The sequence below is a fragment of the Phocoena sinus genome, chromosome 20, assembly GCF_008692025.1.
Source record: "Phocoena sinus isolate mPhoSin1 chromosome 20, mPhoSin1.pri, whole genome shotgun sequence".
Taxonomy (NCBI): domain Eukaryota; kingdom Metazoa; phylum Chordata; class Mammalia; order Artiodactyla; family Phocoenidae; genus Phocoena; species Phocoena sinus.
In genome coordinates, this window is record NC_045782.1 from 38563446 (window position 1) to 38635534 (window position 72089).

At 39.7% G+C, this 72089-nt stretch overlaps 3 protein-coding genes across 4 annotated transcripts in view; all 3 read right to left on the reverse strand.

Moving 5' to 3' along the window:
• SMARCE1 (SWI/SNF related, matrix associated, actin dependent regulator of chromatin, subfamily e, member 1) overlaps positions 1-8308 on the reverse strand; it is a 21552-nt gene extending 13244 nt beyond the window's left edge. Inside the window, exons 1-4 of one of the 2 annotated variants that reach the window (XM_032617064.1) lie at positions 7782-8279; positions 5730-5781; positions 5510-5553; positions 2472-2576 (exon numbers count right to left, since the gene is read on the reverse strand). In XM_032617064.1, the coding sequence (XP_032472955.1) occupies positions 2472-2576; positions 5510-5553; positions 5730-5736 (156 nt within the window). In that variant the 5' untranslated portion in view covers positions 5737-5781; positions 7782-8279. Of the gene's footprint in view, positions 1-2471; positions 2577-5509; positions 5554-5729; positions 5782-7781 lie in introns of both variants that reach the window. The other variant, XM_032617063.1, reaches the window with a different exon arrangement.
• A 6401-nt stretch (positions 8309-14709) lies between these two features.
• Positions 14710-22335, reverse strand: KRT222 (keratin 222). The gene is made up of 6 exons (XM_032616543.1): positions 22240-22335; positions 18462-18590; positions 17293-17513; positions 15655-15731; positions 15340-15475; positions 14710-14938 (listed from the first exon to the last, which is right to left on the reverse strand). The coding sequence occupies exons 1-6, from the start codon at positions 22333-22335 to the stop codon at positions 14710-14712; spliced, it is 888 nt and encodes a 295-aa protein (XP_032472434.1).
• Positions 22336-36605: 14270 nt separating this feature from the next.
• On the reverse strand, positions 36606-40649 carry KRT24 (keratin 24). Its single transcript, XM_032616542.1, is given in 14 exon segments — positions 36606-36645; positions 36647-36681; positions 36683-36705; positions 36904-36982; positions 36985-37033; positions 37240-37333; positions 37336-37456; positions 38001-38132; positions 38298-38453; positions 38717-38873; positions 39249-39331; positions 40127-40257; positions 40260-40397; positions 40400-40649. Coding segments are annotated over 14 exon segments (1488 nt in total).
• Positions 40650-72089: the final 31440 nt, after the last annotated feature.

Sequence of the window (72089 nt, forward strand, 5' to 3'; positions counted from 1 at the left end):
GTCTTGATCTGTCTTCACACCTGTACTTGAGAATGTTAACCATCATCTGATGAAGAACTGACCAGAAGTGAATTCCATCTCATAGCTACCATATGTTGAAACCAAAAGGTCTCAACATGCTATATATAAAATGCTTATTGTCTGAAAACCATTCGAGTGTACTGGAGTCATTGGGAAAACACGATGTTCTGTGGACGCTACAAGAAGCTATTCACAGGGTGTCACCGAATCATTCCTTCAAATCGATGACTTAAGGCTACAAGAAGCTATTCACAGGGTGTCACCGAATCATTCCTTCAAATCGATGACTTAAGGCGATTTGCAGGCAGTAATACCAAAGAGGAGCCCCCCACCCCCCAAAAAAACACATAGGTGAGGTCATCTTAAAGTAACACTTTTATAAAGGTTAAAATCAGATCTACTGAGTCCTAACAGAGCTTAAATTATACATATATAGTAGTATAAAACTTTAGGCATAACTAATTTTCATAGAGAATGATTCAATGACCTGAGAGGTCACTAGAAGTTGAAGGGGCTAGGATCAGCACAGGCTAAAAGCCTCCACATTTTCTAGGCTCTTCAAGTTAAGTCTACAGAGCACTTTGATTACACTTCATTCTGGTGTCGAGAGAACAAATAATACAAAGAAAACAACCATAAAGAACCAGAAGATCAATGTTTCCATGCTCAACAGCCCTCCTATACTAATCTACCCTGAAGCTAGTGCCTACCCCCAAATACTGGGTTCTAACACCTGAAAGAAAGAATGGGGAGAAACAGATAACTTGCTGAGGCCCTGAGACAGCAGCTGCACTTTCCTATTCCTAGTAAGTCTCCACTGAATGATCTCACTTTGTTAACAAAGAATCCCGCAGATACATCCAAGTTAAGAACAAAATGCTTACAGAAACTGAAATACAAATGATTCTAATATTACAGTTACCACCATTTCTTTTCCATTAACATAGATAATCAAGAGCTGACTGTATAGAGCTATTAAAATGTAATCATTCTTTTGTTTACTGCCCATGAATAATTTTCTGTATTAACATGAATGGTCCAAAATCGATTCTACTCCTCATTTAAATTAAAATATTCTTTACCATTTGATAACTTTGTGACCCGTTACACTTGTGAAACACATTCAGGCCAGGGAAAAACAAGTACCGATGCACATAGAAACTGTATGCATTGTGAAATGCATACATACACACACTTTGTCAGAATTCTTTTCAGATACCATGAAATATGCATGGCACATAAAACTTGATATGCTTATGAGGTACAAATTATGCAGAAACAATGAAAAATTTCGACAAACGAAACCTATCAAGCTAAGCAATATGCTTACCAAGATAGACAAACAGTTTGATAGGTACAAGCTTTCTGCTCTAGCCTGACTACAGGGTGAGAGGGCTTTTTTGAAGTCACAATAATCGAATTACTTATGAATACAGCAAACAAAAACCAGGTATTAAAAAGTTTACAGCCATTCTGGGTTGTATAAATTCTCACCAATACCACATTCCAATGTATGTAGGTATTTGGCTTTTGGATTTATTATTTATTTTTGGTAAAACATTTTTACAGTTGTTTCTTTGGTACCTAAACTTCCTTAAATGGACTTTAAGATGACTGTAAAATAAAAAGTCTTCCAACGGGAGGAACAATTCTCAGAGCTTTCTGACATGTTCTTCCCAGGTTATAATCCTCAAATTTGGCTTGAATAGAATTCTCCAATTCTTTCTTTAAAAAAATAAATAAATACAAATAAATAAATAAAATAAAATAGAAAGCCTGAATTACATCATCCAATTTTGGTATCTTAGGCTGATCATTTAAGTGAAACATCCTAAGTTTCAGAAATTATATCCTTTATCCTATGGATTATAAACACACTTCTAGCTGTAGATATCTACAGTCTGATAATTCAAATTAATTTCATTCAACTTTTGTTCTGCAATTCGTTGAAGTGACATTAAAATCTTTTTAGAGAGAAATGAATCTCAGTTAGGTCAACTGTTAAATCCAAAAGACAAATAATTACGTGCAGCAGTTCAAACTGGTAGGGCAGCTAGGCCTGTAAGCCCAGCCTTTATTAAGAAACTAAGGTCTTGAGCCTAATGCCAATTACCTTAAATGAAAGATACTCTTCGTCTCAAAAAGGGCATCTTAACCATAGGAAATTCTAGGTTTGTATACATATGGTATTAGCATTAAGTGCCCAAGGCTTTATCTCTACCAACCACCAAACAGAATAAATTCTTTTCTTCTATATACATATCCAGATCTCACTATTTTTTCATTTTTCAGTGTAAGATTGTACAATGAATATTTTAAATAGTCTAAAAGCCAGGTTAAATTTTTTTTTTTTTAAATGGCTGTGCTGATGATTCAAAGGACCTAACTCTGAAGGCATTTCTGGTCAATTCCAGTTGTTTGCTGGATGCTGTAATAGTTGATTCTCCTACCGTGACCCGGCTGTTGGTGCCCGGGTTCCCTCCCAGCCTGTAGTTGTTGTAGGCGAGATGACTGTATGGATTGTATCCCACAAACCCTGGTGTGCTGGGCATTTGCTGATGGAAACAAATGAGACAAAAACACGAATGAGAAATGAGCTCAAACGAGGAAAACACAGAAATGAAAAATGATCTGCATATGGCATGCAAAAGCAACCTGATTTTAAACAAGCAATGATGTGTTGTAACTGTTCTTTTTCTTTCAGTGAAAACCAGTGTTTTGTTTTGCTTTTTTCCCTCTCTTTCTGTCTCTTTGCAGGGGCCAGTGGTGTTCGTGTTCGTGTGAATATGTGTGCTTGTTTTTCGGGATAAGCAATGCACTGAAGTGTCTCAAACATTCAGGGTTACTTTATGGTCAATAGTATGAAATAACAACTTAGCGATATATGTCCGAGATAGGAAAGCTTGAAATGTGATAAGCTAGGAGTCTGAGAACACTTTACATGCAAAACAAAACATGATTTATTTGACAGTTATGTGAATGCCGCCAATGTATTATCTACCAAAAAAAAAAAAAAACAAGAAATGAATCACTTTCAAAGACAACTTTAAATCATTTTATATAGTGTGAGAAATGAGAAGAGATTCAAATCAGGAAGTCAGAAGTTGTCAATAGAAAAGAACATATGTGGGATTCAATGGATGCCACATACATGATTTCAAAACAAAGACTTGTAAGAAATGCATGGATTTCTGGGGGTACTGTCTGATCTTTTTAACCCATTCTTTTATAGGCTTTCTCTTCCATCTCTTCTTTGATCCATCTTCCACAGGTCAATCATCAACAATTTCTGCATTTAGTTTTAATGTGAACTACTTTTCTAGTAGACGGACTTGAACTTTCTTTTCTCATCTAGTTTCCTGACAGCCCTAGCTCTTTCAAACCACAACTGCTCGTTGGAGCAACAGAATTCTTGGCTTTTGTAAATTATGTGTTGATGTGATCACAAATGGGCTCTTATATAGCAGTGCCCTTCGTGATTAATAAAATGACATCCAATGTTCATGAGAATCAAGGTATGATGCATAAAAAGGATGTAGCAAAGAGAGACCAAAAGTAAGGTATTTTACCTAATGAACCTCAATCAAAACAAGTGACAGTAATTTCATTTTAACATGCAATTGACAATACCAATGCTGAATTGTATAAGCTTAACACATCCCAACTAAACTGTAGCGATTATAAACACAATTTTCTAAAACATGCCACTGCACATATCCTTAGTGTCCAAAAGAAAGACAGTCAAGCAGATAATACATTTGATATTCTTTAGAAGAAAACTACTGATCAATTTCTAGTCTATGTAGTTATAGAAGACGCAGATCAAGCATACATAAGTAGGCAAAACACAGATGAAGTATCAAAGGCACAAAAGAAGTTTATATTACTTGGAGCGGTACATTTGGGTGGTAGTGGTGGGTGGAGCTGGTGATGGTGGTGGCAGAAGAAATGGAAAAAAAAGAAAGGAGGATAACTCATTTAATATCCATTCTGTTGCATGTCCTAACCCCTAGTCTTCTGTAGTTTATGTGTAAATGTGAAATTATAATGGTACAGAAGTATGACTAAAGAAAGGTAAAAATATCCCTTTCTACATTTAAGAAGTCATAGGGTTAGTTTCTGAGCTATTTTTATTATCTCAAAAAATCAAGTCTGTTTTCAAGATATTATATGCTGTCAGAGGCAGTATTTGCGTCAAAATGACACCTTCAAAGTTGCATAAGCAATGATAATCACTATTCAACATTATGAGGCAGTAATGTAAGAAAATAAGGGAACTAAAAAAAAAATCGAAACTGAAATATTACAATTATACCGTTTCCAAAAATGAAGTACATGGTTAGCTCTTTGAGGTCAGGAATCTCAATTGTTCAACTCCACCTGTATAGCCATTAGCAGAGTGCCAAGGAGATGGTCACAAGAAATGTTCTTTGATTTAAGAAAAGAAACAAACCAAACACAGGACTTTAAGATCGACCAGAAGTAACTTTAGAAACTGTATGTTATATAAATTGAGCTGAGAAGATGTGATACAGTATCTCTTTTTTAAAAGCATCTTACTATGGAAAAATAAATTGTTGATAAACATAACTAAAACATACATCTGAGAGTTAGTAAATAAAACTAGTTTATCTAGTGGAGAAAACAAAATTACACAAGGACCTAATTAGTAAACTAGCCAGAAATTTAGGGGTAGGGAGTATGGAAGGAGGGCTAACAGCTTTAAAGAACTTCTTTTGTAGGATATGGTCAATGGTAAGTGTTTTGTTTTTGTTTTTAAATAAGAAAACAACAAGAAATCCATTTCAGCAAGGCCTGAACGGTTACTGTTAAAACTGTTTTGTGGACTGGACAATTATTTTACATGCTGACCAAGCTGGGCCAGAGCTTGCTGGGTGAAAAAAATTAGTCCACGACTATCATTTAGGCACTTTGAAACATATCAATTCTCAGTCCAATAAAATATTACTTATGGAGTAAAGTGAAATGGCAGGATCTGACCCATAGATAATGAAATCCTTACTTGAACAGCTTGAAAATAAAGATTTACAATAAGCTATTATAGAACTGGAAGCTTTATTGTTTGATTTAACATGAAAATTATATACAGACAAGGACAGAAAAATGTAACCAGCTGAAGGTCAGACTTAAAAATAATAAATGCCAGAACGAGCATTCATTTCATATTAACTTTCAAGAGTCTTAATAGAGATTAACAAGAAAGAAATGTTAAACTTGTCACTTATTCCCAATTAAAAAAAGAACTGAGCATAGGAGGTTGGCATTTCAGTAGTATGTTTCTTTAAATGTTGGGGGTGGTTCAAGGTAAGATGCAGAGTTATTTTATTTAGTAGGAAGTGCTGTTTTTTTTTAGCTGAATTTTTCATCCTGTTGCTGTGATGACTGAGTGACTGTCACTGGAAGACATCTGGGTTTTTGTATCAAGGCCAGACTTGGCTATTACATTAACAAGAAAATTAAAACTTACTGTTGCAGGAGCTGGGGTGGGAGGTGGGGCATAAGATGGTCTTTCTGTTTGAAAGAAAATAAATAACTTCTTGTAAACAACTGAGATATAATACTATGCAACAAAACTACCAATGGTCCTGTTTTGAAGAAAAAAAAATGAGAGTATTTTGGAATTCCCATTTGCTAGGGCATTAGTCTCTTATTAATATAGATTGATAAATATAAAAAATGAAACTTACTTGACATTTTGGAAGATTAAGTTCTCAGTTCCTTAAGAATGAATCTGAGACACTAAAATAAAAAAAAGAAAAATAAAGAAAAATAATCAAAACTCAGCAAGCATAAGAGAATGTTTTCCTAAAGGATAGGGTAATTTAATTGGTATTTCTTAGTAAAATTACATTGTCTTCTAGTAATCCAGCCTTTTTAATATTTTACTAGTTCTTTAGGTCATTTGGTTGATCAGAATTAAATGACTAAAACAAATTACTGGGGATATTAAAAAGTAAAATTAGTCATGTACTTGCAAGTTTTTTTGTTTTTGATACTGAGCCACCTCTTGTATGGAAAACGTTTTGCTGATGCCATGTAAACATTTAATCAGACTGATAAAAATACAGTGACAATAGAATGTGATGTATTGTCAGGGCCTACCTCAACAAGGCCTACCAGATACTGACAGCTCCCTGATCAGCCGCAGCTCTGCCTTCCTTTTAGGATAACAACTTCTACTAAAATGGAGCACCATTTTATTCCTGGAGGCAGTGCAAAAGGTAACTGGTGTGACAATGAACTTTACATTCTCTTATAGTGGTAAACAGCTTTATAACTGCTGGGAATAAATTTTGAGAGTCTACCTGAAAAACTCTTATTACCCTTCTCAGCCCATTTCAAAATATATCTCCTCAATGGAGCTTTCTTGACAAATTACCTGTGCGGAATTAATTCCTTCCTCATTTGTACTCCTATCCAATTTACACAGATCTATGCTATCGTATTATACCTGTTAATGTGGGTATATTATGTGCTGCTTAGAAACAGGGACCATTTAATTTATTATTGTAGTCCCTGGACCTAGCTCTTCTTTTTTTCTAGCTCAATTCTTACTAACTTTTGTCCTAGTATTACTAGCTCACCACATGACCATACACAGGTGAGCTTGTTCCTTACCTCAATATACATCACACATTGTGTGTACAAAGAGACAGACATTCATTTTTAGAAATAAGGCAAATAACTTTTATGACTACTGGAGTACTTTCATCCAACATTATGCGAAACAAACATGATGTTTTTTGCTTCTGTTTTGCATTTTAAGGGAATTCCTGGAGCATTATGAATAAGAAGCCTGGTGCAGAACGAAATCATTTATTTTCTCAATGGCCCAACCTGGGTCTCTCTCTCTCTCCTTAAGGAACAGGCAAGAAACCAGAGTCTGGTGCAGATTTCCTTCCTGCTCAAGTTCAGGTAGGCTGTCAACATCCACTAGGCCTTGCTGGGGGGAGCCCTGACAATTACTGCCACGAGCTCTCTGATACGTCACACTTTATTGCTAATACTTTAAAATTACTGATCTCCTCTGCTATACTATAAATTCCAAGAGTGACCTTGTGCATTTGTCCACCACCGGATGCATGCCCGGTGCCTGGCATAAAATCCTAAAGTATCTGTTGACTGCCTTATACGGGACAGGCTTACTACTTACACCATCTGGTTTAACAGTCACAACTACCAACGAGATGTGTACTGCTATTCCCATTCTACAGAGAAAAAAGGGAGTCTCGGCGAGTGTAAGTAACTTGTCTAAAGACACATAGCCAGGAAGTGCCAGAGTTGGGTTTCAAACCCAGGTCAAACTGTTTCCGAGCTTTCGCTCTTCACTCTAAGCCACACCACGAGTCCTCAGGTCGCTGCCTGAACCGAGGGGAAACCACCTTTCCGGGGGTGAGGACCACGGGCTTGGCTTGCCCCAAGGGCTTCCTCTGAGATCTTTTCCTTTAGGTTTGTGTGAAGGATGCACTTTCCCAGCGACTCTACTAAAGAGGAGTATGCAGAGGTGCTTTGACCAATTCCGCGGGGTTAGTGGAAGGGGCACATCTGGCCGCCCCGGAGGAGCCCCAGATGGCACCCTCGCTCCGCTAGGCCTCAGAGAGGCCGCAACTGGCCCCCGGCTCTGGCGCCGCGGCCAAGCCTGAACCCCAGCAACCCCCGGGGACTCGGGGTCGGGCAAAGCCGGGACCCCACGCCTCGCCACCCTCCCGACCCAGTCGAGCCCAGTCGGAAACACTCACCCGCGGGCAGAAAAAACGCCCGCAGCTCCGGCCTCGCTTCCCTTTGTCCCGCGCACGCCCCGCCCCTCGCGTCCGGAGCTTCCGCGCTCGCACTTTCAACAGTCTTCTTAATTCCTTTCAAGGCTCCAACCGACTATCTTAAGAAAAATAAGTCTTCTGGTGGGGACGCGGTGGTGCTTAGTACAATCAAGGATTTTTTCAGACCCCATACGTTTCTCAAAACTCCCCGAATTTGGGTAGTTTGCCAGGCGGGCGCCGATTCGTCACGGCGGAGAGGGCGGAGGTGGTCCGACCGCTGGGTAGGCCCAAACCCCGCAGCCGTTGAGGAGCGGGAGTAGCGACGGGTGACGCGGCGGGAGGTGCGAGGCTGCGCTTAGGGGAGGTGGGAGTGCGGCCTCAGCTTCCCCGCGCGGGGCCGGAAGGCAGCGGGAAGCGCGCCGGCAACTAGCCCCGGAACCACTGTGGCCGCGAGGCCCGCGCGTCACTCCGGCCGGACTCAGGCCGAGCACGTCCCCGCCTCCGAGGGTGTTTTTTTTCTTTCTTTCCTTCCGGTTTTTTTCTTTACTTTTTCCCAGGTATCTGGAGTGTGTACTTCAGTAAACCGAGGATGCAGGCGCGGAGCGCGCGGTTCGCAGTTTCTGCCCTCCCGCGCGCCTCCCAGGGCTTCCTGCCTTGGCGGCCGGGCAGGAGCCTTGGCGAAAGCAGCACGGACCTTTCCAGTTTTCCCAAGCGCGAGGCTAGGGTAACTGCCACAGGTTTCTGAGCCGAGGGCCGGAGATGTTAATCTCCTTGCCCCAGGTTGTGTGCTCTTGCAACGTCGGACAAGGGTCTCTGTCCCAGCGCGCCTTGGCTCACTCGGTTCTCTCCACCGGGAACGACTGTCCTTCATTTTTCAGCTTAAACTCATCTGTCCTTCCGGATCCAGCTCAAATTGTTTGTGATGCCCACCTGGAACTTTCCCCTCTCCCCCCTTAATCCTTCCTCTGAACTCCCAAGATTCTTTGATAACTTTATTATGGTCTTTACCTGATATCGGACTGTTTGTCAATTTCAATGCAATATGAGAGCCACGAAAGCAAAGGTTCAGTCATCTGCATTGGTCATCTTCGTATCGCCCGTGCCCAGTAAGGGCTTGACCCGTTGTTAGCTGCTCAATAAATGTGTATTGAGGCAGGTTCTGGTCTAGTCCAGGGCTCTTTCCACTGAATCAAGACTACGTTGGTTTACTAGATAGTAGCTTCTCCTTGGATATATAAACACCTGACCGATGTGGGACACTGGAGCGAGAAGGATCTGAAATTACTTGAAAACAGTGTTGACATTTAGGGTGACTGATTGAATTCTCCGGCTGCCATTAGCCATCATCCTGGGTGTGCCAGCAGGGGCTAGGGCATCTCCAGAAGTCAGCAAAGCTGTCCAGCTGAACCCACTGTCCGGTTCTTACACCTCCAATATTTTTATACTCATGATTAGAGATTAGTGAAGTTGAAGAGCATGTTAAAGGGAAAGACTAAAAAGGAGGTCATCAAAGGATAATGGGGGGCCTGAGTGGTGCTTGAGATAATGTATACGAAATTGCTTTTTAAAAATATATAAGCATCAGGGAATTCCCTGGCGGTCCAGTGATTAGGACTCCGTGCTTCCACTGCAGGGGGCCCGGGTTCATCCCTGGTCGGGGAACTAAGATCCTGCAAGCCACGTAGAGGAGCAAAAAAAAAAAAAAAAGGCATGTATATACATATATATATATATATATATATATATATATATATATATATATACACATGCATCAGAGATACAGATTAATGTAAGATACACAAATGCCTCAGCAGGGAAGCCCAGTACCTTCTTTCTCTGGCTTTCATGGTGGGGGTCTGGGCAAGTGCGGTGCCGGGGCAGGTGCTGGGTTGTGTCATCTCTAGGCAGTCTTCTGCAGAAAAGCTGCAGGTGCCGGGTGTTAGGAACAAAGCACACTGTAGTGTGAACAGAGTGGCACAAAAATGGTGGAAAAGGAAAGGAGGGGATCTCGGAGGAGTAGTGACATTGATACACTTTCTCACCTCCTGGTCTTTACTCAGATGTCGGCACCTTCTCAGTAGGTTTTTCCTGACCTATTTAAAACTGCATCTCATTCCCCAACCTCCATTCATGGTTTGTGCTTTGTTTTTTTCTACAGTATTTATCACCACCTAACATCCTCTATTTGTTATGTGCTTATATTGTTGTCTTTTTCTTCCCATCAGGATGAAAGCTCTTTGAGCCGGGGGGGGGGGGGGGGGGGGGGGGGGTGGGGGGGGGGGGGTGGGGGGGTGGGGGTGGGGGGGGTGGGGGCTTTTGACATCTGGAGCAGTGCCCATTCAGGTGCTCTTATTTGTGGAGTGAATAAATGAATGGCTATCTCATTTTCTTCCCTTTGGCTCCTTCTGTGCTTCAAAGATTTGCAGAATTAAGAAAGGAGGAATATAAAAGAGAGAAAGCCCTAGAGATTAAGACTGAAGAGTGGATTCAACTTACACTGAGTTGCTGTTGATTTTTCCCCAGGCAACCATCAGCACATATGATCTTGCATGGACAGGGATATTTATGGGAACTGCAGGTCAGACTTTTGGAATGGTGATTATTCCTGGAAAACGTGGTATGCATCATTAACATGACTGTTCAGCTACATGTAACTGTGAAGCCATTGGGAGCCCTTGCAGGCGCCTTATGGTAGACCACAGTGATAGTCTTAGGACCAAGTAGTTTAGTTTTCTTTCTGGCAGCAAGATTCAGGAACTTGGCCTGCTTTCCTCTCTGACACTGCTCATATTTCCTTGAGATACTTCTTCCCCCGCTCCAAGCAGGGAAGTCAAAACTAGTAAGTGATTAAGCTGGGAGTGAAGCCCAGGTCTCTTTGATTTCTTTCTACAGTAGTGTGGGAAGAAGCTGGGAGGGAGACAATTAGGGGTAGAATGAGAACCATGAGTGGGAAGGAAGAAAGAGGAGAAAATGGGAGAGAACAAGGAAAAACCCATAGTCCTTGGACACCTAGTAGTCTGTGCGAATTGCTTCTAGGAGGTTTATTCCTATATAACGCTTTAAAATTGTACACAATTTTTAGATGCTTTTTTTTTTTAACCCCCAGATAGAGGGTTTGGAGTTTAACAGATTTCCAAAGAGTTCTGTGACTCAAAAAAGATTTTGAACCAAACACTGAACCATGCAATTTGTCTGTAGTTTGTTCTGATGAAGCTTTTTTCAATGGATTTTTTCCCCCTTAAAATAGGGAAAGGGAGAACAGAACTCTGTCTGAGCCAAATAGCTTATAAAGTCTGGATATTAAAAAAAAATTCTGGCTCTAGGAAAAATGGTGAAATAAGCTAGTTTTCTCAGCTGTTTCTGTGAAGGCAGAAGTTATGGCTATTCAGTTGCTATCACTAGAAATTGTTGTGAAATATTGAAGCCCGGAAGATTTCCAGGTCTGAGTGATTCACGAGGTTTTGTAGACTTCGACAAAGTATGGTTTGTTTTTACAGCCTTCTGCATTACCTTCAAAATACCTGGGGATTTGGGACATGAACTTTGACACATGGTGTGGAAAAGGATGAAAGTGTTTGAAAACAGAATGGTCTTGGAGAACCTGGGGTATGGTCTGTCATCCACAGGTCTTATTTGAGGGTCCAGGGCAGGTGACAGCAAACTGCAGGTGCAGGCCAGGACTGGGCTGCCTTCTGTTTTTGTAGTTTTATTAGGACACAGCCATGCCCACTTATTTACATATTATTTATGTAGCAGCTGCTTTCAGCTATAAGGGCAGAGTTGTATAGTTGCTACAGGGATTGTATGGCGCGAAAAACCTAAAATAATTGCTATGTGGGCTTTTACAAAGTTTGCCAATCCTGGTCTAGGGTCTAAATGGGTGAGGGAAACTGGAAAAGGCTTGTACTGGTTTGCACATACACCTTATTTCAAAATGTTTCTTTGTAGTATGCCCATGAATGTTGGCAATCTATGTGTACATGATGGCCATAACTTATAAATGTAGCACTAAAGTCTACCCTGTGCACAGACTTTCCTCTCATTTCATGTGTTGCTAATTTGAGTAATGTGTGTATACATATTATTTAACTGAAGTTTATATTTTGGCCCATGTACCATAACATGATTCCATTGGAAACTTTCAAATTATTTTAAACTTTTTTTTTTTACTTTGGAGAACATTTTGTACTTTAAACTATCATGGTAGAACAGGTCAAATTGGATAACTCACTGGGAAAGAATAACTCTTCTGGCATTAATTGAAGAATTTAAAACATTCTCTTTACCTGTTGTGTTTGAACTATTACTTACTCATCGTCATCTACAATTGTCCTCACAAATTCTTCTCTCCCAGTGACCATTTTCATCCAAATAGTACTGTATATTTGAGTAGTGCTTTGCCAAATATTTTCACATGTATATTATTTCAAACATTTCTGTGAGGTAGGCAGCGTAGGAGTTCTGATCAACCACCATCTTTCTCTTAATTTTCAGGTGTGAAAATTGAGGCCTAGGGAATTTAAGTGATTCCTTCCCGGTTACGTGGGTCATTACTGACAGTCCCAGGGCTGATATCCTGCAATTGTTGGTAACTGGAATTATTATTTACTTTTGTATTTTGTTATGGAAGGGTGCATTTGAACCATTTCAGAGAGATTGAAGAATATTCATTTCTATTCATCCATCAAGTGAGGATAATATTCATCTGTGGGATTGTTGTAAGAATCAGAGATTGTGTACGAAGAGGCTGAGTACAGGGCCAGGAGTAGAGTGAGCACTCTGCAAATGGTGGCTCCTGTTATTATACTTTTCCCAGGATCATGGGATTATTTTTATTTTTAATTAGAATATACCATTTATTAGATTATACTCTTCTTAATTTTTCTGTTGTTAAAACAAGTATAAAAATTGTGCTTTTGTGCACCTTGGTTACAGTTTTCTTCATCCCCCAACTGAGCTAACAATATTGGAACAATTAAAACAATGTATCAAACTCAGAAACAATGCAGGTTTGTAGTTCATGTTTCAACTTTTTTTTTTTATTGTAGTGGTATCATTTACTTTGGTAAATTCATATCCCAATTTAAAATGCCCCAAAGCAAATAAAACTCTGTTATAAATTCAAGTCCTGTATTTTAAAATGTACACGTAATACACACAATAGCTGCGTAGTGGAATTACTATAACAAGCAGTTACATTCATGATGCCCAGTACTAAGTTTTCTGACACTGCATATAGATTACACTAGATGTATTTCTTTATTTATGATACTGTTACTTAGTACAGTAACTTTAGTACAATAGCTTATACGATTGCATTTCCAAAGCTTTAATAAAGTTAGTAGCATTTAACTAACATTGAATGAAAACATTTTTATGTGTAGGATGTATTTTAGGTCAGATGCTTAGGCAAGAATAAGCACTTAACATGGTGTTGTATCCTTGACAAAACAAAATCATCCCTTTTACTAAACAGAATAAGCCAGGCTAAAAGAAATATGATGTAATCAAAAGAAAATCTAAATGCGATTCCCTGTATTATGTTAAAGATTATTTAACATAATTTTCTTCTGGTTAAAATATACTTTTTTTTTTTTTTTGGTTGAAAGAAAGAAGAGAGAAAGAGAGAGGGAGAGTTGTAAAGGCTGTATTAATATGCTAACAGCTGTAGCCCTTAGATGATACTTTAGCTGGGAAAAAAGTATGGTGAGTTGTACTCAATGTTTTTTTCTGCTTAGAAAAAAATTGATAGCCTATAAATTTCTAATGTTTTAAAACAGGTATTTATTATTTAAGGTCTTTAAATATACCTGTATTAAACAAATTAGGTTGTTTAAAAAACTTTGCAACAATACTTGACTTATTCACAAATATATTTTCTAGCCATATTTATTAGAGTTTGAACAATTTAAAAACATAAATCCTGTAAATACTCTTAGCTTAGATAACAATACTGTTATCTTAATTCACATAAATGTTTAAACAACACTGTTATCTTAATTCACATAAATGTTCGCAAGAAATATTTATAATACTTTATAGAGTATCTTTAATGCTTGCATCAGAGACTCAAATTAATCACATTTAACTTTACAGATGGAAAAGTTGGGATGGTGAGAGGTTGAATTAACTGTTCTAGTAATTGGAGTAACTAGCTTTCATGTTCTTTTTGTGCAGCTGGACTTCTGATTTTTTTGTGGGGGAGGATGCAAACTTTAAAGTTCTTAGAATAAAGTTAACTCTCTGGAAATCAGATAATGATTACAAAAAACTTTCAGATGAAGATTAATTTAATCATCAAATTAGCCCTGGGGTGTGTTCTATAGTTTGCTCAAAACATCTTACAGAAAATAACTTTTATTTTTCTACCTGTGCAAATTATTATCTCAAAAGGGAAACATTTGGTTAAGTGAATAGTCCTCTTTAAAGGTTCATTTATAATTGCTTTCTTTTTTTAAGTAGAAAAATCTTTTTAGATATAACCAGTCATGGAATAATGATGAATAACTCAGTGTGGTTCTTAATATAATACAGTCATATTTAAACAGACTATTCCATTTTCCTTAGAATGTTCAGACACTGAGTGAAATTTCAAAGGCTTAACTAAACCATCTTAATGCTTACAGTCTCTGATAAAAATTTCAAGGGAAAAAGAAGACTATTTGGAGAATAAATAAAATAGAAACTGTACTAAATTTCTGAGTTTACGCTCCCTCTGTCCAAAAAATACAGCTATAATTAGATTCAGAGACATTTTGTCCCCCCCCCCCCCTTTTTTTTTCTGAAGAGTCATACATTGGTCATAACATACACACTTAGTAACTTACATTTTGGGACAGAAGGTGGTCAGCAGGCCTACCTTGGTCCAATCTAATGTCATTTTCACATCAAGTCAAATACTGTCTTTGGATTAATTAGCTGCTGATGGAGGTTTGATAGAGGGGATACTGCATGATCTTCTCATGATAAGCCTGACTTCTATATCTGGTAGATTATCCTGCTTAGTCTGTAAACACCCTTCATCAGTGGCTGCTAAATGAAGATCAAATCGAAGAGAAACAGATTTTTTCCTTAATCGAGGGTTATCTTTAAAGAAGGAACCTTCCCATTCTTTAATAACTTCATCCACTTTCTCTGTCCTGAAATGATAAAATAAATCTTTCTATATGAAGAAGTATGGCTATAGTAAAAAACGTGTATTGTATATGAAAAATAAATCAAGAAATGTAATTTATATTTACATTTTAAATTTTTATAATTTACATTGTGGCATTTATTATTTATATTCTTTAAAAATCATATGAATAAAATGTCTAACTGATTCTATGGAATTCTCATGCTTTGGTTATATTTTTGGAAAAATGGTCAATTGAGAATATAGTACTTCATCTGAGTTTTTGTTTACATATATTTATCATGTCAGGTTAAAAATCACAATATATAAAATTATGTTTGGAAACGTTCAAAGATTGCTGAGATTACTCAATTGAAGTTAATTTTTTTGGCATATGTTCACTGTTGGTCAAAATTTTTTACTTACTGAATAGTGCCATGAGCTTCAGTGCTTTCTTTCACGACATTTCCATTTAATATTGCTTGTTTGGTCACTGTTTCCACTTTTTCGTTCTCATACTTCTGTGGGACTTTTGTTGAAAAAGATATTTCATTTATAATGGCTGTGAAAATATTATTTATGAAATATTAAATTACAATGTTGAAGTACTATTCACAGTCAATTTGTATGTCAAACTTTATTCAAATATTGCTTGTTTTTGCTACTTTAGAGTATTTATTTATAATCCCTATAAACAGGCATTTCACTTTTTAAGTTAGTTAACTTATATCAGAAACTCACCTGAAGGTAAAACAAAACCAACTCTACTTGTGGTAGGTTTTTGTTCTTTTTTCCCACCTTGGATGCAACCATAATATCTGAAATTGGAAAGAATTATAGGAGCAACATTGTATTAGCATGTAATTGAAACAAATGCTCACAAATAAGAGAATGGATAAATTGTAGTATAGTCATACAAAGGAAATACTACTTAGCAGTGAAAATTAGTGAACTAAGGGTATACTCTATCTGTAGGGAACAATCTCCCAAGTATAACATTGAGTGGGGAAAGAAAGATACATTGTAGCTAATTTTATCAAGGTTAAAAAACATGCAAAACAATTTCACATTTTGCTTAGGGATATATAATGAGACTAATGAGACATAAGCATCAGCTCCAGGAGCCAGGTTAGACTGAGGGAAGAGAATGAGATTGGTGGGGGTGTGGTTTAGGTGCTGTGGGTGGGGATTGGGGGGGACTTCAATAACATTGTAAATGTTTCACTTCTTAAACATGGGAGTTCATTATATTTTTCTTGATACTTCGTATATTTATCTTAAATAAATTTAAGATACCTGTGTATCTTAAATATAGCATGATACAATTTAAAAAATTGTATTAAAGGAATGTTAAAGACCACTTTATCAAGATCTTGAATGATTAGGCATTAAATAAAATTTACAACCATTTTATTTCATAATGCATAAATTATATGTATATAGCTATATATATATTTACATAGCACTGTTTTAAGCACTTTACAAACAATTCATTTAATCCTCAGCAATTTTGAGGTAGGCAATATTATTCCCATTTTATAGATGAGAAAACTGAGGAACAGAAAGATTCAGTAACTTTCCCAGCATCACTTAGCTAGTAAGTGGAATATTTTTAATTCAATTTATGTTTTTCAAAGATTTAGTAAATGTCGAGATTTATTATAGGTGAAAGTAGTTTCATCCAGTTTTATAGAGGACTCAGAATTCTGAAGTAAGCAGGAATAAAGGTTTTCTTTTTACGGGAACACGGAAAATTGTACATTGTGCTGTGCTCAAAGCCATATGACCTTATAAGTGATTGCAGATTATGAAATTATGTGAATTAATAAGAATTCCTCTTTTGATACCTTTTGTTACCAGGATATCTGGAAATCTTTCAAATCATGTACTCAGAACAACATTGCTTTCCGTGGTTGTTTATTATGGTTATAATAATGGTTATTATTATTTTGGTGTTTGATGTGTGTTGGGAGCGGGCCCTTGTGGGAGGGGGAATGTGGTAATGTGTGAATTTTTCAAACTTTCTTTGTGGGTGGTCCATAGAAGGCACTGACTAATTCTAAAAGGGGTGAATGGCAAGGAAAGTGAGAAAGTTAAGGAAGGTCATTTTTGTAGCGATAGAGAATTGTTTACATTTTGTTCTAGGCTTGCTGTGCTCTTTGTTGTAGCTAATGTCCCTGACTTTGGCTAGTCTGTTCATAATTTTGGGAGGCTGGAAATAGTTCTCCCACATATTTTTTGCAGTGACTACTAATCCTGTTTTGTGGTAGGAACTCCGTGAGCATGCCTTGGTGATGATGGGTTTTAGATTTAATTTCTCTATCTCAGTGGCATAAGTGGCTCTGTATTTCTGCTCACTCACTGTATGGAATTAGGTACCTGATTTCTTCCTTTTCCAGGAGGCGGCGATAAGTTGCGATTTCTTGTTCTAGCCTCATCTTCGTGTTGAGGAGCATCTCATGCTCTTGAAGCTGCTTTTCGATGCCACGCCTTACTTCCTGTAGCTCTTTTTCTAGTCCTTCAATCACTGCCTCTAGGTCTTGCAGCTGCATCTGGTAATGTTGTTCACTGGCGTGTAGGGAGTTTTCAAGGCCCCTTTCCTGTTTTGTACAGATCTTCATCAGTGAATCAGGGAAGCTAACTGTGTTTCTGAAATCTGATTTGCAATGTCTTTGTTCTATTGAGTTCTCTTCTTTCTTAAAAAGGTTGCAATAATTGTACAGCCCTTATGCAAGAGGTGTTTCCTTACAGCTTTAGGTATGACCCAAATTTTAAAAAGTTGTATTTTCTATTTACAGCTAGAGAGCTTACTATTTCAAAGGAATCCTGTGATAATTCTTATGGCCAAAAAAAAATCTGCAGTGTGATTAGTTTATTATCACCCTAATTTATTTGATTTCTTAAATATTGAAAAATATAGAATATTAAATATCAAAGCCAGAGCAGACGGCTTATAAAAGGCATTTTCAGAAAGTGTTTAAATATTTTTCTATTAGAATTCTCAGTGGTATGGATAAGACTCCCCACTGTTATGACTTTGGATAATGACAAAGGCTCTATTCCCCCACTCTAACAATTAGAGAAGCCCAGGATGATAAGCGAGGGTTATTTCATTTTTAAAGGTGTGAATAAACCTTGAGTGAGTTGATAATAGTTATTGCCATGATGGAGGCAGGGCGGTAGTTGAACCAGGTCCATGGATGGAATTCAGTGATCTGATTTTCAGTTTCTCACTGGCCAGTAATGGACATTATTCCTTTCCCTCTCTTTTTTTTTTTTTTTTTTTGCGGTACACAGGCCTCTCACCGCTGTGGCTTCGCCCGTTGCGGAGCACAGGCTCCGGACGCGCAGGCTCAGCGGCCATGGCCCACGGGCCCAGCCACTCCGCGGCATGTGGGATCTTCCCGTACCGGGGCACGAACCCGTGTCCCCTGCATCGGCAGGCGGACTCTCAACCACTGCGCCACCAGGGAAGCCCTCCTTTCCCTCTCTTAATCAGATAACATCTGGGGATTCAATGGGCCAGTTGCTTTTGAGATGATTCTCACCACGGCATGGAGAGATTCAATTTCCACTTGCAGGTGATGCCACTGGCGTCGGGCTTCCTTGAGTTCTGCTTGAGCCGCCTTTAAAGCCTCTTCATCTTTGTCCATTTTTTTGCTTAGATCTTCCTCTAACTAGAAGAAATCCAACAACAACAATAACAAAAGCACTCTTGAAAGTGAGACATTTAAAAGCAGTTGTAGAAAAATAGTACAGGAATCAAATAGTTTTTTTCTTTAAATTTTTAAATGACCAATGCGTGTTCTGCTTGGTGCTCAGTTACTAATTAATTAAATTCATGAGCGAGTCAATTGCAGTCTCAGCCTCAGTTCTCTAGGATGTAAAATAAATCTCAAAATTCTTTTCCTACCATGACAGTTTATGAAACGTAGAAAAATACATTTTTTTTTTTTTTTTTTTTTTTTTTTTTTTTTTTTTTTTTTTTTATGCGTTACGCGGGCCTCTCACTGCTGTGGCCCCTCCCGTTGCGGAGGACAGGCTCCGGACGCGCAGGCCCAGCGGCCATGGCTCACGGTCCCAGCCGCTCCGCGGCATGTGGGATCCTCCCAGACCGGGGCACGAACCCGTGTCCCCCGCATCGGCAGGCAGACTCTCAACCACTGCGCCACCAGGGAAGCCCAGAAAAATACATTTAATGAGAAGTAAGGTTGCAGGACCTAAGTTTGAGACCTCTGATTCTTTTTTATTTTATTTAATTTTTTGATGTGGACCATTTTTTTAAAGTCTTTATTGAATTTGTTAATATTGCTTCTGTTTTATGTTTTGGTTTTTTGGCCGCGAGGCATGTGAGATCTTAGCTCCCCAACCAGGGATTGAACCCGCACCCCGTGAACTGGAAGGTGAAGTCTTTACCACTGGACTGCCAGGGAAGTCCTGAGACCTCTGATTCTTAACTTTCTATTGTTTATGGTATCATTAAGGAAGAAAGATAGAAAATTAGCTACTGCCCACCCCCACCCCCCATATTTTCTTGTAGGCTGCTTCATAAAAGCAGATAAACAGCTATATATCCTAAACTGATCATTTCTAGGACTGGGTATATGGACAGGATACTTTACAATAATTTACAGGGTAATTTACAATACTGCTAGAAAGTGTATTATGAAACATTTAAAGAGTTAAGTTATCATAGGCATTAGAGATTCTATAATAGACTTCTGTATTACGAGAACCCATTGTTGATTTACCTTTTTTAGAAGGCACGTTAGGGTGCGCAGTGGTTGAGAGTCCGCCTGCCGATGCAGGGGACTCGGGTTCCTGCCCCGGTCTGGGAAGATCCCACATGCCGCAAAGCGGCTGGGCCCATGAGCCATGGCCGCTGAGCCTGCTTGTCTGGAGCCTGTGCTCCGCAACGGGAGAGGCCACAACAGTGAGAGGCCCGCGTACAGAAAATAAATAAAAATCTATTGTACCACCAAATTAAATTTTTTACATTTTAAAATGCATTTTTATAAATACATTAAGAAGTTCTAATTTTTGCTTCAAAATACTGCAATCAATTCCATACATTGCTCCTACTGCACTTCCTGGACCGGGGCACGAACCCGCGTCCCCTGCATCGGCAGGTGGACTCTCGACCACTGCGCCACCAGGGAAGCCCAATAGATGCTTTTTAAAAGGAAATATTGGATTAAATGAAAGTCAATAAAGTTTAGCATGAGGTATTAGACAACAAAATTCATTCATTTCTTTTGGTTTGTTGTATCACTTATTCTTAGTGTTAAGTTGGCAAAGCCAAGCAGCAACACATATCAGAGCAACTACAAAAGAGGATGACAAGAATTTTGGAAATAGAAGAGCATAAAAATGCTGGTCTCTTGGATGTTGAGTGAGGAGCTGGCAGCTAGGCTTGTGTGGTAGCTAGATTCCGAAGATGGCTCCCAATGAATCACACCTCCCCAAATTCATGTCCTTGTTTGGTCCTCTTCCACACTGAATCTGGGATAACCTGTGTCTTGTTTTAGCCAGTAGAATATAGCTGAAGTGCCAGTTCTAGGCCTAAGCCTTAGGAAGCCCTGATGACTTCCACTCCTATGATTTTGGGAACTCTGGGCCAACATGTAAGAGATCTGGTTACCCTGTTGCAGAGGTCATGTGGAGAGGCCAGATGGAGAGAAACAGGCCCAGTTGTCTCAGCTGAGCCAGCCTTTCAGAAATGCCCTGCCAAGGTGCCAGACTCAGGAGTGAGCCACCCTGGATGTCCCAACCTAGTTTTGCCCCAAGATGACTGAAGTCCTAGCCAATGTCATGTGCAACAGAAGAATAACCCCCACTGAACCCAGTCAAGCCACAGCATCGTGAAAGACAATACAATTGTTTTAATCCGCCAAGTTCTGGAGTGGTTTGTTATACAGCAGTAAATAACTAAATTAGCTTATGTTTATTTTGTAATAAGTAAGTAATCAGGCTTCCTTGAATTTATTCCCGTTGATTTTCTAAATTCTTTGAAAAAAAATCCCCTAAAGTAGTTTTATGTTAAGAAGATGAAACAAAACTTACTGTAGTCTTGCTTTTTCACTTTATTCATTTCAGCATAATGACTTGTAAACTAAATAACTTGTATTTCTATTATTGCAAAATAAAATGTTTATTTGGCTTATAATTTTTAGAAATTGTCATCTGTTAATTGTTTTCTTCTCTTTGTAAAAGGTGAGTGAACTATTCCAACACTTAAATCAAATATCCCAGTGAATTTGCTTCATCTACGATGCTGATAATTCTTTATGAAGACTGAAAATGTTACCCAGAAGTTAAATGTATGTTGTTACTAAAAATGAATTGCATGCAGTAATGTCCTATGATTTCCCAGCAATATTTTTTCCCTTTTGGGTATGTTCTTAAGTAAACTCTTTGCTGTGTTTGGGTGCTTGGAATAGAACTTGTACTCAGATATGATAGGTAAACTGAAAAAAAAAAAATCCCTGAATTTCTGAATCTTTGTTTCTAAAAGAGTTGTTTATTCATTTGTTTAGAGATGAGAACTTAATTTATTACTAAAGGTGATTGTCACTTTAAAACAAAGTAAGTCTATGAAATTAGGATTTAGCTCTTATTTAACTTGACTCTCTTTTTAAAAAATACTTAAATATTGCATGCTTAGTATTAGAAATAAACATTTCTCATCTTTTAGTACAAAAGCAAAAACCTGTCGTTGAAGTAGAAAGTCATTTTCGATTTGGCAGTTTTGATTGTCCCAATTTATATCATTGTTTCTGAATGCCATGTTCACATACTCAGATGATTTCTATTTATAACAATCTGGTATAAAATTGAACTCATTAAAAAATGATAGAAACCTTTTAGAAATATTTTACTTAGTTTTATCTTGCAAAGTGTAGAAGCTAATAAATCTTACTATAAAGCTTGTCATTTTAAAGATGTTATTTATATTATCTCTATAAATAACTCCATAATAGCTTCGAAGGGTATCTGAAATGTTCCTTCCTGTAGGATGTCTAAAAGAGATTAGAGTTGCACCATTTTACTGTATGTTGATTCCATGTTTTGTTAATGATAGTAACCTCATGATTTATATAAAAATCAAATGTATCAATCAACATTCATTTAATGGTTATTTAACAGGAATAATCACAGCCTTTCCCCCTGTAGTCCCAGTCACTTTGCAGTAAAACCTAAATTCCTTCCCCAGTATATGCTGCATTGAAAAGGAAATACTGTACCTCAGAGAGGCCGAGACAGGAATTGGATAGACATGGATTGTCTCCTTATCCTGGAAGATGCCTGTCTGTATGAAATCATTACCTGGATCCTTGTTGAGAGCACGGTCTCTATCTGATTTCTGGTGAGGAGCTTTTCATAGTTTGCCCTGATCTCATTGAGTAGCTGGGACAGCTCCATTCTTTTCCCATCCTCCACCTTGGCTATCAGAACCTTATCGATAGGATGAGTCTCTGCCGCAGAACCTGCACCGTCTGCATCGCGCGCAGAGACAGCTCCATGGAGCCTTAAAGACACAGAGCTCCTTTTTTTCCCCGGAAGCCACGGATATCCCGGGTTTCTAATCAATTATGCAAATATTTGATAAACCCTTTTCTCCTATTGTTGTTGATCTAGCAGAAGTGTCAGGCTCTCTGTAAAGTAACAGAAAAATGAAAACGGTCTCAGTATTCTTGAATTGGTTCTCTAAAACTGAGCACATTTGGGGGGGGAAGTTAATTTAGCTTGTGGAAAGGAAATGGGGCATAACGTAAAGAAAATTGTATTTTGTTTTCCCAAGATATTGCGTGGAAATAAATCTGGGCTCAAAACATGGTAACTAAGCTTTCCTTTTATGGCTTTCCTCACCATTTGGATAATTTACACAGAAATGCTGTGGGAGGGCATTAGAATATGTTGTAAACCTTGAATATTCTGACAGTTATTGGAAAAAGCTACCATCAGATTCAGCTGACAGTTGTCATCCGCCGCAGGACTGACTGACAGTATTTCTCTTAAATACATGCTGCGTGGCTCATGGTGGGCTGCTGGTCTGACCGCAGGCTTTGATATATTGTGGTGAATTCCTGAAGGTACATTACAGATGAAGCTATGGCTGGAAGTAAGTGCTAAGAGAGTGTGAGAGCTGACAGTTAACATTTCCAACGTTTTAATAAGGTTGAAGAAATACGATCAGATGGTCCCTGAGCAGGATGTGTTCATTGAGGTAAGATGTATTGTGGGGTTACCCCTTCATGAGTAAACAGAGTTAATGATAGCTCCTACTTGTAAATATAACATTTGTGCCGCTCTTCTAACTTTAAAAAGCACCTTTACGACTGTCATTCCATTCAGTAGTCACAATCCCTGTCATTTTGTAACCTGTAAAGATGACAAGCCTGAGGCAGGAGGGGTTAGGGCATCTTTCCCAAGGACGTATGGTGATGTTATGGCATCCTTGGGACTGGAACTTTGACTCCTTGGCTGTATTCCAAATATTGTCCCATCTGCCCCTGCATTATGTCTCTCCCCACCTAAATTCCTTGTTTAGCCTGGCAAGCTGGTTGTTAGATATTTATATTGATGACATGATATATCTCAGATATATAAAATATAATATTAAAATTCATTTCACTTGTTTCTATCTTTTGATATGACAACTAGAAAGTTTATATATAAACTTTATATATATAAATATTAAAATATTTTTGAGATTAGATCTATCACTGTTGTTATTTGTAGAGTGGCTTGGCTGAAAGTGTATCTGGAGTGTAGTTCAGGAAGTAATCAATCTTTGGCTCTAGTGCTCACAGGGCCTTTGAATGTGCATCGTGCTCTTTTAATTTCTGAATTAACTCACTACTGGCCAGACCAATCCGTGCTGGGCATTCCCACAGTCGTCTCCAAAGAAAGCTGGCTGACCAGAGCCCCTGCTGAGAGGCGAGTTTCCAGGTCATTCTTGTACTCTGTTTCATTTGACCCAATGCCTCCTCCACCCTCCCCACTGGTCACAGTGGATTGGCCTGGGCTAGACACTTGACCTAAGGATAAACAATCTGTAGGTCAGAGACCTATGAGGTAGCCTGACCCAAAAGCTCTGACTGAAGAGCATCACTTATGATTATTTAGGACAAACTGATTCTCTTTTTTTGGTAATTGCAACTGAGAAATAGGAAGAGAATCAGGCATTGATAGTGGGAGGAGAATCAGGAAAGAATTAAACTCTTGTTGCTTTATGTAGCTCCTGATGTTCTCTGCCTAAAATACAGAGAGCTGAACTAGATTCCCCGGAGGGCAGGCCTGGCAATCTGCATCTGAAACGAGCCTCTCGGGTATTTCTACCCTATAGCAGTGCTTTCGATAGAAATGGAATGCAAGCCACAAATGCAAACCACATACGTAATTTAAACTTTCTAGTTGTCATATCAAAAGATAGAAACAAGTGAAATGAATTTTAATATTATATTTTATATATCTGAGATATATCATGTCATCAATATAAATTTGTTTTTTTTTTTGGCCACGCCGCACAGCTTGCAGGATCTTAGTTACCCCACCAGGGATTGAACCCGGGTCCCAACAGAGAAAGTGCTGAGTCCTAACCACTGGACTGCTAGGGAATTCCCTCAATATAAATTATTATTATTAATTAATTTATTTATTTTTGCGGTACGCGGGCCTCTCACTGTTGTGGCCTCTCCCGTTGCGGAGCACAGGCTCCGGACGCGCAGGCTCAGCGGACATGGCTCACGGGCCCAGCCGCTCCGCGGCATGTGGGACCTTCCCGGACCGGGGCACGAACCCGTGTCCCCTGCATCGGCAGGCGGACGCTCAACCACTGCGCCACCTGGTAAGCCCCAATATAAATTATTAATGAGATATTTTACATCCTTTATTTTTGATACTGTCTTTGAAATCCAGTGTGTATTTTTATGCCCATCTCAATTTGGATGAGCCATGTTTAAAGTGCTCAGTAACCATGGGGCTAGTGGGGGAAGTCCCTGTATATACTTGTAATGTAATGCACTTGGGCACCCATTCAAGTACCTAATTTTGTTGTATACGAGGGTCCCGAATCCTAATCCATTTAGTGTTTTGCCTGTCTTACACGTAAATGTTGTGATCAGGTTTTATTCTAAGAAGTGTACCAGAGGGACTTCTCTGGTGGCGCAGTGGTTAAGAATCCTCCTGCCAATGCAGGCGACACAGGTTAGAGCCCTGGTACGGAAAGATCCTACATGCAGCGGAGCAACCCACGAGACACAACTACTGAAGCCTGCGCGCCTAGAGCTTGTGCTCCGCGACAAGAGATGTCCCCACAGAGAAGCCAGGGCTCCTCAACGAAGAGTAGCCCCCGCTCGCCGCAACTAGAGAAAGCCCTCTCGCAGCAACGAGGATCCAACGCAGCCAAAAAAAAAAAGTGTACCAGATAGAACTGATGGTGACACAAGTTTCTATCACGTGGATTTCTCCTCCAGGCATTTGTAAATACAAATCTCTTTTCTTTAGACAGACATATCAGTCTAACCGATCTTTTAATTTAGGGGATAATCTCATAGAGCCCGGGTATTATTTTGCTTATTAAGTGTAATTTCTTTAGCAGCTTAAATATTGTGAATTTCTTTTTAAATCAGTCACGCCATTTAATAGGATTATAGATGCATAATTCATCAGCAAATAAAGATGTATTTTTTTGTACTTTAAAAAAAATTGTTGTAAGTGACAGGACTTGACTTTGCTAGTTTGTCCTCTTTTTGTTATATTGCTGATTTTTCTCACAGGAACATGCCTGCACACGATCTGGTTTAATCTTGTGTTTCATGTATCAATTAAGAATATAATTAGACAGATCTGTGTTGGAACGTGTTTGTCAGCATTTTCCAGCATGTTTCAAGGTGCGTGAGCGAAGCTGACACGCATTTCCATATGTCCTGCACATGCATTTCGTGTCGGGTGAATAATCAAGGCATGGTACACACACCAGTGCGTTCTTGGCAGATACTGAATTCATTCTTTGCTGTTGAAACTCAAGAGTAAAACCCAGGGCTACTTCTCTAACCAAAGATTTGGCTTTTGGGTCCTATTTTCTCTGGCATTTTCCACAGCACTCCCCTTCCTACCTTGTTCATTGCAGCCCAACACATGGATGTTTCATGCTCCAAAAATGACCATTACTAGAGAGTGAGGCCAGTTTAGGATACCAACTATAAACAGTTTCAGTGTTTTACAAATACAATGCATGTTATATTGTCATCACTGCAGACCATAAGCGCTAAACAAAACTATCCAGGAATAGTTCAATTTTCTTTTCTCTACCCCTTTTTCATCTGGAGGTCCCAACCTTTGAAGTTGTAGCTCTTAGGCTAAAACTGTGCGCCCATCCACTGGTCCCACTTGAGCCACAATATTGGCCTTTCTTTTCTGGTCCCTGAAAGAGAGATCTTTGTTGGGTCCCAAGTACATCTTCTTCACCAATTTGACAGGTGTTCCCTTAGCTTCCCTTCCTGCCATTGAAATACTGATTTTAACCCTAACCCTAACCCTAACCTGATGACATTGGCCCTGCTGTCTTCTGGTAAGTGTCCTGGAGAGTCTAGTCTTAGTTAATTTCCCCTTATCTTAGTTTATTCTAGACAATTTAATCCCTTTTACTTGCATTCATTCTTTCTTGGATTTTGTCTTTTTGTCTCTCTTTAAACATTTTTAAAAATTTATTTTATTGAAATATAGTTGATTTACAATGTTGTGTTAATTTCTGCTGTACAGCAAACTGATTCAGTTATACATATATATACATTCTTTTTCATATTCTTTTCCATTATGATTTATCACAGAATATTGAATAGAGTTCCCTGTGCTATACAGTAGGGCCTTGTTGTTTATCCATTCTGTATATAAGAGTTTGCCTCTGCTAATCCCAAACTTCCAATCCATCCCTCCCCCACCTCACCGCCTTGGCAACCACATGTCTGTTCTCTATGTCTGTGAGTCTGTTTCTGTTTTGTAGCTAGGTTCATTTATGTCATATTTTAGATTCCACATATAAGTGCTAGCATATGGTATTTGTCGTTTTCTCTCTGACTCGCTTCACTTAGTATGATAATCTCTAGGTCCACCCATGTTGCTAAACATTTTAATTTTGTTAATTTTTTTTTTTTTTTTTTTTACCTAGTCCATTCTCATAGCTTCCTGCCCTGCACAGCAGTTTTTAGCATCCTGGTTGATAGTCCCCATAGTTTCCTAAAGGCATCGCTTAATTCTGCTCAACTCTTACCCTGAATGCAGCTGTGAGTTTTCTTCTGTTCATCCTGGCCTGTATTTCTCTTGATAGTACTCTGTAACTATTACTTGACAGTTCATAATTCACATGTGTTCATTCATTCAAGGACATTTAAAATTTTAAATGAAACTTTTGAGGTAATTGTAGATTCAACTGTAAGGAAGAGGACAGAGAAATCCCACATGCCCTTTACTGAGCACCTTCAATAGTAACATCTTATGAACAAAGGGACAAAATGACAACCAGGATATCGACACTGATGCAGTCAAGATACAGGACATTTCCATCACCGCAAGGCTCTCTCCTGTCGTCCAGGGCCTTTTCTGAGTGTTAGCTCTGGGCAGTGTGCTGGGCACCAGGAGGGGTGCAGAAAGGAAACAGATACTGATCCTGTTGAAACTGCTTCAATTCAAGATAGAAAGTGGGAAGTGCCACAGAAAGGCACCTCTGAGGAGGGAGTAATTACTTTTTGCTGAGGAGATCAGAGAAGGCTTATAAGGGCAAATACAAATGAAAAATAAGAGGCTTAATTCTCTTTACCGAAAATAAGGGAAGAACCCCCCCCCCCCCCCCCCCCGCCACCTCTCTTTTCTTAGAGCAATTACTTTAGAAACCTTGTAAATTCTTTCTCTGTCTCTTTGAAATGTAAGTGAATCCTTTTCAAACCTAAACAAGCCTTTGGCCAGGTTTATGACCCAAGAATCTCTTTCTCAAGGACCTGGAACGTATTTTGGAATGTGAACATCCAAGGAATATAGCACCCCTGTCTCCCAGTTCTTGTGGGAAGGTAGGAGACTCTCTCCAGAACTACCTCCTGTTACAAGAAGTGTACTTTTCTTTTATATGAAGCCATTCGTGAACACAGATGGTAGCCCCAATCACCAGGTAAAGTTGCCCCAATTACCAGATGAACTATGTGACAAATGATGTCAAGCCGTCTTACTTGAGGACTGGTTATCATCTGTCTTGAGAACAGGGATGTAATGGGTTTTACCTGCTTGGCTATAAAAGGTTAAGATTTCCTTCTGTCTGTGGTCTCAGTGGATTGAATTTGATGTTCAACACATTCTGGTTTAATGCTTATTCAATAGCAAAATGTTTTCTTTCTCTAATACTTTCGTGGAGAGGTTTTCTGGATGAGAAGATTTTGTTTTTAATTATATTTCCCCAACAAGTTTAACGGAGTAAGCAGTCTCTGATCTTGGCTATGAAGGATAGCCTACATGTTATAGGCAATCTATTTTAAAATATCTAACATTTCCTATTTGTAGTTTAGCCCACACTTAGAACCCTATTTTAGGCAGGTGGCAATGGAGGCTTTGCCTTGCAATTAAAAAAAAATTAATTGAGGTGAAATTCACATAACATAAAATTAGTTCATTTAGTACATTCACAAGGTTAGGGAACCAACACATCTATCTAGTTCCAAACCATTTTCATCACCTCAAAAGAAACCCATATTCATTAAGCAGTCACTTGTCATTCGTCTGATCCCCCAGCCTATGTAACCATCAATTTGCTTTGTGTCTTTATGGGTAGCAGCACTAATTATAATACTCCAAACGTGGAAATAACACAAGTTTCCATCAACAGGTGAGTGAACAAACAAATTTTGGTATATCCATACACTGGAATATTATTCAGCCATAATAAGGGATGAAGTACTGATACATGCTACAACATGCATGAACCTGGAAAACATCACACCACGTGAAAGAAGCCAGACACAAAAGGACACATCTTGCATGCTTCTGTCTGTATGAAATATCCAGAATCAGTTAAAAAAAACATTTTTTTTTTTTGGAGGGAACATTCTAGCACATATGGGTAGACATTATATGCTAGACTTTGAACCCTTATCACAGATGGTGTGGTCTTCATGTAAAGTGTTTTCTGGTAAAGAGTAGCAGTAAAGAGGGATTGGTGGGAAGTAGAAAAATCAGAGGGTGGCTGATGGTGGGGAACACAAGAGTTTACAGAAATTCCCCTGCTTGGCTTTGAACATTCATCTTAGCTAAGCAAGCTGTGTCTCTGTGTGAAACTTCTCTGACGTTAGTGCTGGTTGCTTCCTAGGTCTGGATACATGCTGGATACACAACTGTTATAGTAGCGATTGTCTGGTCCTCAGAATTGAGCATGTATGTGTTTCAAATGCCTTGAATGCAGGACTCAGCTTTAGTTTTCCTCTTTTGTTTTCTCCAGTAGCTTCCCCAGGACAGATTGTGTGGGCACTGGGAAAAGAACAGTGTGGATCGCATTCAAATGTATGACATAGTACTTATTTGTAACCCAAGTTCATATATCTTTGGATATTATTTTTGCGTGTTGGTCTTCACATAATGGCTTGAATTACTGAGTTCTATTTTCAGGTTTAAAAGCTCTCCCACTGCACAAACTGGCTAGATGAACATGTCTATTCTAGAAGCAAACTCTCCACAACCTGTGTCTCCTTCTGCCTTCTTACTTCCCCATGGTGTTTATCACCTCCTTAGTTTTCTGCTGCCATTGCAGAGTCCTCTAACTTCTTCTGGGCTGGACTCTGCTCCCTGACAGCTGCTACCAGATGCATCTGTTTTTGTCTCCCCGTCCTTCTCTTCTTCCCTTGCTTTCAACTTTCCAGTCAGTCTCTGAGTATCCCAGCACCCTCAGCTGCTCAGCACTGTTATATAGCTTTGAAGGACGCAATGTGTATAGCTGGTAGTATGGCAGCTGGTATTTACACGTGGATCCGTTTCTTAGTAAGCTTTATATGTAAAAACAGGAATCTCAGAAGTGGTACATTTAGGCTCTTTATAAAAAGACATTTTACAAAAGAAATTTTAGCTGTACTGTTATTAAAAAAATGATATTTCCCCACAGGTTTGGAGGAGGTAGACTCTGACTTTGGCTATTAAATAAATGGCATTTAAAATATATAGAGATTAAAAAATTTTTATTTGTTCACAACCTTTAAGTGAGATTCAAAATGCTTGGTAATTGTTTTCTCCTTAACTAGATTGTGAACTTCTCAAGGGCAAAGAGCGCATGTCTTGTTTCTTTGGAAACTGCCCCAACTCCCACTAATTTAGTGGGGTTTCCTACTAACCCCTTAGACTTAACGCTTGCTTTTGAACAAACGAATGAATACCAGAGTAGATTATCTTTTATTGATGTTATATCTTGTCTTAAAAATGAGTGGCTATTGTCAAACTTCTCTTAAAAGTATGTTTTGAGTTCTGGAATGTTCATGGCAAAGCTCTGGTTTGTTTTGACTTTCTTATTGTATAACCATGAGAGGAGTTGCTCTCTTAGGGATTACTGTTGTATATTTAGGATTGAATGATAATCTTTTCCTCTTGCGCGTGGGGCTGTGTTCAGATTAAAGACACTAATACAGCATACTGGCAATTTTTGTGTAATGCAACTTAATTACACCTGTAGATCATATCATTTTACATGAATGCAAAACTTCTACCTTCGTGAACAACTTTGAGCATTTGGAGGAAATGCTGGAGTCTGTAGATTTTAACCTTGAAAAATCATTATCTTTGAAACCTCTCCAAGCAGCCACAAGACTAGCTACTCATGTCTTGAAAGAGCTGTTCATTGAAGTCAGCACTGTTTGAGAATTAGGAAAACATTTTCTATTCTCTTTGACAAATTCTCAATATTAATCTCAAAGATTGAGTAAAACAGAAATTTAGTCCAGCCTATATGAAAACAAAGCTGTCGGTAGGGCAAAAATAGTTGCCATTTAGTGATTCCATGTCCCGCTGCACCTTTTACAAATAATCTCCACACTGTTGCCTTCAGAAAAAAAATCATTATACTAATCCATTAAGCTTCAACTCCTTCATAATCACTTTTGTCAAATGGCTCATCTCCCCAGCGGCTCACACCATCTATGATTTCTGACTCCAGAAGTGAAATTGGGTGACATGTGGTACCACAGGTACCACAAGCTCAGTTACCCTCAAAAATCATTATCTTTGAAACTTCTCCAAGTGGTTAGAAAACCAGTGACTCTTACCTTGAAAGAGATTTTCACAGAAGTCAGCACCGATTGAGAGTTAGGGCAACATTTTCAGTTCTCTTTGAGAATCCTAAATGTTAACCTTTTAGGATTAACTTTGATCTTTTTTCAACTGTATGATGCTATAGGATACCTTTGATAGTTCAGCTATACTACCTTATTACTGTACTTGCCTATTCTAAACAATCAATAACTGTCTTTTGAGTTGAGTTGAGTACCTACAAGACAGACTCTGCGTGATTCCGTTCTGAATGTGTATTTTTGTGTGTGACTCACTTCTGGAAAGGACCTCTCTGTTGTGCTTCTTGAGATAATTCATACCTCAAAATATATTTAGTTCTGAATTTCTAGAGTTGTATTAGTTGTAAAGTCATTTTTAAAGTGTACTCTAAAAGTCTGACCGTTTACCAGTTGGTTAGGATTTTGGCTGTGTATAATAAATTTTACACACCAATTAAGACTACTGTGTTTTTCATGCTCTGCATACTTACCTTAGTGAAACTTGTAGGCAATCGTCCATTGTATCTCTGGTTGTCTATTGGATATTTCCAGTTGGGTATTCCATTGTTACATCAAACTCAATATACGTACAACTTGCTCTATTATCTTTTCTCCTAATTCTGCTTTCCCTCCCAACTTTCCAATTTTTATTCTGCTTTAAAATTGAAAAATTTTTGTTTACCCTGTCTTAGCTCTTTGAAGTCTAGTAATTGACCAAATCCTGTCTCCAGATTCTTTATTTCTCCCAGGATTATCTCAATCCAGAAAAATTTCAATTTATCCTTGAGTTGCTACAGTAAGCTACTCACTTTGTCTCTAGTCTCTATCCCCACCACTCCAATCCATCTTGTGTGCAGAGGTCGTGTTAATTTCCTTAATCAACCCTTGATAGGTTACTCCTAAGCCCAAGGCTTCCAAGAGTTCTCTGTGGAACTTAACGTTAGTTTCTACTCCTCAGAGAAGCTAAGACCCTCCATGGTTTGACCCTATTCCATGTATCTAATCTTATCCCTGTCATTCTCCAAAGGTGAATACTTTATTCTGCCAGGTTCAACATCATAGTTCCATGTAAATCATGGTCAGTCCTATCACTTTTCCTTCATTCATATTGGCTTCATGTCTGCCTATTCAAATCCTTCCTTCAAAATTCAAGCCTTTTTACTTTATTGAAACTAAAAGCATTATTGAATAGATGCATGGTAATAATTATAAACTGTGTACAATGTATTGAGAAAAACAATACAGCAAATACCCGTGAACCACACTCAGAACTGAAACGTTGTCATTACCAGTACAATTGAGTCACTTGTATGCCCTCTTCCTGCCCCTGAATTTTGTGTTTATATTTTATTTGCTGCTCTTTTTAGTTTAACCTTTTTTGTTTGCATTACTAAACCGTACATCGTTTCATAATGGTACAGTACATGTTTTTCAACTTTACATAAATGAAATAATTCTTAATTATGAAACATAAATTAGGTAGTGATTATTTGAACACAAAACATTCGTGTAAATAATGGCCTTCTACAGTGTATTCAGCTAAAATATTTTTTTCATTTTTAGGATTTCATTTATTTCTAAAAAGAAAGATACTCTTTTCATAACTTGTGACGCCAGTATACAAATAAGCATGACTTCATGTAGTGTTTCTCTCCTTGGCTTATGTCTTCCATTGTGCCATTGAAGGTAACCATGTCTTACTTTGTCTGAAGCTGTCGGCTACTAGTTTTATATTGTCAGTCTGCAGCGTGAAGCTGGTGTCGTTAATGGTTGCATCTGATATCTGGGAAAGCAGGACACAAAAATGTTGTGTTTGTTACATTCACATTTGTAACTTCTGTGCACTGGTATTTAGCGATGACAATTTCAGGGTCTTCAATGAAATTTTAGATGTATATGATTCCTTAATGACAAATACATTAAATAATTGCTTAAATATTTCTTTATAGCATGTATCTCTTCTTTTGAGAATAAAATACCTGTAGGCAATTTACTTAGTCTAATTTCATTTAAGTATTTTGGAGACATTTCTACAACTCTTTCCATAAAATCAACTATATAAAAGTGAGCTAATTAGAAAAAAAACTAATATTGCTAAGAGGTATATGTTGTTGCTTGTTGAATTCCTTAATCTGGTTAAATTGAGAAAAGTACAGGTATATGTGTCAGATGTTCCTAACCTTTTAATATTTTGTCATTTTTAGTGTAGTTCTTTCATCCAGCAGTAGCAAGGTTTCTTACCTTGTTTTGAAGTTCCCCAATTATCCTGTAATATTTCTTGTAGTTCTGTTTTGCTTCTTGACCATTAGCTCCAGGTCCAAAATTTCTTATACAATGCTTTGATTTTATATTCAAGTATACTGTTTGCCTGCTCCAGAGCGCCACCTGGTCCAGGGAAACTGTCATTTAGATTTCTTATCCTATTCTTCCCTCACCTGCTCCCAAGTTGGCACTCCCGAAGTTGGTGGGAAAAGCTCGCCAGAAGCCACCTAAACCACATTTCTCCCCTACAAGTCTTCTTTTCCCTTGACCAGAAACTAATTGCCATAGACTTGATTTTTGGGCAAAGTGTGACATGAAAGGCTTCAACCCTGCAAAACCCAATGCCTCCAGGAGAGTATTGAGAGGTATCAATTAGTAACTCCTTTTAGAGCTGATAAAGTGGATGCTTCATCTCTGATAGAATCACTTTAAGGATTTTTTTTTTTTTTTTTTTTTTTTTTGCTGTACGCAGGCCTCTCACTGTTGTGGCCTCTCCCGTTGCGGAGCACAGGCTCCGGACGCACAGGCTCAGCGGCCATGGCTCACGGGCCCAGCGGCTCTGTGGCATGTGGGGTCTTCCCGGACCGGGGCACGAACCCGTGTCCCCTGCATCGGCAGGCGGACTCTCAACCACTGCGCCACCAGGGAAGCCCGGGGGATACTCTTCATTGCGGTGCGCCGGCTTCTCATTGCGGTGGCTTCTCTTGTTGCAGAGCACGGGCTCTAGGCGCGTGGGCTTCAGTAGTTGTGGCATGTGGGCTCAGTAGTTGTGGCTCGTGGGCTCTAGAGGGCAGGCTCAGTAGTTGAGGCACACGGGCTTAGCTGCTCAGTGGCATGTGGGATCTTCCCGGACTGGGGATCGAACCCGTGTCCCCCACATTGGTAAGCAAATTCTTAACCACTGAGCCACAAGGGAAGTCCCTTGTCTCTTGTTTCTAATCTCTGTGAGGGTGGACGCCACCTCCAGCATCCTCACTGTTCTTGTCCATTGTCCTTTGAGGTCAGAAAGACAAAAAGAACCTTATGAATCTCTGGATCAAAGGTCAACAATGAACGTCTGTATGCAGGTTGACATTGGCTCTTCCTTCTTATCCGTAAGTCCAACTCAGAAAAAAGAAACACATTCCTCTTACTTAAAAGTTGACTGGAGAGCTGAACTTTAGGGTTTCAAAATAAAGCCTATGCCTGTTGTGTGGTTTTAAAATCATGTTAGGGCGGATAATAAGGTGTGAACACCCTGTCCTTAACATTTTATTCAGCACTCTAAATAAATTTCACAATCCAAAATGGTTCAATCATTTCAGTTTTTAAAATCGAATGAGCTCCTTTTACTGCAGTCTACTGCATCTCAGTACGTTGGCACCTGTGATCTGGCCCTTTCCACATCTGTCAACAATCATTTAGTACAAATACAGCATCTCAACACATGCCAAGGAAACCCAGAATGAGGGTTTCACCTCAAGATAATTTTCAGAGTAGCCATATACTTTTGCCCTGACATGAGGCTAATACTAGCCGTAAACATAGGTCCCAGGTGGTACAGGACTAGAAGGCTGGACGTGGGAAGACTCATGGAGAGAGGCTTTCCCGATGTGACTGCGATGGGAGGCAACATACAGCTGGTTTCCACGTCTGTCCTTCTGTCTTTAATCCAGGCTGAATCAGCGAGTTCATATTTCTTAACTTTTCAGTAGAGGAGAAACATCCAAGGTTTAATTTGCTGTAATGCTTTGATGGGAAACATATGTTTGACTTAAGACAGTGTTGCTCTTTTCCTCTGAATAGTGGTTGATGCTTAGCTATCAACTTCATTCTGTGGTTACAGAGTGCCTACAGATTCATTTTTTATGTTTTATTCAGTGTGCCTAGAGGAAAACAAACTACATTATTTGGTTGTTTTTATTATTAAGGTTTGATACTCTCATGCAGCTCTTATTGATTTTATATTGGAAGGTACAATTTACATGAATTACATTCAGGTTTACTCTTTTGTAATTTTTAATTTGGGTTTTTATGCCAAGTCCCATGTCCTTTTCTTAAGGACTGGCTTGTGGGATTGATGATCTAATTTGTGGTCTGGTCATATTAAATTCCTTGAGTGGAAAGTCCTTTCCTTTGCCTGTTTCTTCCTGAGACTGACCTATACCACCCCCTACCCTACTTTAACAGGCTTTGTTTCCCAAGCAAGACAAGACAGAGCTCTGTGGACCACCCATGGGGTAAAAGACTTCAGCAATGGAGAGTGGGAATAGGAAACACCAGCTTGGCTGAGTGACACGTTTTGGTTAGAGGTGTGGCTAGATTTGACAAGGGAGCAAATATCTGAGCATCTATTCCCTTTGGGACTTTCAAGGTTTTCGGAAATCTGGCACCACATCACATATCCCATCTTCTTTCCCAAGACTTTTATTTTGACCAGTCTCCTAAAAGCTCTGCAAACATGCACTTCTGGTCAGATTCCTGGGGCACTTCTGGTAGATACTGTGGAATCAAGCCCTCCACTGTTAACATCCTGTATCGTCTGCTATCTTCTTTGTGTTTTTAGCTTTCCTCTCCATCTAAAATGTAAGCTTCTTGAAGTAGGAGGTATATCTTATGTTTCTTTTTTAAAAATTAACCAATTAATTAATTTTGGCTGCACTGGGTCTCAGTTACAGCATGTGGGATCTAGTTCCCTGACCAGGGATCTGAACCTGGGCTCCCTGCGCTGGGAGAGCAGAGTCTTACCCGCTGGACCACCAGGGAAGTCCCTTATGTTTCTTTTTATCTCATGAAATAGTCAGTTCAGTGACGTACATTATTATTTGTAACGATAATGCAGCTAGATCATAATCTAGAGCTTCATTTCTGGGTAAAATATTGCATTTCTTTAAAAATATTCAGAAATAATTTAGTTGACTTGCAAAAGTAAATGTATTGAAGCATAGAAACAATTACAGCAAAGCCGTCATTTCAACTTTTTCAAGAGAATTCTAATAAGAAAAGAAAAAGATGCAGAAAAATTGGTTAGTCATCTATTTCTGTATGGAAACTTTTTCCCGAAGTTAGCCGGAAAGATGGCTAGATTGATGCAACTTCTTCGTTCGTGTCTTTTAGACTGTTTTCTCTGAAGGACACTCTTGTTGATCTGGAAATTGCCTATTTAAGTTTCACCGCAGAAACGTTGCTGACTTGAGACAACTTTGTCATCCACCACCGCCTCTACGATGGTCTTTAGTCACTCTAGTCTAGCTTGGATCTGAAAATCAAAGAATCACAATGTCAGTCTGGAAACTGTCACAGAAACATACGTCAAGAGAAATCCAAATGCATTCACTGAGTATGTTCTGTCTGGGTAAGAGGACGTGAACACTAGTATACACTTTTTATATGACGAGCAATGCGTGCCTTTACGTTTCAATTATAAAATTATCAGGAACATGAAAAAAATATCTACCTCTTCCTTGGACAGAACAGCTTCCAGATCTTGAGTCACTAGACATGGATGAATCCCTGGATCCGGTGTTTCTGGACCCCGTGTTTCTGATCCCGAGTTTCTAAAATCAGATCCTTCAAAACCAGAACCACTGGAGAAAAAAAGAATTGTTTTCCTTTGCCGTTTGCAAAGGCAGGAGAAACCCTCCACGCAGAGGGCTCTTTCCCATGAAGGCAGCTGTCATTTGATTGGACTCTTTTACTTTATAAATACAAGTCTGGTCCCCAAGCCCCTTTTTGGTTTCATAATGTAAATACACCAACGTCTGCGTTTAGCATGTTCCTGACTTTCATTTGCCCTCCTTCTCCATCAAGCAGGCAGTGGTAGGGATCAATCTCCATCTCCAGGCGGGTCTTGATGTCCAGCAGCTGCTCATACTCTGTGTTCTGGCGTCAGTCTCACCCCAGATCTGGCAGATCTGCTCCTCCAGGCCGCTGATCTGCATCTGAATTTGTGACAGCTGTGCCATGTAGCCAGCCTCCGTGTCAGCCAAGGTTCCTTCCAGGGAGCTTTTCTTTTCTTTTCTTTTCTTTTTTTAACATCTTTATTGGAGTATAATTGCTTTACAGTGGTGTGTTAGTTTCTGCTTTATAACAAAGTGAATCAGTTACACATACATATATGTCCCCATATCTCTTCCCTCTTGCGTCGCCCTCCCACCCTCCCTATCCCACCCCTCCAGGCAGTCACAAAGCATTGAGCTGATCTCTCCAGGGAGCTTTTCTAAGGGAAAAAGCAAATAAAAATTTCATGATGAAAATAAATCATTGGATGATTAAAAAAATACATTTTATAAGATACTAGGAGAAATGCACTTTCCATGAGTTACAAGCTCTATTGCTCTATCATTGCTTCCTTAATTTTTGTTGCCATTACTTTTTTAAAACGAAATCTTTTATGGAAATAGATATATTACTTTTAACTGGAATGTCTCATGCTTTCAACAACCACAATACAGTCCTCCCTAATCCTGCATTTATTATGTGCCAAGTGGAACATCTTGGCAAAGAAAACCGAATTGCTCCACTGGAGAGTTTTGAAAAGCCCTTTGCACAAACCATGGCCAGTTGGGACTGCAGCTCAATTTCCAGGGCTTGCAGAGTGCGTTTCAGTTCTGTGGTCTCATTCTTGGTGGAACTGGCTGGCCTGGCATCAGCATCGGTAGAGATCTGTGCTTGCAGAGATGCGCTCTAAATACAAAAAAAATGCAGTCTCGTTGCAGGCTGATGATGAGATGAGGCCGATGAGATGAGTGGAAGTGGCGTGTGTGTGTGTGTGTGTGTGTGTGTGTGTGTGTGTGTGTGTGTATGTATGTGGCTGCGGGCAGGGCTCGGAGGCTCAGGGTGGTGATCTACCTGCTCGTTGAACTGCTCTTCAGCCTCGCAGTGGTTCTGCTCAGCCAGGTCCTCATACTGTGCCCTCATGTCATTCAGTAACTTAGTCAGGTCCGTCCCTGGGTTCAGTTCTACGGTCACATCCCCTCCGGAGCTTCGTTGCATCCTCTTCATTTCCTAGCATGAAGGGAAAATAGACCAGAGTGATGAAAACTGAAAAGCAATGACTTCCTAAAATGTGCTTAAGCCAACAAAACGTTGAAGCTAGCACACTGAAGGGGAAAAAAAGAACCCAACAAATTCACATATAATTTTCTCATCATTACTTTTCTCCCCCGGTTATAGAAGTTGGAAATCCATCCAGATGGAATTTACTGTCATAGAATGGATGTGGGGGAATCTCTGTAGGCCAGTCATTCAATCGTGGACCGTGTTCCTACCTCCTGGTGGTTCTTCTTCAGGTAGGCCAGCTCCTCTGTGAGGCTCTCAATCTGCTTCTCCAAGTCAGAGCGAGTCACGGTCAGGTCATCCAGCACTTTCTGCAGGCCATTGATGTCAGCCTCCACGGTCTGCCGGAGATGCAGCTCGTTCTTGTATCTGGAAGGGTACAGTACAGCCCATTTCAAAGAGTACAGTCCATCCTTCCATATTCAAGAAAATATTTTCTCCCCTGAGCAATCTGATCATTGAAGGCTAAGTTTTCTCTTAGGGGTTTTTCCCTCGTAAAGAAAAATCTGAGCCTTACATTAATTCTATTGATGGCCAATATTTTTGATAACAAAAATTTCATCCTGAAGCTGCCTTTCTTTTCTTGTTGGTGCAATGATGGTTTTTGAAATGTACCCTCGGGATGTTTGTGAATTCAGGTCTTGATCCCCTAAAAGGTTTCTTTAAAATTTAGAGTAAACTAAGCCAAGGGATTGAATTTTATTTCCCTTAGGACGTTTGTTTTCAAGTCTTCATTTTTCTTACTTCAGTCTGAAGTCATCCGCAGTCAGTCTGGCATTGTCAATTTGCAGAACAATCCCAGCATTTTCAATAGTGGCAGTAAGGATCTAGAAAAGACAATAATAGTGAATAAATCATGGATGCTTTTTACCTGTGTCTACATGCCCACCTGTGAGAGTAGATGTCTCCTGAGTTAGCTTTTAAAGGTGAATTGCTTTGAAAATGTGCTTAGTAATGACACTGCATTGGTAATCCTAATGTATTTAGACATCTTTCTGCGAAAATTAACAACTTGCACATTTATTGGAATGGGTATGGAACATTGCTTTACAGAACACAATTCTCTGAATATTTCTGATGCTTTGGAAGATCAGTTGCTCTATGGGCTCTTTCAGAAACAGTGTGAAACATGAATTCCACTTCCAAAAAAGTCTTTAAAAATATACGTCCCATACAACCGTGGTTAAACATTTTAGATTCCACCACATTCTCATACAATATTTGCACCAGACTTTCTAGGAAGAAAAATAGTTGTAAGACGATTTAAATCTAGCAAGACACTAAAATACATCAACCTGCCAGAATTAATCACAAAATAATTAGATGAAGCTTGTGTCAACTCATAGCCATCACTCTTATGTTAATCAGCTACCTGGCATTGTATAAATTTTACTCTTATGTAGAAATACTCAAATGTAAGATGCAAACAAAATTAATGTGGTTGGATGTCGTGTATACAGTACTGTCATAGTTAAAGCACACCAAGTCCCATTTTACATATACAACAAAACAGATATGTTTTCAAATAATTCCTTGATTTAAATTCACCATCATGGTCCATGATCTGATTAAATGGGAAAGCTACAGAAGTAATAGAAATTCAGACATGGCTAGTGTCTTACCTGATTCCTGAGATCTTCAATGATTGGATAGTATTTGCTGTAATCTCTTCCAGCTCCACCAACTCCAGACCCGGACCCAAATTTGTCATACCACTCCTTGATTTTGTTCTCCAGATCAGCCTCCTCCAGGGGACTTTGTCTAGGTAATTGGCCAGCCAGTCACTGAGGTTCTGCATGGTTTGCTTTTCATCTCCAGAGAAAAGCCCCCCATGGCCAACACCACCACCCATACCACCACCATAGCTGTAGAAGCCTCCGCTAGCACCCCCCCGCCAAATCCAGCCCCTCCACCAAAGCCAATCCCAGAGCCTGAAGCTCCTCCCAAACCGCCCCCTATTGAGCAACTACCAAAACTCCCTCCAAAGCTGCCTCCAAAGCCCTTGCTGGAACCCCCATTCAGGCCACGGCTGCCGGCCCCTCCTCAGAATCCCCGGGCAGAGCCTCCCCCCAGACTGCATCTGCTTCCGCTGCTGAAGCTGCTGCCACCAGCCCTGGAGGAGGACACGCGAGATGAGCAAGACATGGTGTTCCTGCAAAGGACTGGTTTGTCCAGGTGAGGAGAGGAGATCGGGAACATCCTATTTGCAAGCTGCCTTTTTGGCCCTCATATACATACTTTTAGGGTGTTCCTTTTCCATGTCCGTTCTTAATTCCTCTTACCCTTTTGCTCATCCTCGATTGGATATATTCTTTTTTCCTCCCGAATCCACTCTACTGGCTTTTTTTTCTGAAGCTGGGTCAGAGCCTCAGGGCATTTACTATATCAAGAAAAAAAGAAAAAAAAAAGGTGGACCAAAGCAAAAAAACCTATTTTTCAGAATTATAGTTTTAATCTTTCAGAGGTTTTGATGAGTGATAATTCTTTTCTGAAAGAGCAATTCTGTTAAATTTGCTTCTTGATTTCCCACTTGCAGAGCACATCCCCGGATTCACAGATGTAATTAAAATACTTACTAGGACCAGAATGGAAATTTCCCGTCAAACTTGTGACTTTCTGTTCATATTGTTCTCTTAAAGTTGAAATGACCTTTAGCATCAGCATTTGTTTCAGATTTACTTAATTGTCCTTCTCTGTGATTACTTCAATCAGCGTATTTCTAAGGTTGTTGAAGTTTGTGATTTTAGATGACTGTGCTACAAAGATGCTTTTCTTTCTGATTGAATTTGACTCTGATATAATGACACCAATTTCCTTCTTTAGAATCAAATCCTAAGAAATGAAGAGATAATGTTGATTTCTTTGATAACTGGAGAAGGGGAGCTGAGTCACTTCTTTTAAAATTTATTTATTATTATTTTTTTGGCTGTGCCACAGGGCATATGGGATCTTAGTTCCCTGACCAGGGATTGAACCCGTGCCCCCAGCAGTGGAAGCACAGGGTCCTAACCACTGGACGGCCAGGGAATGCCCTAAATTTATTTTATTTTATTAAAAAAAATTTTTATATGAATCACTTTTTAAAAATAGATCTTTATCGGAGTATAATTGCTTCACACTACTGTGTTAGTTTCTGTTGTACAACAAAGTGAATCAGCCACATGCATATATACATCCCCATATCCCCTCCCTCTTGAGCCTCCCTCCCACCCTCCCTATCCCACCCCTCTAGGTGCTCACAAAGCACCGAGCTGATCTCCCTGTGCTATGCTGCTGCTTCCCACTAGCTAGCTATTTTACACTCAGCAGTGTACATATGTCGATGCTACTCTCACTTTGCCCCAGCTTCCCCCGCCCCCACCCCATGTCCTCAAGTCCATTCTCTATGTCTATGTCTTTATTCCTGCCCTGCCCCTAGGTTCATCAGTACCTTTTTTTTTTCTTTTTAGATTCCATATATATGTGTTAGCATATGGTATTTGTTTTTCTCTTTCTGACTTACTTCACTCTGTATGACAGACTTTACATCCAATCATCTCACTGCAAATAACTCAATTTCGTTTCTTATTATGGCTGAGTAATGTTCCATTGTATATATGTCGATGCCCCAGCTTCCCCCTCCCACCCTTTGTCCTCAAGTCCATTCTCTATGTCTATGTCTTTATTACTGCCCTGCCCCTAGGTCATCAGTACCATTTTTTCTCTTTTTCTTAGATTCCATATATATGTGTCAGCATATGGTATTTGTTTTTCTCTTTCTGACTTACTTCACTCTGTATGACAGACTTTACATCCAACCACCTCACTACAAATAACTCAGTTTCATTTCTTTTTATGGCTGAGTAATATTCCATTGTATATGTGTGCCACATCTTCTTTATCCATTCATCTGTCGACGGGCGTTTAGGTTGGCTCCATGTCCTGGCTACTGTAAACAGTGCTGCAATGAACATTGTGATACATGTCTGTTTTTGAATCATGGTTTTCTCAGGGTATATGCCCAGTAGTGGGATCACTGGGTCATATGGTAGTTCTATTTTTAGTAGTTTAAGGAAACTTCATACTGTTCTCCATAGTGGTTGTATCAATTTACATTCTCACCAACAGTGCAGGAGCGTTCCCTTTTCACCACACCCTTTCCAGCCTTTATTGTTTCTAGACTTTTTGATAATGGCCGTTCTGACAGGTGTAAGGTGATATACCTCACTGTACTTTTGATTTGCATTTCGCTAATAATTAGTGATGTTGAGCATCTTTTCATGTGCCTCCTGGCCATCTGTATGTCTTCTTTGGTGACATGTCTATTTAGGTCTTCCGCCCACTTTTTAATTGAATTGTTTGTTTCTTTGATACTGAGCTGCGTGAGCTGTTTGTATATTTTAGAGATTAATCCTCTGTCAGTTGCTTCGCTTGCAACTATTTTCTCCCATTCTGAGGGCTGTCTTTTCATTTTGCTTAAGGTTTCCTTTGCTGTGCAAAAGCTTTTAAGTTTCATTAGATCCCATTTGTTTATTTTTGTTTTTATTTCCATTACTCTAGGAGGTGGGTCAAAAAGGATCTTGTTGTGGATTATGTCAGAGTGTTTTTCCTATGTTTTCCTCTAAGAGTTTTATAATGCCTGGTCTTACATTTAGGTCTTTAATCCATTTTGAGTTTATTTTTGTGTATGGTGTTAGGGAGTGTTCTAATTTCATTCTTTTACATGTAGCTGTCCAGTTTTCCCAGCACCACTTACTGAAGAGGCTGTCTTTTCTCCATTGTATGTTCTTGCTTCCTTTGTCATAAATTAGGTGACCATATGTGCGTGGGTTTATCTCTGGGCTTTCTATTCTGTACCATTGACCTAGATTTCTGTTTTTGTGCCAGTATCATACTGTCTTGATTACTGTAGCTTTGTAGTATAGTTTGAAGTCAGGGAGCCTGATTCCTCCAGCTCCATTTTTCTTTCTCAAGATTGCTTTGGCTATTCAAGTTCTGTTGTGTTTCTATACGAATTTAAAATTTTTTGTTTGAATCCTGTGAAGAATGCCATTGATAGTTTGATAGTGATTGCATTGAATCTGTAGATTGCTTTGGGTAGTATAGTCATTTTCACAATATTGATTCTTCCAATCCAAGAACATGGTATATTTCTCCATCTGTTTATGTCATTTTTGATTTCTTTCATCAGTGTTTTATAGTTTTCTGAGTACAGGTCTTTTGCCTCCTTAGGTAGGTTTATTCCTAGGTATTTTATTCTTTTTGTTGCAATGGTAAATGGGCTTGTTTCCTTAATTTCTCTTTCTGATTTTTCATTGTTAGTGTATAGGAATGCCAGAGATTTCTGTGAATTAATTTTGTATCCTGAAACCTTACCAAATTCATTGATTAGTTCTAGTAGTTTTCTGGTGGCATCTTTAGGATTTTCTATGTATAGTATCACGTCATCTGAAAACAGTGACAGTTTTACTTCTTTTCCAATCTGTATTCCTTTTATTTCTTTTTCTTCTCTGATTGCCATGGCTAGGACTTCCAAAACTATGTTGAATAAGAGTGGCAAGAGTGGATATCCTTGTCTTGTTCCTGATCTTAGTGGAAATGCTTTCAGTTTTTCACCATTGAGTATGATGTTTGCTGTGGATTTGTCATATGTGGCCTTTTATTATGTTGAGGTAGGTTCCCTCTATGCCCATTTTCTGGAGAGTTTTTTTTATCATAAATGGTGTTGAATTTTGTCAAAAGCTTTTTCTGCATCTACTGAGATGATCATATGGTTTTTATTCCTCAATTTGTTAATTTGGTGTATCACATTGATTGTTTTGCATATACTGAAGAATCCTTGCATCCCTGGGATAAATCCCACTTGATCATGGTGTATATCCTTTCGACATGTTGTTGGATTCTGTTTGCTAGTATTTTGTTCAGGGTTTTTGCATCTATGTTCATCAGTGATATTGGTCTATAATTTGCTTTTTTTGTGACATTTTTGTCTGGTTTTGGTGTCAGGGTGATGGTGGCCTCGTAGAATGAATTTGGGAGTGTTCCTCCCTCTGCAATTTTTTGGAAGAGTTTGAGAAGGATAGGTGTTAGCTCTTCTCTAAATGTTTGATAGAATTCACCTGTGAAGCCATTTGGTCCTGGGCTTTGGTTTTTGAAAGATTTTAAATTACAGTTTCAATTTCATTACTTGTGATAGGTCTGTTTATATTTTCTAATTCTTCCTAGTTTAGTCTTGGAAAACTGCACCTTTCCAAGAACTTGTCCATTTCTTCGTGGTTGTCCATTTTATTGGGATATAGTTGTTTGTAGTAGTCTTTTATAATCCTTTGTATTTCTGCAGAGTCAGTTATGATTTCTCCCTTTTCATTTCTAATTTTATTGATTTGCATCCTCTCCCTTTTTTTCTTGATGAGTCGGGCTAAGGGTTTATCAATTTTGTTTATCTTCTCAAAGAACCAGCTTTTAGTTTTATTGATCTTTGCTACTGTTTTCTTTGTTTGTATTTCATTTATTTCTTTTCTGATCTTTATGATTTCTTTCCTTGTACTGACTTTGGGTTTTCTTTGTTCTTCTTTCTCTAGCTGCTTTAGGTGTAGGGTTAGATTGTTTATTTGAGATTTTTCTTGTTTCTTGAGGTGAGATTGCATTGCTATAAACTTCCTTCTTAGAACTGCTTTTGGGTCATTGTGTTTTCATTGTCATTTGTTTTTATGTATTTTTAAATTTCCTCTTTGATTTCTTCAGTGATCTCTTGGTTATTTAGTAGTGCACTCTTTAGCCTCCATGTATTTGTGGTTTTTACAGTTTTTTTCCGGTAATTGATTTCCAATCTCATAGCGTTGTGGTCAAAAAAGATGCTTGATATGATTTCAATTTTCTTAAATTTTCTGAGGCTTGATTTGTGACCCAAGATGTGATCTATCCTGGAGAATGTTCTGTGTGCACTTGAGAAGAAAGTGTATTCTGCCACTTTTGGGTGGAATGTTCTATAAATATCAATTAAATCTATCTGGTCTATTGTGTCATCTAGAGCTTGTGTTTCCTTATTTATTTTCTGTTTGGATGATCTGCCCATTGGTGTAAGTGGGGTGTTAAAGTCCTCTACTATTGTTGTGTTACTGTCGATTTCCCCTTTATGGTTGTTAGCATTTGCCTTATGTGTTGAGGTGCTCCCATGTTGGGTCCATAAACATTTATAATTGTTATATCTTCTTCTTGGATTGATCCCTTGATCATTATGTAGTGTCCTTCCTTATCTCTTGTAACAGTCATTATTTTAAAGTCTATTTTATCTGATATGAGTATTGCTACTCCAGCTTTCTTTTGATTTCCATGGAATATCTTTTTCCGTCCCTTCACTTTCAGTCTGTATGTCTCTCTAGGTCTGAAGTGGGTCTCTTGGTGACAGCATATATATGGGTCTTGCTTTTGTATCCATTCAGCCAGTCTGTGTCTTTTGGTTGGGGCATTTAATCCATTTACATTCAAGGTTATTATTGATATGTATGTTCCTATTACCATTTTCTTAATTGTTTTGGGTTTTCTTTTGTAACATCTTTACTGGAGTATAATTGCTTTACAATGGTGTGTTAGTTTCTGCTGTATAACAAAGTGAATCGGCTATACATATACGTACGTTCCCATATCTCTTCCCTCTTGTGTCTCCCTCCCACCCTCCCTATCCCACCCCTCTAGGTGGTCACTAAGCACCGAGCTGATCTCCCTGTGCTACGTGGCAGCTTCCCACTAGCTATCTATTTTACATTTGGTAGTGTATATATGTCCATGCCACTCTCACTTTGTTTGGGTTTGTTTTTGTGGATCTTTTTCTTCTCTTGTGTCTCCCACCTAGAGAAGTTTCTTTAGCATTTGTTGTAAAGCTGGTTTGGTCGTGCTGACTTCTCTTAGCTTTTGTTTGTCTGAAAAGCTTTTGACTTCTCCACTGAATCTGAATGAGATCCTTGCTGGGTAGAGTAATCTTGGTTGTAGGTTTTTCTCCTTCATCCCTTTAAATATATCCTACCACTCCCTTCTGGCCTGCAGAGCTTCTGCTAAAAAATCAGCTGATAACCTTATGGGGATTCCTTTGTATGTTATTTTCTGTTTTTCCCTTGCTGCTTTTAATATTGTTTCATTGAATTTAATTTTTGTTAATTTGATTAATATGTGTCTTGGTGTGTTTCTCCTAGGGTTTATCCTGTATGGGACTCTCTTTGCTTCCTGGACTTGGGAGACTATTTCCTTTCCCATGTTAGGGAAGTTTTCCACTATAATCTCTTCAAGAATTTTCTCAGACCCTTTCTTTTTCCCTTCTTTTTCTGGGACCCTCTATAGTTTGAATGGTGGTGCATTTAGTGTTGTCCTGGAGGTCTCTGAGATTGTCTTCAATTCTTATCATCCTTTTTTCTTTATTCTGCTCCTCAGCAGTTATTTCCACCATTTTGTCTTCCAGCTCACTTATTCGTTCTTCTGCCTCAGTTATTGTGTTACTGATTCCTTCTAGTGTATTTTTCATCTCAGTTATTGTGTTGATCATGTCTGTTTGTTTATTCTTTAGTTCTTCTAGATCTTTGTTAAACATTTCTTGTATTTTCTCAATCCATGCCTCTATTCTATTTCCAAGATTTGGGTCATTTTTACTATCATTACTCTGAATTCTTTTTCGGGTAGATTGCCTATTTCCTCTTCATTTATTTGGTCTCACAGGTTTCTACCTTGCTCCTTCATCTGTGGCACCTTTTTGCCATCTCATTTTTCTTTTCCTTTTTTTTATGAGTGGGATTATGTTCCTGTCTTAATGGTTGTTTGGCCTGAGGCTTCCAACATTGGAGTTTGTAGGCTGTTAGGTAGAGCTGGGTCTTGGTGCTGAGATGAGGACCTCCGGGAACCCTCACTACGATAAATATTACCTGGAGTCTGAGGTTCTCTGTTAGTCCAGTGGTTCAGACTCAGAGCTCCCACCGCAGGAGCTTTGGCCTGACCCCCGGCTCGTGACCAAGATCCCACAAGCTACCCGGGGTGACAAAAAAAAAAAAAAAAAGGAACAAAGAACAATTACAAAGTAAAAAATAAAATTAGACTAGGAAACTAACAGATATGTTAGAAAAAAAATAAAAATAAAAATATAGATGAGACAACAACCAGAAGCTAAAACAGAACCACAATAGTAAATAAGAGGAGAAAAACAAAAAGGTGGAAAAGGCCTTGGCTGTGGAGGGCGGGGCCTAAGCAGGGGTGAGGTTCGGGTGGTGGGTGGGGGCCTATGCTTAGGACCCACAGGGCTGGAAAAGGCCCTGTGGGGTGTGGGAGTTGAGGCTTAGGCACAACAGAACAGAAGGGGCCCAGGCGTGCCTCCCATCTGTAGTTTCAGAGGGTGGGAGACTCACCTTGGAGCCCAGCAGGCTTCCTGGGCTCAAGTGGGCAGGGGGAAATGCCCTTGTTCTTCTCCTGCTCCTCTGGTCCTGTACGGCCCCTCCCACCCGCCTCTCCTGATCTCCCCGGCCTCCCTCCTATGCCCCCAGGACCAACCCAGACCAGAGGGGACCTCTGAGGGTGTAGGACCCAGCCGGAGTGCAGGGCAGATTTCCCTTGCCGATTGGGCAGGGGAAACACTGCGCACGCTCCCTCCTAATCCGAGCCCCTGAGGGTCCCTCCAGGCGTGGGAACCCCTAACCCCTCTCAGCCACCCCTCAGGGGCACCGGTCCTGTCCACCCTCCACTTCTCCTCCCCCTTCAGTCCCCCCACGTCCTACCAGTTATCTTGGGGGTTCTTCCCCTCTCCTTGGGCATCGGGGTCCCCCACCAGTGTCCGGCAGGTGCCCTAGTTGTGTGGAGACTCAAACTCCATGTCTTCCCACACCATCATCTTTGAGAGCTGATTCTAATGTGATTTAAAGTATCCCAAATTTTTTTAAAAAGGAAAAACTCCCCAACTCGTGTCATGTAGCTAGTATAACATTAATATAAAAACCTGATAAAGCGGACTTCCCTGGTAGTGCAGTGGTTAAGAATCTGCCTGCCAACGTAGGGGACATGGGTTCGATCACTGGTCCGCGAAGATCCCTGGTCCATGAGGATCCCACATGCTGCGGAGCAACTAAGACCCTATGTGAATCACTTCTGAGAACCAGTGTTAGGCTTGGAGTGATTTTGCGGATACCAAAATCTGGAGTCTCCCGTCTACTCTCTGCTCAGGTTTTTTTCTATTTTTGTTTAAAAGGTATTTAGAAAAGAGGATCTGGATCCACTTCCGACAACTAATGTTATGATTGGGGTCATATTTTATAGATACTGAAATCTAGAATCCTCCCCTGTCTTTCACTTTCTGCTTCCTGTTTTTCTGTCCCTTTGTTCTTTAGATTATTTCCATTTGCCTCTGCTAGTAGTTTCTCTGTTTTGAAAGTGTTTTTTTTTTTCTTTTTTTAAAGACAAATACTGTATGATTCTATTTATATGAGGTACCTGCTGTAGTCAAATTCAGAGACAGAAAATAGAATGGTGGTTGCCATGGGCTGGGGGGAGAGGAAATGAGTTGTTCGGTGGGTACAGAGTTTTAGTTTTGCAAGATGCAAGTTGTTCTGGAGATTGGTCACATAACAATGTCAATGTACCTAACACTCCTGAACTGTACACTGAAAAATAATTAGGATGGTAAAACTTTTTTTAATTAATTAATTAATTTGTTTTTGGCTGCGCTGGGTCTTCGTTGCTGCGCGCAGGCTTTCTCTAGTTGCGGCGAGTGGGGGCTACTCTTCATTGCGGTGCGCGGTCTTCTCATTGCGGTGGCTTCTGTTGTTGCGGAGCACGGGCTCTAGGTGTGCAGGCTTCAGTAGTCGTGGCACGTGGGCTCAGCAGTTGTGGCTCACAGGCTCTAGAGCACAGTCTCAGTAGTTGTGGTGCACGGGCTTAGTTGCTCCACGGCATGTGAGATCTTCCTGGTCCAGGGCTTGAACCCATGTCTCCTGCATTGGCAGGCAGATTTTTAACCACTGCACCACCAGGGAAGTCCCAGGATGGTAAATTTTATGTTATGTGCATTTAACCACAATTTTTAAAAAGTGTTTTTGTTTTGTTTTGTTTTTAAAGTATAGATGCTTCCAAAAATATTTCTTGGCCTTCTGAGCTTTAGGCTCAAGTCGCTGACTTTTGTTTATTTACAACTTTCTTGCTTATCTTGGCAGGCTTGTTAAACTATGTGCTTGCTTGAATCTTTATATTCAATCATTTGTTATCCAGTGCTCTGCCTTCTTTTAATTTTCCTTAGACTGCCTTTGATGGGGACACCTCATGAAATAGTGATCATTCCTTTTACTGTGTAACTCTTTAAGTTCTTAGCTTTTAGGTTCTACCACATTGTTTTTGCAGTAGTGGTGTGTGACTGTTCTTACATTTAGCGTGCCACTGCTTCGAGGGGTACAAGGTGTTTCCCAAGCTTGAAATCGTTAAGCTGGGAGTAATTCTCATATCCTTCTAAGGTAGGTTAAAAAATGCACCACCAATTACAGTATGTTGGTCATCTTGCCTCACCCCTCCCCAAAGCTATGAAACCGAAGTCTAAACACTAATGGCTAAATTATATGCGAATATTAGAGATGGGAGGAAAAACATCTTTCTTTTCCTCCCTCTTAAAATAATGAAATGTAATCTTTCCACTTTCAAAAAGGTTGGCATTTGGCTAAAAGGTTTAAAGAAAGGAATAACTAAGTGAAAAATTTGATGAAACTTAGAAATTTGAGATCCTGGGCAGAAAGAGCTTTAGGTGGAAAGAATGAGAAAAGACAAAACTTAGCAGTATCTTTGGCCTCTGAATTTTGTCTGAGGTTTGTGGAATTTTTCTTTAGTTGTCTTCTGAGTTGTGGCAGTTTCAGTTTGGAAGCTTTATATACCTTATGTTTTGGGATATTTGGACATTTGGGTCACAACTGAGGAAGCTTGTGATGTCAGGTATTCTGTCTTGTTTCCTATTTTTTAGCTTTCTTCTTAATACAATTTTTAATGCTGGTATCTATGTCTTTTTGGTATTTAAAATTCAGCTTAAAAATTAAGTTATTCTGAGATACTTCTCTGACGTTATTCTTTTAGTCTATACTTTGGAGATGACCGCTGGGAAGGGTATTTAATGAATAAAATAGCCATTACTGCCTCAAATTCTTTGCCTAATGAGGCGGTGTGTAAATAAATGTAGACATAAATCCATAGGAGTTCCTTCCGTTTGTATTTCCTTAAATGCATTTTTATGCTTTCTGTATCTATGTGCCTTTTCTTTTAAATGGTGAATCAATCCAACAGACTAATCTTGAGTGATTTGCGAACTGTCTAGAATATTGGCATTTTGTGGATTAAAGAATTTTAATCACATATGTAAATAAAGTTTTCTTCTTGCCTGAAGTGTTAGCAATTTTTGTATAAACATTAGTCTCCATTGTTCCGAGACATCCCCGAATTTAATACGCACTCTATTTGAAATAATGATTTGCCAAAGATCACAAATGAGTTCTCGGCATTTCTTTCATCTGTAAAATGAAATCTTCAAGAATCTGGTGAGGCTCCAGTGAAACAGAATGTTCAGAAATGCTGGCTTCAGTGCCTGGCATCCAGTGGTTGTTGAATACATAATCGTTTAGAAGCAGTGGACTGAACCCCAGATGTCCAGGCTCCCAGTTCAATGCTCTGCCTTCAGTTACATGTAGGTTTGAATACTTTGTGATTAGCGGTTTATTTATTCATTTATTTTTACCTGTAAAGAATCATATAAACTACACTTCACTATAGAACATGATTTTTATAAGTGCAGAATGATTTGCAAATAGTAACCAACAGCATTGTTTTTGGTGAGATAGATTTGCATTTTAAAAGATTACAGAGGAATAAACTGCATGTTTTTGGATTAGGAGGAAAACCAAATAACGAAAGGTATGGCATGTTGCCCCTGATGAGTTTTTCAAGTTAAGAATAGAATGAACTCAGGGCTTCTGCCTTCTGTTCACTCCAGAAAATATTCTGTTATGAGTCTTTCAAATAAAAGCACAAGATCAGAATAGCTAAGGGAAGGAGGTGGGCACAGCGTATTTGTGGAGTGTAGGCAGAAATTTTTGTGGCAGACAGTACGGAAAAGGGAAAAGCTCCCAGCTGATGTGTGCACAGCCTCTTTGTAATATGCCACATATTGTAGAGAGATAATAAATATTCACTGAATGAAAGGATGAAAAACAGCACGGCTTGACCTGCTTCACGAGTACTTTGATCACTTTTGTCCTTTACCATGTGTTCTGCCTTCTAAGTCTTTATTTCTCCACCTTCTGGGTTTGTAATTCAGGGTGTGTGTGTGTGTGTGTGTGTGTGTTGGTGGGGGGAGGTGTTGTTTGGGGAAAGGGCAGGGAAAGACCTGCCAGAATGAGCCGGGGCCTCCCCTGTAGGGAATCGTTGTTTAGGTCAGTGTCCTGGTGGTGGCCACTGTGAGCGCCCCTAGGCTCAACTACTTGGAAGAAACAAAAATTGCAACAATAAGTATCCTGAAAGGACACTCCAGCTGGATCTGGCACCGTCCCTAAATCGATTTCAACCCAGCGTTCTTGTCAGACACCAAAGAAGTTACAAACACCTACAAAAATAGAGCAGAAATCCACCCATGCTGTGACTGTTTCTCTTCCTTCACGCCTTCCTCTCCCTTCCTGAATTCGTTCCCTGTCACCTTTTCCAATCTTCCCTTAATAGCTTCCGTTAAGTGTGTCTGTTTGAAGCCTTCCTCTTCCCCACCTGCATCCGTTTGGCACCATTTTGCCAAAGTTTGTTCTAAGAGAAAACGACTTAGCTTTGTGCTTGTCGCGCTTGAATGCTCTAGAATCCCTTTATGCAGCTCAGTTTTTAAATTTTCCTGAAGATCATTTAGCCAGTTTATGGAGAGTTAAGAGAATGGGCAAGTGACTTTGTAGGGTTGGAGAGTTAAGACAGATTGAAGTAAGCACAGGGACTGCTTTTTTGCTTGAGAGGTCCTTTTGGACCTTTCTTCACACCAGGTAGACGATAGCTTCTATTCAGAGAACGCACAGACATCTATAACCCAGATGGTAATGTGAGCGGCAAGACACAGCCTCCCGTGGCTCCTGCCATTGCTAAGTCAATCCTCTGGGCATTCTCCCCTCTGTCTCTCTGAGGCTGACCCCTCAGATCTGACCTTCTGATCACAGAGAGGCTACAAACTTTTGGTCAAGGAGTCCCAGTGGTAAAAGAATAATTTTATAGGAAGGAATGGGATGGTATTTTATCTCATAGGCTCAGGGGAAACCTTCACCTGTTCATGTCCTCTGTCCTCAGCCATCAGGACTATGACACTTTATAAATATTGTTCTCAAATTCCAACATCTTGGGTGTCTCTAGATGAGGTCACAGTCTCCTGATCTGGAAAACTATGATATCGGACTCTATAATTCTCAGGTTCCCTTCGAGCTCTAATATGTAGCAATTCGGTTACTAAGTGCATCGCTTTCTGGTCAGATTTACGAAGCGTTTTATATTACAGTCAGGAGGGATTTCCTTTACTAGCCCGTAAGCTGCAGAAGTTCAGCACTTGTACTTAAGAACTGGGTAGACTGATGCTTATTTGGTAGAAATCGTGCCAAATTAGAGGTTAGCAGTTACAGGTCCTCCTTAACTGGCCTGTACATGTCCATTCCGAGAGGAAACCTGATAAAGATAGCTGACTGAGGAAGGGGGGCTTGCCGAGGAATTCTTCCAAGGCAACCTTCCAATCGGAGTTACAATTGACTAAGTACTCACAGTAGCCCGTTTCTTACTCTCTGCTTTGTCTTGACCTTGTTTGGTCCGTCTTCTCTCTTCTGCGCAGGCCCTTGATCTGCTTGCCCTCAGGCTTGAGCGAGCACACACACACACAAAAGGTGGGACATGCCCCCTTATCAGCTTCTCCTGGGAATCATCTGACCACAGAGAGACCCTCTTCCTGTCAGACCTCAGTGGTCATTCCTCCTAGCTTGCCCTGCTTCCTCTCCAAAGATTCTGCTTATCTCTGCCTGCCTCCTCTTTTACTCTATAAAAGAAAACCCCTTGGGCTTCCCTGGTGGCGCAGTGGTTGAGAGTCCGCCTGCCGATGCAGGGGACACGGGTTCGTGCCCCGGTCCGGGAAGATCCCACATGCCGCGGAGCGGCTGGGCCCGTGAGCCATGGCCGCTGAGCCTGCGCATCCGGAGCCTGTGCTCTGCAATGGGAGAGGCCACAGCGGTGAAAGGCCCGCGTACCACACACACAAAAAAACAAAAACCCTTTTTCTGTATGATTTTGACACACTTGCAGATTTCTGAGATCACAGCAATCTCCCCATTGCAAGAGTCTTTCTAACGAAAGTCCTCCTTAATTGTTTTTATTTGACACAATAAGAATTCAATAATAAAAAGACAACCCGAACAACCTTAATTTGTAAATGCAGATACATTCTCCTAAATAACTCTTGGACCAAAGGAAATCAAAGCTGATGTTACAAACCAACTTGAAAGTAATGAAAAGAAGAAAACTTTGTACCTGGACTTTTGGGTTATAGCTGAAATTATAGAGGAAAATTTATAGCCTCACATGGCTGCATTATTAAAGAGAGACTAATAATGAAGAAACTTACTACAAATTTTTTAAAGAACAACAAGATCAAATGGATGAAAAATAAATTAATAAAAATAAGAGCTGACATCATTGAGATAGAAAGTAACAAATACATACAGACGCTCAAAACTGGTTCTTTAAAGAGACCATTAAAATAGATGACCTCTTTGTGACCCTGGTTAAGGAAAAGAGAGAGAGATTCAAAATGTATAAGATTAGAAAAAAAATTAGAAAGATTAGAAATGGGAAATGGGAAAGGAGACATAACTATGGGTTCAGAATTCCATGTACAAGTTAATGGAACACACTTTGGAGATCTTTCTAGTACTTAGCCAAACTGTTATTTGCCCATGAGTGATCTCCGTGCTCATCAGACCCATCCCACCAAGGCTCATCCCAGGCACAGAGACTGGGTAAGGCTCAGGTAGACAGTCTACCTGCACTGGCCCCGGGGCACAAGGCTGACCCCCGGAGAACAGAGCTGTTGAGAAACCGTTGCAGATCTGTGGCCTCAGATGGGAAGGGCTCACAGGACAAGTCTGAATAGAGAGGCTGTAGATCTGGGCCAGGCTTGGGAGGGTTGGCTGTGGGCTTAGGGCCCAGGGGGCCAGCCTGTATGGTTACTGTTTTGTGGAGGGAACCCATGGGAATGCTGGTTCAGAAGCCAGAGCTTTTCAGGAAGGGAGAAAAGGAACAATATTCAGCTCTGATGACTAGATGAGTGAGAAACAGTTCCCAGCATGCAGCTGTTCTTCTTCGATGCCTGTGCCCTGGAGGGAGACAGAGAAACCAGGTGTCCGGGAATCCTTGGTTGAAGGGTACCTGGTAAGCCTAGCATCCTTCCCCAGTGGCGTCAACAGCAAGTCCAGGGTCTACCATTGCCCTTCTGGGTGCAGAGTGGACACAAGTATTTCTAAAAAGGGCAAATGGATGATGTTTATGTACTAACCCGTCACCTCTTCACGGTAGGTGACTGGGTATTTCTAGAAGCCCTTTGACGTGATTAGTCCTGGAGCCAAGGACCCAAACCATGCCCTGTTCTCTTCTTCCCATGTATCCACATTTTACCACAGTTCAAACCCTGCTTCTTCTAGAATGCTTTTCTCGCCCCACTCACAAATTCCTAATTTACCAGCTCCTCTTACCCATGCACTTCTTCTTTCTTAATTGTTCTTAAAAGTTTCTACCACATTTCTTACCGCTTGGCTACTCTTTTAGTTTTTTTCTTAAAAATGAAAAAAAGGAACATTGAAAAAACATTTAAATGTACAGATGGTTTTTCGTTGAAGATATAAAAATTTTACCAGTAGTACATATTTATTTCAGAAAAATTAGAAAATGTATATAAACATGTAGCTGGAATAAACATCACTCGTATTTCCACTACCCATGAATAGTCACTGTTAACATTTATATGTATATTGTTTCAAATTTTTAATAAGCATGTATATAACTTGCATACAATTATTTTTCTTGTACAAGTAGATGACACTGTATTTATTGTCTTGAAACTCTACTTTTCATTTCTCAATTGATGACTGACATCTTTTCAGGTCAATACATGAAGCTGAACATTCTTAATGGCTGCATGAGACTCCTCTGATGGACTTTGATGGGTGTTTTCTAACAGTCTGTTGATTCTTCATCGTTGGATATTTTATTATGCTTAATTTTTCACTGTGATAAACACTGCTAGGAGGAATGGACACATAATAAATAACTGATTATTTAAGAATAAATTCCTAGAAGTGGAGTTGCTGGTATATTCTTCTCTTAAAGGCTTTTGATACCTGTTGCTGAGTTGTTCTCATGAAGTTTTTGTTAATTTATTGATACATTCCATCCAGCAATGTATTAGTGCCTTTTGTCTACACCCTTGCTAAAATGAATATTATCATTAAACAAACTGGACCTGTTTTGATGCCTTTCTTTGATTACTAGAGATGCTGGGCATTGGGCACTTTTTAATGTTTGTTGGCCATTCATACTTCGTGAAGTACTTATGTGTATCATGTACCCATAGATCTGTTCATAAATTTATATACTGGGGACATCAGTCCTTGAACAGCCATATATAAGTACCGTGGAAACCCCTGGTACCATGTGGCATTGCTGAAAATTTTAGACATAACGTGATTGGGTGTCGGTGCTCACTCTGCATCCAGCCCCCAAGAAGGTGGGCTAAAGCTTGTAATTTTCTGGGGTGAGGAAGGGCTATATGGCTGGTGGACAGGCAGGGCTAGGGGGTGGTGGTTAGGGAAGGGGAGTTTCAGGAATGGGGAAGTTGAGGATGAGTCAGTCAGGCCAGCTAAACAGGCTGCGGATTCCTGGAACTGCTGCTTTCTTGGAAGTCAGCTGGTCCCTGAATTCTCTCCTGGTTTTAGACATAGAAGACAGCTGCCAGCAGGTGGCGCCAAACTGCAGCTGGCAGAGGATTTAAATGGCACAGCCCAAATCTGTAGTTGCCTGACTGGCTAGATGCTTGGATGCCTCCTTGCGTTGGGGTGGATTTTTACCATATTCTATTAAGGTTTAAAAGGTTTTTTTTTTTTTTTTTTTGCGGTACGCGGGCTTCTCACTGTTGTGGCCTCTCCCATTGTGGAGCACAGGCTCTGGACGCGCAGGCTCAGCGGCCATGGCTCACGGGCCCAGCCGCTCCTCGGCACATGGGATCCTCCTGGAGCGGGGCGCGAACCCGTGTCCCCTGCATTGGCAGGCGGACTCTTAACCACTGCGCCACCAGGGAAGCCCCCAAGAAAGCCCCCAAGGAAGCCCCCAAATAAGAATATTTCTAAAGTGTTTTCTATTAAATTATATGCACTTTCTGCTCTCTAGTCCAAAGACTTTAGGCAAGTTTTGAATAATTCTCTAGCACTTAGAAAGGGATGAAGAATGCATAATAATTTAGACCAATTTATTTCTTTTAAAATTAAAAAATTAAGACCCAGAGTGATGATTGAAGATTTAAAAGCAGTTAGTGGTATGGCTTAAATAAAGCTCCAAGGCATCTGTATTTTAATTTGCTTATTTATTCATAAGATAAAGAATATTCCCCATCACATTGCTTTGTAGATTTTGATGTTGTGTTCCAAAAGGAAGTGGGAGCAAAATGTCTGTCTGAATAAACTGGAGTCATGTCTTCCTGCTGCGCCATAAGATTTTCAAAATGAGATTTGGGAATTTTGATAGCTTTGGAATAAGTTATTTTGGGGAAAGGATAAGTTTAATAACTGCTTTCTTAATTGCTCACATTATATATTGTATAACAAGGTAATATGATTATTTCAAATTCATTGCATTGTTTCTGATTAATATAATCAGAATATATATAATATATATATTCTGAATATATATATTCAGAATATAATATAATAGTTCGTGCTATTGCTTCATTCACTTACCATTCACCTATTACTCTATTCACTTATGATTGTATTTGCTTATTAGTCTATGATTTATTATTCAATTTGTTATATTTATTTATCAATTATTCTGTTTGTTTATTCTATTACCTAATTTCTATTTATAATTCTATAATTTATCATTCTATTATTTATCTTATTATTTTATTTTATCATTTATTATTCTATTATTAGCTTATATTTTATATACCAGTAATAAGTCAATTTTTATCAATTATTAATTAAACATCTTGCAAAAAATACTCTGCTAGATCTTGGGAATAAAACTGACAAGTCACAGTCCCTAATCTCAAAGAACTTGTGAATAATTTTTGTTGTGTTTTATATGATCACAGCAAGTCTTCTCCTATGTAACTTTCACAATGTTGAGAAAGTGTCAGAAAAATAATTCACTTTTTTTTTCTCTTTTTTACTAAGAAACAATAGAGATTATTTACTGTCTCCATAGTTGACCTAGTTGTAGACTCTTGGTTGCTGATGGCTTATTTATCATCTTCCCTTGCTTACAAACAGCTGCCCTAGTTAGAGACCCAGTCTCCGTGTAGCATGGTCCTTTCAGCTCACCTTGCCATCCCACTACGTACCTCACACCACCTTCTGTCACAGACTTCTATTATATCCTTCTACCCAGCGGTAGAAACCAGATTCTCTCTCTAGTGTTGCTGCTGAAGTTTTGAGCTGCTGCCCTGCTGCTAAAACCAAGACCCCATCTGTCACCTGCTGCCAAAGACTTGGCCACCTCCATAAGGCCCATTAGTCCAAATTCCTTTCCACCATAAAGCTGTCGGGGCCAACGTGGGCAATGCTGGAGAGGAGAACACCTACGTTCCTGCTGTCGGGCGCTCCAAGTCATTCTAGAGTGCCAATGTCATTTGTGGTATGTCCTTTCTATATTAAATTCAACAAACATTTATGGAGCACTTACTCTGATTGATACTGTTCTGGGAACCAGGGATAGTACATCAACAGATCTGCAGAATTTCAGGTCAGCTACATGTGGTTAACATAAGCTAGTGTGGAATTTTATAGCTATTTATAACATTGTTTCTAAGAAAATATATTCAAGTTCCCAAAGGTCAGCATGGCATGGAGCCTAAAGAATCCTGGAGCCACATTTTTGCACTTCCACCTCCCCAGTTATTATCGCTATTTATCAGCGGTGTGATGTTGAGAAAATTACTGAACATCTGTGTGCCTTGGTGTTTCTTCATCTGTAAAATGAAGACATTAGTTCCTACTTCATAGAGTTGTCATAAGGATTCAACAAATTATATTCGTAAAGGACCATGAATAATACGTGACATATGGTAAGTGTGAAATATGTTTGTTACATAGAAAAGTTTATAAACAACTCTTGGGATTCAACCCCCTTTTGAACAGAAGACTGCTTTTGTTTTTAATGACAAGTTGAGGTGATCAATAACCACTATGTCGCTGACCATTTAAAAATAGCTCCCAAACTTTGATCACTAGCAGCAGTTACCGAAAAAATAGAAGGCAAGATTATGTATATGTTGCGATGCATTAGGTTTTATTTTAAAAATCCCACAAAACCATTACCTATAGGAAAGAGGTTGAGGAGTATAGGTTTCTTGCTTGACTCATTAATTCTTCAATTACTGAATATTCGCTGTAATCTCTGGCTGGACCAAATCTCTATGGATTTTGATTTTCGAATCAGCAGCTGTATTCTGATAACTGAGGTTCCAGATGGTATGCTTTTCACCTGGGAAAAGCCTGCTGTTGTAGATCCCAGTCATTACATCATGACACTGCCTTAACTGTAGGAGTGTTTATCACCATGGAAACCTATACTTACACCTACACCACTATCCCTAATTGGCATCGTGTCGTTTTTCAAGTTTGTTCTAATGACTCATCAGATTCAAGACTTTTTGCCTCTTTATTTTTTTATTTTTTTATTTTTTTATTTTTTTTTTATTTTGCGGTACGTGGGCCTCTCACTGTTGTGGCCTCTCCCGTTGCGGAGCACAGGCTCCAGATGCGCAGGCTCCAGATGCGCAGGCTCAGCGGCCATGGCTCCCGGGCCCAGCTGCTCCGCGACATGTGGGATCTTCCCGGACCGGGGCACGAACCCGTGTCCCCTGCATCGGCAGGCGGACTCCCAACCACTGCGCCACCAGGGAAGCCCATGCCTCTTTAAATAAGAAATCATTTTCTTGTCTAATCTCTTCTGCTATTCATGCTTGCATTTCTACAACACTTCTGTGGTTTTCGACCCTTTGGCCTAAGTATTAGAGTGTAAGTAAATGCTTATGAGCGACGGTCAGGAAATTTTATTTATGTATTTATTTATTTATTTTTGGCTGTCTTGGGTCTTCGTTTCTGTGCGAGGGCTTTCTCTAGTTGCAGAGAGTGGGGGCCACTCTTCATCGCGGTGCGCGGGCCTCTCACTATCGCGGCCCCTCTTGTTGCGGAGCACAGGCTCCAGACGCGCAGGCTCAGTGGTTGTGGCTCACGGGCCTAGTTGCTCCGCGGCATGTGGGATCCTCCCAGACCAGGGCTCGAACCCACGTCCCCTGCATTAGCAGGCAGATTCTCAACCACTGCGCCACCAGGGAAGCCCTCAAGGTAGACTTTTGATTGAGATCCACACAACGGACTTGAGGAAGGAAATCAGATACCATAGGGAGGCACTCTACAGGGTTCCTTACCTCCTCGTGACTTTTTTGGAAGTATGTCAATTCCTCCTTGAGCGCTTCGCCCTGCATCTTCAGGTTGCTCGTACAAAGGGTCAGCTCACCCATAACTCTGTGAAGACCGTTGATGTCAGTCTCAATGCTCTGGCACAGAGTAAGCTCATTTTCATACCTGTGAGGTTGTTAAAGTGCTTGAGAATTGCAATAGTCGGCAGGTCGAAAGCACAACTTTTCCAGACATTTCATATACTGGAAGATATCGATGTTCAGTACACACTCCTGGAGCTTACGGGGGACAGCAAAGCGATGAAACACTTCGGAATACCTACTGATTTATGAATACTATTTTGGAGGAGTTGTTTCTTCAGAGCTGAGTTTTGGCATCCAGTGTACTTAACCGTTGAAGAAAAATACTGTTTAAAATTTATGATACCTTTTTTTCAAGGCATATTTAATTTAATTTAATGTAGTGATCTAGTCTGACTTTATAAAAACACGTTGGTTTTTAAAGCAAAAGCTGTGTTCTTTACTCCATAGTAGTTTTACATTTATTATAATTCATTACTTTATGTCTACCTACTTCAGCCTGAAGTCATCAGTGGTCAGTTCGGCATTGTCATTTTGTAGAACAATGCTGGCATTACAGGTGGTCACAGGAATAATCTAAACAGCGTAGATGGTGTGAAATGTTAAGTCCCCAAAGTCAAGGGAGACTCCAGATTTCAGTGTGATTCTTATCTTCTTAACCCATCAAGCATCTATTTTAGTATCATTTTTTTCCTACATTAAAGAAATCTGGATTTTCTGCAGAGCTTAGGAGCCAAAGTGTAAGATTTTCCAATCACAGACACTTTTATTACTCTTGATCAAAAAGTATGAGCTAAATATAAGATCAACAAAGCAATTATATCTATTTGGAAACAATTTCTTTTTCATTAATTAATTCTACAAATTTTTATTGCCAGCCAGTGTGCTAAGCACTGGGGATGTAGAGTGAGCAAATTCGACGCCACATAAAGTTGCTAAGCGCATTTTCTATTATGTCTTTTTCTACGTTATGCACACCCAAAGTCTGTAGTAAAAGTATCCATCTTTCTTACCCACCTTTTAAGATCTTCAATGACTGAGAAATATCTACTATAGTCATGAGCAAGTCCCTGGCCAGAACCAGGCCCGTGTATCTCATACCAGCCCTTGATCTCCTGCTCGAGGTCGGCGTCGGCCTCCTCCAGGGCACACACATGGCCCAGGTAGGATGCCAGGCGGTCACTGAGGTTCTGCATGGTCACCTTTTCATTCCCAGAGAGGAGGCCAGGCTCATTTTCAAGAAAACCAGCACAGATGCCACTTCCCAACCCTCCACCACCATGAGAGAAACCTCCTCCAGAAGAAATGCTCCCAAGAGGACAAGAATGGCTGCTTCCTGCTCCTGGCCCACTGCACGCATTTCCAGCCCCGAAGCCTGTTCTTCCACCAGACAGCTGACCAGTGCCAGCTTGCGAGCAGAGCCTCCTGGATCCACTAGAAAGTCGAAAAGACATGGTGACAGCACAGCCAAACGACCCTTTCTCAGAGAGGAGCAAAGCCAAAATACAACATCCATGGAAAGTTAGCTCCATTGGCCTTTTATAGGATTCAATAGGTTATTTCAGCCTAAACTATGCCAATCTGTCATAAAATATTACCCGCATGCTAACTGTTGTTTTTCATAATTGGGTGATTTTTAATAGTGTCCAGTCTGTAGGTGGAAAGCTGCCCCAAGGATATCTTTCTGTATGAAAAATGTGCCTGGTGGAGTAATACCAAATCATAGTTTCAAACGTCAAAATTATTTATGAGTAAATGTACATCTTTTTGACCTCTGGAATAGATTGTAGGTTTTTTTTCCCTCTTATATAGCAAAGCATTCATAATTCAAATGGACAATTTCTACTGCTTTTGTCCTGAAAATACTTATGGAGTATCTTTATTCCATCTTCATGCATTATTGAGTGTTTTCTTTCTTATTAAAATCGGATACTCTCAATATGTAGTGATCCTTTGGTAGTGGGAGTTCTCTAATTGATTTTTAAAATAGAAAACAAATAATAAAAGTCCTGCAGAATTTTGCTAATCAATTTAACTAAAATTAATGAGTGTGTGGCAGTGACAGAAAATTATTTGTATTGAGATTCCTTGGTTTAGTCCAGGAACAGAATGTCGATTCAACTAACTTCTGAGTCTCTAAATTGTTCATTTTTCTACCTCAAAGATATTGTTTAATGTCTTTTAGTTTAAATGTATGTATTTAAAACATTATGAATTATTTTGAGAAGTGAGCTTCATATTGGTGAGGAGGGAGTAAAATATATGAAAAAGAGGGGTATTTTCACCACTACCTAGAAAACCAATAATTATCAAACTCTAGAATGAAGATTAGTTGTCATTGGTAAGCAGACTCTTCCTTCTTTTGCTTTGATGCCCATGGGAAGTTATCCCATCTGGTTGTGCTTCTTTTCCCTGTTGGGCAAATGAAAATAATGTTGAATAGTCTCAAATAAATGTTGAGCAGTTCCAATAATTAATGACTATAACACAGTCTGAAGGGCACAAACATTTTGTAAATGTTAACTATCTAAATTATTATAATAAAGTGGACATGTCAGACCCAGTCAGTTCTCCATCACTTACAATGGTACAAGTTGATTGGTTAACAGGTTATGGGTTCAGATAATTTTGAAGCAGTAGTTTTTCTTTATTAAATTAAATTAATTAATTAATTGATTTTTGGCTGCGTTGGGTCTTCGTTGCTGTAGGCGGTCTTTCTCTAGTTGCAGCGAGAGGGGGGGCTACTCTTTGTTGTGGCGTGTGGGCTTCTCATTGCAGTGGCTTCTCCTGTTGCAGAGCACAGGCTCTAGGCCCGCAGGCTTCAGTAGTTGTGGCACGCGAGCTTAGTTGCTCCGTGGCATGTGGGATCTTCCTGGACCAGGGCTCGAACCCGTGTCCCCTGCATTAGCAGGTGGATTCTTAACCACTGCGCCACCAGCGAATCCCCGAAACAGTAGTTTTTCTGAATAAGATTTCTCAGTGTAGTAGATAGTAAATACTTTGAAAAACCTCCAACATTATTGTCTCTAAATGATACGGAATATTTGGTGTACCGGAACCCATAAAAATCCGTATTTTTTGATCAAAAATATTTAAAGATAATTAACGTAAAACTGTAATTCGGACCATTGGTACCTGTTCAGAACAATATGTGATAAGCGATTCAGGTTCTATTCAGAGATTGCTACTGAGTTTTGTAAGTGACTTGGTCAAAATTTTAATCTTTTTGCCCATGTTTCCCACTAATAAAACAAGAAAAACAGAGTATGTTGTCAGTGTAATAGTTGGTAAGTCTTGAGTTTCTTGGATAAGAGGTATCATGTGACTGCAAAGTATTATTGACATAATCTACTTATCTCTAGATCTTTTATAAATACTAATTAACTGATAATCTTTTGTGTAATAAGGTAAGCATATATTATTAAAACCATTCTGAAGATGAGTTGTCTGTGAAGTTAAGAGGCAACGCAGATTACAAAGCATTTCTATATCAAAGCAGGACTGGAATGTATGATACTAATGTCAATGAAACATTGTTATTTATTTACTCATAAGGGTAAATCTCTTGAATTTTTTTCATCATAGATTTCCTCCAAACAATTACTACAAAAATTTGGCGTGCTTTGGTCCTTTTTGGAAGTGGGGATAGAGTTAACAAATTCTCTAGGCCATTTCTGTCTGTATATTTCTTCCCCGACAGTGGTTATTTTATTCATGATAAGAAACATGTAGTCAGCTGCATACCGTTACCATCTCTTGAGAATCTGTTGGGTATCAGAACGTTCATTATATAACATGCACATTGTAGGTACTCAGAAATAACTGACTTGCAGACTTTGTTATGCAGTGTTAATGTCTGGTTATCTTAGGATAAAGTTTTTCCTTACATTATCTTATTCTAATGATTGGATGCTAATTTTTCCCCTGATAAATTTATTAACGTTTAGTTTCCAATGAGCTTTGATGTCTTTTGCTGTTGTTTAAAATTCACATTCCACATTTCTGTTAGCCAAGTTTAGAAAAGTGTATTTCTTGAACATGAATGAGGTTTGCTTTGTCACTAGATTCTTAGTTTTTTCTGAGAATCGGGTTCTGGTGTGCTAATACCTCTCACAAACTGGCTTCCCTGGTTTGTTTGGGAAGGAGACTCTGATGACTGCTTAATTTCAGACTGATTGGAGTTACAATGTATTTAATAGTTTTTTTTTAATTCTTTTTTTTTTGGCTGGAAGGTGGAAGCGTGATGTTCTCACCAGCATAGTATTATGTTGTGGTTAAGCGCACAGAATCTGAGCCAGACTGCCTGGATTCGGATTCCAGCAACTCCAGTTAGTAGCTGTGTGACCTTGGGCATATTACTCAACCACTCTCTGCCTCAGTGTTCTTATCTGTAAAAAGAAGATGATAATAGTACCTACCTCACAGCATTGTTGTGAGAATTAAAAGATACTTAGAACAGAGCCTAGCATGTAGTAAGTGCTCATTTTTCATTATTTTGATTTTTTTTCCTGGAAGTTAGGTTAAAATGTCCTGGATATATGTTTAGCTTCATTGCCTGCTGCTTTTGGTGCCAAATCTGAGAAACCATTGCCAAGACCAATGTTAAGAAGCTTTCCCCTGTTTTCTTTGAGTTTTATAGTTTCAGGTCTTAATGTTGAGGTCTTTAATCCACGTTGAGTTGATTTTTGTGTATAGTGTACGACAGGGGTCCAACCACCTGGTCCTGGGCTTTTCTTTGCTGAGATTCAATCGCCTCATTCATTATTGGTCTATTCAGATTTTCTATTTTTTCATGATTCAGTCTAGGTTAGTTGTATGTTTCTAGGAATTTATTTGTTTCTTGTAGATTATCCAGTTTGTTGGCATATTAAATGTTCTAGTATTTTCTTATGACCCTTTGTATTTCAGGCATCCATTGTAATGTCTCCTTTTTCACTTATAGCTTTATTTATTTGAGTCCTCTCTCTTTTTTCTTGGTTAGTCTAAAGATTTGTCAATTTTATCTTTTCAAAAAACCAACTCTTAGTTTTGTTGACCTTTTCTATTGTCATTCTAGTCTCTATTTCATTTATTTCTGATTCTTCAATTCCTTACTTCCACTTCTATGAGTATGTTGCACTCAGTGATTGGATTTTATTAACTCTTTTATCGTTGGTGTGCAGTGTATGCTCAACAAGTATTTATTGAAGGAAGGAAGGAAGGAAGGAAGGTTTAAAATTTGACAAAGGTGTGAAAAAGACACCAACTAGTTTTTGCCTGTTAAACTTACTCCTAATTTGTGAAGACCATTGCATTAAAGAGAAGAAATTAAAAACAAATTCAGCTTCTGTTGGGGGGTATATTTAAAATGCAAAGATTGACCAGAACCAGTGAGGATGACCTGCAACAGGAAGAACTTTTATTGAAATATCACCATAGAGAAAGCCAAAGAGATGTTACTATTCTAAAAATAATCTGTTTTAGTTCATTGGAAGAAAAGCAGAAAAATAAGAAGGCTCTTATTTAGGAACCTAGTTTCAATTTGATATTTTGATTTAGGGGCATCCTTTTTGGGCTCAGGAAGGCACCCTTCGTTCACTCTTCACATTGTTGACTTTGGTGGACTTCTTTCCCATAGCATGAACTCTAGATGAGAGAACTTTGCCATGAGGATCTATTTCTTCAACAATTGTTTTAACCATGGTGGCTTTAGATGAATCTAAAATGACATGTATACTGCAGCAATATGGATGCAACTAGAGTTTATCATACTAAGTGAAGTAAGTCAGAAAAAGAAAGACAAATACTATATGATATCACTTATATGTGGAATCTAAAAGATGACACAAATGAATCTACCTATGAAACAGAAACAGAATCATGGACTTGGAGAACAGACTCATGGTCGCCAAGGGGGAGGGGGTTGGGGGAGGGATGGACTGGGAGGTTGGGGTTAGCAGATGTCAGCTGTTATATACAGAATGGATAAACAACAAGGTCCTATTGTATAGCACAGAGAACTATATACAATATCCTATGATAAACCATAATGGAAAAGAATATAAAAAAAGAATGTATATATGTGTATAACGGAATCACTGCTGTACAGCAGAAATTAACACAACATTGGAAATCAACTATACTTCAATTAAAAAAAGAAAAAAGTAAAATGACACATATGAATTGTTAGAATTTATCAAATTCATAAAGAGGAAATAACTCATCACTTGAAACATATAGAAATAAACATCGAATGCTCAACACAGCTTTTGTTTACCTGATTTCCTGGTCCTCTATAGCCTTTTTTTTTTTTGTGGTACGCGTGCCTCTCACTGCTGTGGCCTCTCCCGTTGTGGAGCACAGCCTCCGGACGCGCAGGCTCGGCGGCCATGGCTCACGGGCCCAGCCATCCAGCGGCATGTGGGATCTTCCCGGACCGGGGCACGAACCCGTGTCCCCTGCATCGGCAGGCGGACTCTCAACCACTGTGCCACCAGGGAAGCCCAACAATTTTAAAATGCTGTATGGATTGTAAAATTATCTTTTAATCAAGTTATTGAATTATTAAAATTGAAATATCAAAGAATTAGGATATTAAAATACATTTAAAAACCTGACTCTCTTCAATTCTTGATCATTAACCGTAAATAACAATAATTAGACAGGTAATTGGTGTAACAGGTCTACATTCTGCATATGTAAAGAAAATATTTCCAAAGGAACACTGTGTGACAAAAAAGGAAAGATCTTTTTTTTTAAACGCGTAAGTTTAAGTGGTTTCTCCTTTCCAGGAGGCGTCACCCCGGGCGATCCCACGTGGTTAACCGCACCTGCCCCACCTTTCTATTTCCACCAGGGGGCAGCGCTCACCTGCAAATGGGTGTTTCTTGGGGGTGACTTCGGCCTCCATCGCACAGGCCCTCAGCTGGAAATTATTACACCCCTGTTAAGAAGAAACCTCCCACATGCCGCGGAACGGCTGGGCCCGTGGGCCATGACCGCGGAGCCTGCGCGTCCGGAGCCTGTGCTCCGCAATGGGAGAGGCCGCAGCGGTGAGAGGCCCGTGTACCGCAAAAAAAAAAAGAAGAAACCTCAACATTTATCTCTTCAAAGTCCAGAGCACAATGAATATAAAGACAAAATTTCCTTACATTTCTATCAAGATTTACAACTTCCAAAGGGATTTCTTGTATATTATCTTATTTGAACCTTACAATGAATCTGGGAATTAGGAAGAGAGGTTTCCTTCCTCTTATTTAAAGATGAGGAAACTGAAGAAAAGGACTGTTCAAGGATACACAGCGTCAAACTGGTGAGTCAGGCCAGAATGAGCCTTGAGATTCAGCGTGGGTCCTTTCAGTATATATAGTTATCTTAAGGTCAGGTAGAAAAGTAAAACTCAAACAATGCAAACATCCTTCTTTAATGAAAAGCACAAATGTATTTCTTACAGGAGTTTGGAGGTAAGGCTCTGGGTGAGGGGGTGTGGGTGGGGTTTAGGCCCAGTGCGGTTGGAGGGGGTCTCCGAGGGGGTCCCCGAGTGTAGGGGTGGGGCCCTGAGTAGGGGTGTAGGGGCGGGGCTTGGGCTCTGCACGGTAGGAGGGAGGCTCTGAGGGCAGAGGATTAGGCCCGGGAGCCCAACAGTGCCTAAGTGGACAGGGAAAGCACTGGCTGTGTTCCTTTCCTTTCCTCTGTGCCCACCGCCCCCCCAAGGGTCTCCCCCAGGGTCTCCCCTGTCCCCGCAGGACCCCTAACCGTGGGTGGGTCCCGCTGGGTGTAGGAACTCCCCGCCTCCCCCAGCCACCCCTCAGGAGTGCCGGTCCTGTAGGTCTGGCCTTTACTTTTGCTCCCCCTTCCCCCCCTCCCACTTCCTCAGGACCTGCGCGGCTGGAGGAGGCCTAGGTGAGCACAGGATCAGGCCTGGGATCTCAGCAGGCTTCTGGGCGCCCACGTGGGTGGGGGAAACCTGGTCAAGCTCCCTTTTGATCCACTGCCCTCCCAATGGTCCCCCAATTTCCCCCTTTGGGAGTGGGATTCCTTCCCCTCCCCCAGCCGGCCTCCGGGGCACCGGTCCCATCCTGCCTCCACTTCTCCTCCCCCCTTACGCCCCCCCCCCCACGCCTCACGTCCTACTGGTCACTGGGGGTTCCCCCTGTCCCCTTAGGTGTTCGTGGTCCCCCACTGGTGCCTCGTAGGTGCCCTAGTTGTGCAGAGACGCGAATTCCGCATCCTCCTAGCCCCCTATCTTGACTCCGCCTGCCCCACCCCCGCCTTCTTCTATGTAGCTTTTCAAGCCAACTACTAGTCCCTTTCCAGGGAGTCCATGTGGAGAAGTGCATATACTTGCAGTTAAACAGATGTGTTTGAGTCCTGGCTTACTGTTTTCCAGCTTGGATAAGTATTAGTCATCTTCTCTGAGTCTCAGTTTCCTTATCTGTGAAACTTCCAAAAGATATTGGGAAAATGAATAAGAAACAAGTAATAGTGCCTGGCACATAGTAGGCACTCAACAAATGCTCGTTCACTCTCTTTGTTTTCCCTCTTACTCCCCTGCTTTAGCTCATAGTGGTCTCTGAAACTCTATTATACCTAATTATACCACACATTCACTCAAGAAATATTTATCGGATGCTAAGTGTGTCCCAAGGACTCTAACGGGACGATTATGGGCCCTTGATTTTTGACAACTGTCATGTATGCTTCTTGATCAAAGTTCCTTCTAAGCTCGACATCTGAGCATGCATTGATTCTAGATATTCACGCATATCCCAAACTGTCCAGAGTTGCCCTTGGACGAAATTGGGGAGTTGTTAAAGTTTGTCATTGACATTTCTACTCTCTTCTTTCATTGCTCTTTTCTTCTCTACGTCGAAATCTCTCTCTGCCTTTCATCTGAAGCCATGAGCTATCTTGTGTTTTAACTTTTTTTTTTTTTTTGCTGTCTAAAGAAAAGATATGATACTGTTCATTTACATGAACAGAAATACAACCTTATTCACTGTGTGTTGTTCCGGGCACCCTAGCATTTGCATTTTGAACTTTTTCTTCAGTTGTGAAATAAGAGATGGTTCCTTGTAATAGGAATTTCAGTTATTGGTGAGGAGAAGAGAGGTTATTTTGGGCAGAAGTCTGTTGAAATCACAGTTGCCCACTTAAAAGGGCAACTTTTCAGGCTAAGCATTCTTTTTGAATGCATGTGGGGGAGTGGGCTGAAGAGAAGGCATGAACTTTCTTATTGCTTATTCCAAACACAGATCTCTTCCTGCTTCCATGCCCAGTTCTCAGACTTCTGTCCCTGGAGCCTGCTCTGAATTTCAGGAAGTTTCCTCGTCTTCAGACTCTCTCTCTGCCACTTCTTTTTCCTGTCTTATCTCCCAATCTACTTAAGATTCCCAAATGACCTAAGTGGAAGCTCTACACTACCCTTTTTCCTTGTGCTAGGATCTCCACTTCAGTCCACTGCACCCCATCCCCATAGCATGGGGATTGTTCTGCCTTTTCTATGTCAGCTTTCCATGGCCCCGAGAGCCCATGCTTTTGTTACATTTAGGTGCACAGGATGGAGGGGGTGAAAATGCATGGAAAGACAGAATAGTCTCAGCTTTCATCAGGGTTTCAAGAGTAGACACTGATTGTTGGGAACTTAGATTCAGGAGTGTTGTCTTTAGCATGTATCTGTTTCTGTAGCAGAGAGGAAGAAGAGAATTAAACTTGCACGTGTCACGAAAACTCTCAATGAAAACACTAATATAGCAATTTGAGAACCAATAAAATGAGAAAAGAGAAACTAGAAATTGTCTGCAGACATATAGTAATAATAATCTAATTCAGCAAATGGGTATTGTTTTTGAATTTTATTCTATTTATTTTTTATACAGCAGGTCCTCATTAGTTATCTATTTTATACATATTAGTGTATATATGTAAATCCCAATCTCCCAATTCATCCCACCACCACCACCCCTCCACCACTTTCCCCCCTTGGTGTCCATACGTTTGTTCTCTACATCTGTGTCTCTATTTCTGCCCTGCAAACAGGTTCATCTGTAACATTTTTCTAGGTTCCACATGTATGCCTTAATATACGATATTTGTTTTTCTCTTTCTGACTTACGTGACTCTGTATGACAGTCTAGATCCGTCCACGTCTCTACAAATGACCCAATTTCGTTCCTTTTTATGGCTGAGTAATATTCCACTGTATATATGTACCACATCTTCTTTATCCATTCGTCTGTCGCTGGGCATCTAGGTTGCTTCCATGACCTGGCTATTGTAAATAGTGCTGCAGTGAACATTGGGGTGCATGTGTCTTTTTGAATTATGGTTTTCTCTGGGTATATGCCCAGTAGTGGGATTGCTGGGTCACGTGGTTATTCTATTTTTAGTTTTTTAAGGAACCTCTATACTGTTCTCCATAGTGACTGTATCAATTTATATTCCCACCAACAGTGCAAGAGGGTTCCCTTTTCTCCACACCCTCTCCAGCATTTGTTGTTTGTAGATTTTCTGATGATGCCCATTCTAACTGGTGTGAGGTGATACCTCATGGTAGTTTTGATTTGCATTCCTCCCATAATTAGTGATGTTGAGCAGCTTTTCATGTGCTTCTCGGCCATCTGATTTCTGTGCATTAATTTTGTATCCTGCTAATTTACCAAATTCACTGATTAGTTCTAGTAGTTTTTTGGTGGCATCTTTAGGATTATCTATGTATAGTATCATGTCATCGGCAAACGGTGGCAGTTTTACTTCTTCTTTTCCAGTTTTTATTCCTTTTATCTCTTTTTCTTCTCTGATTACTGTGGCTAGGGCTTCCAATATTATGTTGAATAATAGTGGCGAGAGTGGACATCCTTGTCTTGTCCTGATCTTAGAGGCAATGCTTTCAGTTTTTCACCATTGAGAATGATGTTTGCTGTGGGTTTGTCATATATGGCTTTTATTATTTTGAGGTAGGTTCCCTCTATGCCCACTTCCTAGAGACTTTTTATCATAAATGGGTGTTGAATTTTGTCAAAAGCTTTTTCTGCATCTATTGAGATGATTGTATGGTTTTTATTCTTCAGTTTGTTAATATGGTGTATCACATTGATTGATTTGCATATATTGAAGAATCCTTGCATCCCTGGGATAAATCCTACATGATCATTTTATATGATCCTTTTAATGTGTTGTTGGATTCTGTTTGCTAGTATTTTGTTGAGGATTTTTGCATCTATATTCATCAGTGATAGTGGTCTTTAATTTTCTTTTTTTGTAGTATCTTTGTCTGGTTTTGGTATCAGGGTGATGGTGGCCTCATAGAATGAGTTGGGGCGTGTTCCTTCCTCCGTAATTCTTTGGAAGAGTTTGAGAAGGATAGGTTTTAGCTCTTCTCTAAATATTTGATACAATTCACCTGTGAAGCCATCTGGCCCTGGAATTTTGTTTCTTGGAAGATTTTTAATCACAGTTTCAATTTCATTACTTGTGATTGGTCTGTTCATATTTTCTATTTCTTCCTGGTTCAGTCTTGGAAGGTTGTGCTTTTCTAAGAATTTGTCCATTTCTTCCAGGTTGTCCATTTTATTGGCATAGAGTTGCTTGTAGTTGTCTCTTAGGATGCTTTGTATTTCTGCAGTGTCTGTTGTAACTTCTCCTTTTTCATTTCTAATTTATTGATATGAGTCCTCTCCCTCTTCTTGATGAGTCTGGCTAATGGTTTATCAATTTTGTTTATCTCCTCAAAGAAGCACCTTTTAGTTTTATTGATCTTTGCTATTGTTTTCTTTGTTTCTATTTCATTTACTTCTGCTCTGATCTTTATGATTTCTTTCCTTCTGATAACTTTGGGTTTTGTTTGTTCTTCT

Coding starts and splice junctions, on each gene's coding strand:
- KRT222 (XM_032616543.1), bottom strand. CDS start 22,335: ATGGAGCTGTCCCAGCTACTCAATGAGATCAGGGCAAACTATGAAAAG. Junction 18,591..22,239: donor TGCTCTCAACAAGGATCCAG/GTAATGATTTCA, acceptor GATTTCTTCTAG/TTAGAGGAAGATCTAAGCAA. Junction 15,732..17,292: donor CTGGAAAAGGAAGAAATCAG/GTACCTAATTCC, acceptor TTCCAATTTCAG/ATATTATGGTTGCATCCAAG.